The 72,089-nt window shown below is 43.1% G+C and overlaps 1 protein-coding gene and 1 long non-coding RNA gene across 2 annotated transcripts; both read left to right on the top strand.

The window, feature by feature from the left end:
- Positions 1–14,930: 14,930 nt before the first annotated feature.
- btg1 (B-cell translocation gene 1, anti-proliferative) lies at positions 14,931–23,403 on the top strand. The gene is made up of 2 exons (XM_076111484.1): positions 14,931–15,394; positions 19,007–23,403. The coding sequence occupies exons 1-2, from the start codon at positions 15,250–15,252 to the stop codon at positions 19,408–19,410; spliced, it is 549 nt and encodes a 182-aa protein (XP_075967599.1). The 5' UTR covers positions 14,931–15,249; the 3' UTR covers positions 19,411–23,403.
- Positions 23,404–25,756: 2,353 nt separating this feature from the next.
- LOC142970961 (uncharacterized) lies at positions 25,757–44,500 on the top strand. Its single transcript, XR_012959318.1, has 2 exons — positions 25,757–33,052; positions 33,151–44,500. It is a non-coding gene; the product is annotated as an uncharacterized LOC142970961 (long non-coding RNA).
- The last annotated feature ends 27,589 nt before the right edge of the window (positions 44,501–72,089 follow it).

The raw sequence follows: 72,089 nt of genomic DNA on the forward strand, positions 1-72,089 counted from the left end.
TTGGAGGGTTATATTTGTGTGTTTCTGGCCTTAATCTCAGCTGTCCTGATTTGGATGCCAGCCTGACTAGGTTATTACCCTGAGAGTGTCACACACTCACACAGAGCAAACGAACCTTCAACCCCTGTTCTAATGACTCGGGACAGACAGACACAAATACAGTAGACAGATACATGGACAACAGAAAGCATGCATAGACACATATGCCAAGACGATTTAAATCCCAACTCGTCACATACTTCGGTGTGTTCAGTGGCCCCGTACGCTTCAAACTATGGCGCTGTACGTACCCGTCTAGTGTCAGTTTGTCCGTGTCAATTTACTCTCGTTACATGCATACATTGTGTTTTTCAAAATAAACTTCACAGCATACTTTTGGCAACAAAACTACTTTATTGAGGGCAAAAAGAGTGAATGAGTATGTTTGTAACTTAGTTACGTAGGGAGCGTTAGTTACGTTACGTAACATGACTGAATAATTCAACATTGACTTTTGGTTCCATACGGGACACAAACTGATCTCCTGGGTGAAAGTCCACTGTTTTTTCCAACCCATCGATTCACCACAAACTCCTCCCTCTGCTGACTTTATTACCCTTTATCCTGTGTTGCCTGACTTCACATCTGTTTTTTTTTTTACATAAAAACACCCAATCACATATTCATACACAGACACAAACAGGCCCTGTGTCAATTCAATGCTAGAGAAGTTTCCAGACAGGGTCAGAGATCATCAGTCAATGCAAATGATGCACGTTGACACAGAAATATGAGCAAACACAGGCCAGACAGCTGCTGGAACAAGAGCAGAGTGACATGACTGACCTGTACATGATACTCTGTGCCAACCTGCGCTGTGTTTGCTTTTATTTATAACTCTGCTCTCACTTGTATTGTGTGTGTTATCTGCTAATTATCAACCATAACCGATATGTCCCCTTTCTGCTCTACTTCTGTCTTCGTCGCTACTATTGTCGTCTCCCTTTGATTTGTCCTTTTCTATTCTCCTCCACTAGAAGCCACTTTTCTCGTTGTGGTTCTTTTCCCTGGCACTGCTGTGCAAATCTCCTTTCACATCTCATGCTCTTTACATGATCTAGAAGCCACCTTGATATTTAATCATTTGTTTTGTCCAGTGACTGCTTTGACCACCATCTCGTTTCAAATACGTCCCAGTAACAAGGAGTGAATAAAAAAGAAAAAATCAGGCTGTGTCTTTTGTGTTGTGGATCTTATCTGATGATCGACCACCAATAACAATTGCAGAGGGTGGCCTGTTCAGATACCATCAGCAAATCCTCACAATGTGCAAATATGTCTCGCCTCCCAGGGCGTGCAGCATGCCAACGCTTGACCAACAGCCTTGCTGCTGCAAGTAAAGAAGCCAATTAACTTCCTCTGTCACCTTCCAGCTAAGTGGAACCATCGCTGAAGGGTGTACAAACTGCAGCCATGAATCTAATTTCAGATGAACACACACACCTCAGGCCCTCTAGAACAGCAAAAAAAATCCAATCTGAAGAAACATGATGACTTGCACTAGCTGCTCAGCGTTGGGCTTGTCCCATCAACGTGGTGAAAGGCTGGGCAGCAGCTCGGGGAGGAGTGGACAGAGCCTCAACCCAAAGCAGTTAGGGTCATCTTAACATTTTTGGAAGAAAATAAAAACCTCCATTATTCTACTGAATCAAATAAAAAGACAATACTAATATCCTTAACTAGCCATAAAACAGGAGAACGGGAGAAGGACAATTCCCTAATAAAGTAACCAAGACTAACAAAATCAAAATATCAAGAACTGAACAGAGCTGTGTGAATGTGCAATCAAAAAAAAAAACCCCGTTTCATAAGTTAAACTCAGCAACAACAGACAGCTCAGCAGCCAAGAAGGACTGCTGGTTCTGGGAGTAGATATACAGCTCCACTGACTGTTGAATGAGATTCAGGTGTGGATGATCAGGCTCTCAGGTGTGGGTGATCAGGCTCCCGGGTGTGGGTGATCAGGCTCTCGGGTGTGGGTGATCAGGCTCTCGGGTGTGGGTGATCAGGCTCTCGGGTGTGGGTGATCAGGCAGTGAGAGAGTGCCGAAGCAGACCTGAAACACACAGAGAGAGACAGCTCTTTCAATAAGAAGCCAGAGGAAAAATGGATAGACGTAACACCTTGGCTTTGGTCAAATTGTCTATTTTTTTTGCATAGGAATGTCCTAACTAAGTGAGATGACTCTGAAGTATTATGTGGCAGCCATAATAACAACTATTAAAATTATCTAAATATTAAGGAAAGGTTATCTTGCACCTGGAAGATGTTGCATTACAAACACAGTTCTCAAATATTGAACTATACCTTTAAGGACATCTTTATAGTCGTTAATGCAGGAAGAGTTCAGAGGTAATAAATGGTTGGGACATTCATTTTACTACATGTTTTTTTACAGTCGCTTTTACTGCAGCTAAATACCATCTCTGTCTCCTCTAACTCTCAAGGCCACTCCAGATGACAACCTGACACAATATCACTTTCTCCTCTGCAGTTGTCTCACTAATTCTTCAATGACACCGGCTCCTTCTCACCATTACACAATCTTCATCTCACACTTTGTCCTCAAAGATCAAATTGCCAGGAGCGAGGGGAAAAAAAAAACCACACGAGGCTCAAGCCAGTTGGGAAATGACATCACTCCAATATTCGCGTCAATAGTCAAGTGGGAGGGAGAGAGGAGAGATGCTGTGACATTCACACTTCCTCCGCTCAATTTCCTCTCTAATCTTGACGGACATTTCATCCGAGATCTTTGTCTCTCGATCTAGATTGTCTCTCGATTTGTCATTTTCTGCCAGCTCGCCCTTGTTTACATTCCCTCATTCCGCTCACTCTTCCTCCCCTTTAACTCTATTTTCTACCCCGCAGATGTCGTCCTCTCTGCCTCCACCACCGACTCGCGCCACCTGAAAACACTGACAGCAGAGGCAGAAGCTGCACAGGGCCAATTTCCTGAGTGCTGCTCACCACTGGCACTCGTTTAATTACTGCAGAGACAGAGGTGGGAGGCAGGGCCTGTCAGAGCTTAAGCCTGGATCAGTGTGGTCCCTCACAGCTCTGGCTGTCCTAGGGGATGGCGATGTGTGGGGTGTTGGTGGTACCTGTCATATTCTATAGCTGCTATAAGGGCCCAAGCTGACAACTACAGATTACTTTTCTTTGTTGCAGTCCTGAGAGGCTTGGCAACCATATGGTCAGGATGCAGGATGAACGCTTTGAGTTTCTTTGCTTTTCTTTTAGCGCACACACACACGCACACACACGCACACAAACCATTTTTGTGGGCATGTACTTGGACTAAAAATGGTGTCAAAGAGGAAGTGAATTGTGTCTCAGTGGGAGCAGCGGCATCGTGTGCAAGAATGTAACAAACAAGCTGTTGTAGTTTCCATTGGATCATACATTTAGTTTAACACCAATATTGGCTCATTCTTGACGGAGTGTATAGGATACTGATGTAAAACGTTAGCTTAGCTTTAGCCCAATGCAGTTTTAAAGAGAAGAGTTTTGATTGCAATAGCATTTCAATCAATGTTAGCATTTAGCTTAAAGCACCACCATATATAACCTCAAGGCTTTTACACACAGGGAGCTTGAAGAATAAATGACACGAAAATATGAAATACACGCCTGCAAATATTTTTGCCTCAAAACTGTTCGTGGCCTGAGCTATTAAAAGCAATTTTAGTGATTATCTTTTTTTCAAAATGCTCTGAGGGAGTTTGCCGCTAGTAAACAGTTACTCAGTGTGGCTTTTATTGTAAAAGGCAAGAACGGAAGGAGCGGATCTTGTCTGCAATGATTGTTTCAAGGTTGAAAAGAATAATAAAGTTTTCCATCTTGTTTCGGACTACGGAGCCTCGATGTTGTTCTGCACATTGTGTACTTTTTTTAATATGTCTGTTCCGTGCTTGGACTCCCCACAGTGCAAAGTTTCCACGCATTTCCATGATGAGGAAAACCACTCATTTAGAATAAAGCCTGAAAGTGGGCAGATGAGAGTAAGCAAATAAAAAAACGAGAATTAAAAAAACAAGTTTTACACAGAGAGAAGCTTATTAAAAAGCGGCTGTCGGGCTTCACGGGCTTTTTCAATCAACTTGTTAGTCTCAGGGGCCACATGGCACAGGTGGTAATGGCACCACATCGTTGTTGAGTCTGTACGTGAAGACAATCATTCTTTTTGTGTGGTATAATTCGTCCTCCTCCCTCAGGAATGCTTTCTGCGACTGCTCCTGGGTGTTTCAGCATTGACTTCTTAGTCGTGTCTGATGTTTGGCTTGAACCCACTCTGATGATGGGAGCAGGATCTGTGGACATGGCCTGTTTTCCTTAAACATGTCAGTTTTGGATCCAGACTGTCAAGTCTTCACAGCATCGTGTCTGTGATGTTTCAAGCGTGCAAGACCTGAGAAATTAGACAGGTTGAAGGAACTTAAGAGTCAGTCACGCCTCCTCTGACCCCCCCAAAACACACACACACACCCCTCAGACATCCTGTTAGGCAAAGTCCCAGGTTCAGCTCAACATGTCCTGACATAACTCACCGACATAGCATCCAGTCAACTAGCAAGAACCCAGCATATTCTTGGGTTGGTGTTCAGTAACACTTCTTCATGCACACACAAGCTAAAGTCTATGAAAGTATCTGGACATCTTCAACTTTTCTATCTCCCAGAATCCTCTTATCTCTCCGTTCAGCTGCAAAGATCACAGTGTGAGCACGACCAGAGAAGATGAAAGTGAAATTTGAGCTGAATGGGGTTTTTTCTCGCTCACCACCCGCTTCAACCCCAGCCGTTGCACAGACTAACCATCGGTCTGCCAGGTCCATGTACATGCCCTGGCATGCCTCCTGACATTGAGTCAACCAGATATAGCCTATAGCCAGAAGTAAATAACATATTTGTTTGGAACTAACCACGGATTTGTTACACTGGTACATGGTTGTTAAGTATTATTGACAGCAGAAGGACAGTTTGGTTCATTAATGTGATTACATTTTTTGGAGGTCTACAGCACAGAAAAATATCCAATATCAGGCTTTAGGTACACAGACAGTATTAGTTTTGAGGATAATTTTATCCTTGATTTTGGTTCTCTCGTGGAATTTCTTGACTGTAATAAGCATATAGTAAAAACAACACTCGTGTGCTTTAAGTGTGAGTGTAGGGAGTAATCAAATGGTCAAAACAGGAGGAGTGACAGATACATTCCTGACGAGAGGCTTTGACGAACCGGACACAGACACAGATTTCTATGGATGAATACTGCATCCTCCACAACACTGCAGCGCAGCATGCTTACGTTGCAAGAGCAGCTGTAGCTCCTGTTAAATCAGGTACATCTCCGTCTTATCAAGCCTGCATGCTCATGATGTCTGTGCTTTCACTTCCTTGATCCAAAAGTTAATGTTTGCTGGTCTCTGCTAGCTGGCAAACACATTGTTTTTTATTTTTTCCACACGACATTATTCAAAGTGCACTCTGATATGCTGTGACAGGCCAACAGCCCACCGAAGGGTGAAAAAGCTTTAGTTATATGCTGTCACTAATTTTCACTGGCATGGTGTTTAAGTGCATGATAAGGCTTCTTGGCATTATACTGGGGAGACATTGGAACTAAAATGTCAGTGCACGAGTATCGTTCAGTGCCTTTCACTTTGTTTGACTAACTCGGTGTATAATCGTACACATGGCAATCATGTTCATTTTGTTGATTTATTCTATGGGCCCATCCCTAATGGGATTATAAAACATCAGTGTTTACAGTTACAATACAGGTTACGGTGCTGTCATAAATCAGTCCAAGTAATCGTGCCAAAATAAATAGAAATGACAATAAATCGCAACAACAATCATCCACTTCTTACTGAAACAAGGGCGTCTTAACTCCCATTCATTCCCTAAGCAACATTTTAATTTGAAAGTCTCTTTTTTTCACTATTTGCAATCCATATCAAGCAAATATTTAGCTATTGACCATTGCATTTTTTTCTTATTTGCAGAACTGAAGGAGAGTGCTGTACCATTTTGGGTTCAACTCGTCTGCACTTATGGCTGTGCCTCGTGTAACTATGGCTTATGTCATGAATAGCAGCTGGCGGTGAAATAACAGCTTGCGTGGGCCAAGACTGAATTTGATGCCAAGCCGTTTGAGGCCGTTTAAAAAGCGTGAGTCATGGTGAGGGGTAGCGCACCGTCACCGACTCTCGCTCACACACGTCTACTCTTGCTTTCTCTCTCTGTGTGTCTCTCTCTCATTTTTAGCTGTGAGAGAGGGTGGATCCAGGGTAGCAATGTTTCCTTCAAGTTGAGACACAGTATGCTGACAGGAGGAGTCAATAATAAAACCGGTCTGTCTGCTTGTGTTCCTTCTTATCTACCTGAATGACAAGGTTATCATGCACTTTCTATTGGTCTTTGAAGTTACACTGAGTCATGCTATTATATGGCAGACAGATAGGCTTCTTGAGTACACAAGGCAGGGAAAAATGAACATGGCAACGAGTTAGCTTGGCATAAAGACTGGAAATGGGGGGGGGGGGGGGGGGGGGGGGCAGCTAGCCTGTCTCTGAAAGGTAGCAACATTTGTCTAGCACCTCATATCTCATTTGTTTAATCTGTCCAATAAATGACACAGTCTGCGTCTTGTATGCTTTATTTATTTTTCACTGCATTGTGTAATCAGGAAGCCTATTCGTGTATCATATGACTATTATGCCCACTGTATAACTTTTATAACCGTATTCCCAAAATGTTAAACCTTTATTTTAAATCATTTGTTTTTCCATTTAGCTGCTAGACATTAGTGGGAAACCATGTTTTGTGTGGCATATTTGTGCATAAAGGGCACCTGGAAACGCATTTCAAGGCGGCGGCAGTAACACCTTAGTCTTTGTAGCTCAGTCCGTGGGGACTTGGCTGGGGAACTGGAGGGTTGCCGGCTTAAGTCCATATATGGCCCCAACTACTCGGGGTGCCGTGCTGTGATGAAGCCCTTTCACTTTGACATCTCGCCATACATAATGTATGTGTGTACAGGGACTGTTTGTGTGAACATACATAACGACAGAGTGAAACTAGTTAATTTACCCTTGCAGGATTAATAAAGTATACCTTCCTCATATATGCTAATGTACCATGTCGCCATAATATACTTACCCTCACTCACTGTGGAATTGTAGTCAGATACTTCCTTTGTAAGTGTCCATCTCTGGAAGGCTAAAAAAGAATAGCCTCCCTTCAACCACTCAGAATGAATGAAATTAATTTAGGGCATAATATAATATGTCATTGACCCAAGCTGAGCAGCAGCACACAGGATGCTACAGTCTAAATCCTCACACAGCCGTTACATTCATTATGTGTGAAAACTCTGTCCCAGATAAAGTGAGAAGAACATGTATGTAATATTCATCGAAATGTTACATATTTATACCTCACACAAATGTAATGCAGTCAGACATGCAGCCTGATCATGCTGCCTGTGTGGCAGTGTGTGTGAGTGTGTATAGGCTAATGACTCAGCTGTAGGGCATTCAAACTTTGCCATTCCACCAGGAAAAGTCAGTAAGTCGCAGCAACGAGCCACATGCAATATGCCACATGCAATATGCCACATCCGCACAAGCCAGCTGGCAAGTGTGCTCTCTGTGCACCAGTGATCATCCACACACATTCACAACATCTCCAGAAATGATATAACCTTTAAATGGGGTTACATCTGTTCAAAGGCCCACATATTTGGGCAGAAGATTGAAGAAGTCACAGACCATGATGCTAACAAATATAATCACATCCTGCCAGGAAAACTGTTGTTCAAACAATCTTAAAGGAATGCTCTACTCAAAATCTGTCTTTGAGCATCAACAAGACCAAAACTCTACGGCTAGCAGCTCTGTGAGGCTGAACTTAGGCATAGTGGTGCTTTGAGCTAAATGCTAATGTCAGCATGATAACATGCTCCCAATGACGCAATTAGCAGTTTACCATGTTCTCCATCTTAGTTTAGCATGTTAGCATGCTAACATTAAGCCTGACAACGGCAGATCAAATTGCAAATGCGATCTGGCAGAGCAAATAAAACAAGAGCTCACAGATTCCCAGGCAAGCTAACATTTGCTAACTAGCACAAAACAAAAAATACAGCCAAATCTGCTGGAATTTTGGTCGTAAAACAAATAACAATTTTGACCAGATGATATATGAAAAGTCAGGGGATCACCAAAGTTAGTAACCTTCATGGATCAAATTAGGGGCCAAGCCACAGACCAACATTGCCATACCTATAGCCATACTGCTAACTTGGCTAAATAGAAGGTTTCTAAGGATGTTATTTTTTGCATTGTAACTTCTGACAACAACTGCTTTGCAGACTTATCAAAGACACCTTACTAATCTACAGGCAATGACTTTCTAATCCTCAATCCCCTTCCAGTGGAGTATTTAGGAGCACCATGTTCAGTGTCTGGATCTAGTTTTGGCGGTGCAGGAGAAATAAGTCCTTTATTATTATGCAACGGCTCAAGCTGAACATCCTTTAAAGGCAATGCAGGTCATCAGCTAATAAGTTATATGCAGCTAAGGTGTATCTTACATATGTCTTCCAGTTTGGAGTCCAGAAGATTGGAACATGGCAAGGTTTGAACTGCTCGTAGGATACTTATTACAGTACGTGTGACACTCACATACTTTGTGGCTTTCATTTGACGGTTGAAAATGAGTTTGAGGTTTTGAGTTGACATATTTATCACGTGAGCTGTTCACTTCAGTGTTACCTGTGATGCACAAACACATGAAGGGAACGTTCAGGAATCAGCTTTCCAAACTGGACTTCACTGGTCTTGGCAGGCCTTCACTACCTCAAATGTCACCGCTATAAATACACACAGACACAGAAGCATACACACGCTATACAGAGTTTATATTGTTAGACTCATAGACCTGTAGACACAAAGTGTAGGAGTCCTCACTGAGGAACTGAGTCACTTGGCATGGAGAGCTTCATGTATGAGTGGAAAAAGGAACTGAATAATTTGTACATCAGCTACGGACAAGTTTAATCCCTCCGACTTAAAGCTGCTGCACATTTTGTCTTGCAAAAGCACAGAACATGAATAACTCAAGATGTTCTGGAGAGCTATGAGTGTGAAAAAGAATAACAGAATATAGCTACAGAAAAAAAAACTGCAGGGAAGCTTTGCTTGGAGGATCCATCTGGTCAGAAACTTCAAAATGAATTAAGTAAATACAGAGCGTTAAGCTGAATCAGAAGTAGGAAAAAATATATTACGGGGGGAAAAAAAGGGTTCCTGAGGCATTCAGTGTGCATGTTGCTCCATTTTTGTGAACGAGTCAAGGCCAAGCCACAGCACACAGACCAACAGTCCAGCGGTAAGGGGGCTGGGACAGCTTCCTGTGTGAATTAACATCAGCAGAGAGAGAGAGAGAGAGAGAGAGAGCGCATCATGGAAAGTTTGTGGTTTTCTCAGATGAGTCTCGTCCTGGTGACCGAGGATCAAAGTGGGAAGGGCTTATAGAGAGTTTCTCCAACTTGTTTTTCTGAAAGGTGATTGCCCTGTCATGGCTACACCCATAAACTCACAGCACGGTGACATCACTGCTGTTTCAGAGCTACATTTCCTTATAGCAGGCCGTTTTACATTCTTGGAGTGACAGTTCTCAAGTTGTTCTGTGCGAGCAAAAACAAAGTGTTCCAATGAGAACATAATAGAGGCCTACAATGTTTTGTATGACGTTTATTTATACGTCAACGGCAATATCTTGTGCTGAACTTGAGTAAATGCTCTTCCACCCCTGGTGCTGGATAACTGATGAGGTATAATCAGGTTTAAGTTCCTAGGACACAAATATGCAAAGTGGGTCAGGTAGTGAATTAGTAAGTGATTCTGCCCAATGACACAGATAATTATGTGTGAATGTTATTCAGATCTCTTGTATGTGTTTTTAAGTGTACTGGGAACGTCAGGGGCGTTGTTTTGTCTAATGTCTGGATGAATACAGCCTCTGTTGGTTTAGCTTTTGAGTGACCCGCAGATGTTGGAGTCTTTGCTGTTGCGCGTGTACTCTCATGTACGTCCAAGCATGTACATTTACAATGTGTGTGTTCACCACCATGTTTGGAAAACTCTAGCCACACCAGGGAGCAGCCAAGGTCTCGCTCTTCATTCCCGGCCTGACATTCTTTCCTCCACTTTAGCTCACGTGCGGTTTCAAGATAAAAGCCTCCATTCATTAATCTGACTGAGGGCCCAACGTAACGGCAGGATACCCCACCCTTGTCTGGCAACAGCCAGGGCCACATTTTATCCGGTGCTGGTGGCCCTCACATTAAAAACAACCAGTGGCACAGGACATGTTCTGCAGTCTGTGTGTGTCTGTTTCAGGTGCACTATATTCCGCAGTCTTTCTTGTACTCTACATATATCAAAAACAGCAGGAAAGTTCGGGGTTTTCCAGGTTTATTTAGCCTTCACAAGCTCGCTATGTTGCGTATACTTTCTTTCTCTTTCTCTTTTATCCTGACTTTTATCTCCCCTGCCGAGCTGCCAAAACTCGACCACATACCCCTACGCTCTGTCAGTAATGAGGCATATGCCTGTTTTGTGTGTCATACAGACGTGTGCTATCATGCTTGCTTGCAAATCTTCTGCTTGCTGCTGCACTGCCAGGAGGGAAATCCTGCAAGAGTAATGGGGACAGAAGGTAACTTCCTTCAGCTGCTACTGCTGTGAATTCAGTCAATTGATCACATTCTATTTAGAGTGATTGTTCACCCTAAATATGTAGTATTTCTTGCCAGTTACAATGCATGCACAATAGTGACCAGTTGGCGTGATGGAAAAGGATCAAAACATGCAAAGAAGCCTCTCAAACTGCAGCAAATCATCACTTTGCTGCCCCATACTATCCCAAACAGTTCATTTTAGAGCCTTGGCGTTAAGCTCTTCCATTGGTCATAAACACGCGATCGTTGCTCACTTATTGACCAGCCGGATGAATGCACTTCTGGCTCTTTCATTTGTCTTAATTGCTATTTAAACGGACCAATTGGCCGTTGGGTACCTCACAAAAACGGTCACCGTCTGCCATATTTTACAAAAATGTTGATGTTTGGAGCATGCAGAACATAAGCCCCTTTCGCAAATGCACTGCAACCCTTAAATTCTGTAGACGTTTCCGAAGAAGCTGTAAGTGAGGATGCAAATGTCCAAATCCATTGATCCGGAGATTAAACAGACTTTACCCTGCCAGCTCCTTTGTGTTATGTCCGATTGAGCCCATGTGTCAATAGAACCCCTCAGTGTTGATGGGGTTTCTAACATGCGGCTGGCATGAAACCAGAACAATACAAACATCTGAGGGTGAAGAAGAAGGGTAATTTACACAAATACGCCAAGGAAAATGTCTAACTGGAAAGACATTGAGATTCGGTAACTACTGTCGGTAAGGGCTGACGGCAGAATCGCCAGACAAATTCAACGAACGGCAAGAGACTCGGTTGTTTATGAACAAATTACTAAAAGGCCACAGGACAGTGGTGTTTTGAAACATTTTAATGTTGTGTAACTGTTTGTATTTATTCGATTTTAGGCTTGTATCTTTGCATAAAACATTGCAAAAGATAATTATGAAAACATAACTTATTAAAAATAACTCAGACTTCTGCATTCATGGCGAACTTAATGGCTTTTGTCACTAAAATCAACCTACTTTTAATGAGTGCATTTCTCAAACGCGATACCATAAAATCCAGCAACTTCACTGTCGGCAGAACAGAACAAAAGAAATGAGACTAAAAATCAATCTTAATGTGTAAAAAATAATATAATTTTCAAACATAACCTGCATCTGTTAAAGCCACAATCTACTCATTGCTCCAATGGTCACATATGGTCTCAGCTACAGCTCACTTGAACGTTACACTGCACTGGGTCAGTGATACTGTGTCTCAAGATATTTCACTCCACTGCTGTGAATATTACAAAAGGAATGTGGGAGTAATGTGAAAAGTCGCGGCTCACATGTAAACATCTCCTCATAAACTGGTATCATTTGCGAAAAAATGAAATTCTCTCCTCTATTAAACCATGACGTGTGCGAATCTAACAAATGGGTTACGTGTTAGTTTACATCAGTAAAACAGAAACGTCCATGCCTTCTGTAACACATCCAAAGTTTCCACTCTTTCAGAAAATAGCACGGCGGTGCGTAACTGTGGGCGAAACTGTGACTATGAATGTGATGGAGAAGAGAGTGGGGGTTTACACATGTGTGAACTTGTATGCCATTTGAGGATTTTCCTGCACACATGGGAGCACCTTCATTCGACACGACCAGGAAGTGAGTCACTTTCGTGTGGCCGTGGTTATGAGGAGGCCAATGAAGAGTAACACATTTTTTATTTTGCCTACACCTACAGACTAATATTTGTATTCTAAAGAAACATTTATTATTTTTTTTAGTTTCAGATAAAACAAAACCGTAGCAATGAATAAACCTTTTAAATGTTACAATTCCCCTCCTATATTAAGAGAGTGTGTGGTGTATTTCATTTTATATTATGTGACTGCAACTTTTTGGAACATACCTGCACTTTTAAATAAACATAACAGTCCAATTATCACTTTTTTATACATTACAAGAAGTAAAATAATACAAAGATATAGAGGAAAATATGTCCATCACGCCTATTGCCTTAAATCCCTGAAGCTTTAATTTTAAGAAATACGTTCAAAGTTTACATGTTTTACTGAGTCGGCTGCACATTTTCCATTGAAAGCTAGACAGTGAATAAGAAGTAAAAAAGTCACACTTTTGAGTATCATGTCACTTTTCTGAAAAAATGAAGACTCAAAACTCTCAAGACAGTTGAGAGGTCAGATAAGTGACATCACGAAAACACTGGAGAATACTCAAGTTAGTCCATCTCTATTACGCTGATGGTTTTTAATGAAGTCTAGATTTTGTGTGCGTTTCCGTACACCTTCAGTGTGATTTACATCATGGTTGGAGCACTCAGTGGGTCGTCGTTACTCTGTCTGTAACAAACAAAGCACAGCAGCCTGTACTTTTCCACTGATTATAATGAGCAAATAGGGACTGTCAGCTGACAAGAAAGCAGATTCCACTGCTTCCTGGCACAATGTTGTTGGCCGCCCACTCTGCGTTTGACGGGATCACACACTCTTTCAGTTGATAGAGACTCTTCCTGTTGCATATGTGGATAAACAGCCACACATTTGCACACACACACACACACACACACACTGAGAAAGAAAGCGAGAAAGAACCAGGCACTGAGGTGACACACTGAACTGAGATAATGTAAACTGTCTCGCTCTCTCTTCCTGTCTCTGTCTCTCACACACACACACACCTGTTCTCTAGCTGGAACACCACGGCCCGACCTGATAATAAGCAGCAATAAAAAAAAAAAGATCATTACCAGAAACAGTCTGTCAACCTGTTGTGACCAAATGTTTACAAATACCAGTTGTTACAAATGAAGATCTTGCAGTGTAAAACGTGTACTACTTTTAAATAGATGACTACATCTTTAGGCCAAACAACTCCTAATGAGGTACATTTTGCAATGTCTGACCCGCAGCTTTATTAAGCAAACTTACACTACCCTCAATACATTCTGGCCACTTGTGAAAAAAATTGGAGAAATGCTGCTGAACCACTTCCTCAGTTAATGAGACCGCATAGGATTAAAAAAAATAATGCATTGTCACAAAGCGTAATGCTGGGCTGTCTTTCTCAGCTCGTGAACAGTTGAAGTTTTAGAGACACGTGGTTTTCACAGGACAGCAACAAAAAGTCCGGCTGCTGTAGATGTGATCCCTGGACAAGAGAACTCAAAACTACTGAAGCTACTGAAGCATGACATGAGATAAACAGTGTAATGTGTTTATATTTGAAGGGGGGGGGGGGGGGGGGGTGCCTTTATTAGACACTGTAGAGAGTTGAAATGAAGAGGAGGGAGAGACATGGGGGATGGCATGAAACAAAGGCAGCTGGTTAGCATGTTAAACTCCGACAGGCCACCAGGACGAACTGTAGGAATGTGTTTCTTTGTGGAGAATGGAGACCAGGAAGGCTACTGCCAACAAGAACCCTTCCTATGTATGGAAAATGAGCAAGATCGTGATCTATACAACTCAAAACCTCTCCTCTAACAGAGTAACTAATACTAAATGGGTAAAGATGTAAGCACACGGCGCTGGATTCAGTCATAGGTGGTGGAGAACATTAAAAATGGTTTTATCTGGATTTACGGGAAGTCAAAATTGGGGCCAACTTTGTGTAATCTAAAAGTCCATTCCAGATCTGAGGTGGATTGAAACTAAATGCTGTTCGTTTGCCCTCTGGAAACAGTCAGCAGATAATTACCAGATCAACCAAGCACAATCAGAGATGTTCCTAAACCATGGACGGATTGGATTATGGATACAGCAAAGTCAATGTTACTGTTTAGGCCTATTTCACTACATATTCTGTCAGCCTTTGCTTACGGACGGAATTGTAATAGAATACGAATGTAAAGTAGTTTTAGTTGCTGCCGCAGATTCCAACTTCTTCTACTTTGTCGTTTCCTTTGTTGTCGTTTGCTTTTGTTTCCTTTTCTGGTTTTTTTCTCTCTCTCTCCCCCTTTACCTCGCGTAATTCCGACAGCCCGTGAACGCGGCGCGGCTTCATGCTGCGTCTACCTCTGTTTATTTTCAGAGCGGTGACGCGGACGCTGCACTCCGCCTATATGGGGCTCGTCAGACGGCGGCGGGGACCGGGATTGGTGAGCTGTTGTTGCTGTAGCAGCTTGTGTCGGCGCTGTGGTGGAGGGAGGAGGAAGAGCGGGGTATAAAAACCCGCGCCAGCGCTGAGAGCTTCACTCTGGTGGAGGAAAGTGAGCACGGAGGGTTGGTAGACGTGGCACCAAGTGACCCCCCGCAACTGCCCCCTGTATTTACAAACAACAGGCGTCTATTTGCCCCCACAACCCTGTACCGTCTCGGCACACGGACTCTCTCTGAAGGAGAACTCCCCTCGACTAATAAATGCCAAGAGGAAAAACGAAAGAGCCAACTGATCAGGATCGCCGCTCGGACGAAGTGGAGAAAAACGGTCGGACGAACACGTAGTGACTAAAACAAAGCACGGATCGCCGCCGTTACCGTTCTCAATGCATACCCTTTGTGCCCGGGGAACGATGAAGCCAGAGATCACCGCCGCCGTCGGATTTCTGTCGAGATTTCTGCGGGTAAAAGGTCACGTAAACGACAGACAGGTCCAAACATTCAACCAAAGCTTACAGGATATTTTGTCAGGTAAGAAAAACACACAATCCTCTTATTTGCGCCCACAAGACGCCAGTTAAAAACACCTCACCGTATACACTACACTCTCACACGTTTGGTTTAGGTGTCTTTGGAGCGTCAATTGCTTAAATTCGGCTTTTATTTGGGTTTAGATTGATTCAGGAGAAGCCTTTCTTTGTTCTCGCAAGTATCGCTGTCAGCGCTACCAACGCGCACCGCTGTTTGCGCACATCGAAAAAAGGGAATGGAAAAAAACAGGAGTAAACACAGCGGGCGATCTTAATCGAACGATTTTGTCGACGATTAAATTGCTACAATCGGATATTTTATTTACCACAAAGATACAAAATGAGGCGGTTGGATGTGTTACTTTGTTTGGAAGAAGAAAAGGAGGAGGAGGAGGGGGGAGCGCGAGGAGCGAGGAGCCTCAAACAAGGAAGTGCGCCTCGGTCGATAACGCTCTCAGAGAACTGAGCAAAACAGCCCCCAGTGAGGCTGCTCAATTACGTAATGCATTGGACGAGATGGGTTGATAATGAAAACAAGTCCAATACCAAACCAATCTGCAGCACTGGCGCTTACAGACATATTTATTTTTATTTTTATAAACAGTCTTGTTATTTGAAAACATCACATTTTGCGACGTGTGTGTGTGTGTGTTTCAACAGTGAGGGAATGACCTTGTTTATTTTGTTTCCCGGCATTTAACGTTACATTTTGACCTTGTTTACGGTGATGTTATGTTTTACCACGTCTCCCGTTCATTTTAGCACATTAGCTATTTACAGTGAAATCACATTATTCTGCAGAAAATGCAGCCTTAAATTCAGCCTTACCTATTTTATTTATTTTTTGTATTTTTCGTTTTTTTTAGAGAACAGTGCTGCTCGCGGATTGTGTCTAATTTTCTGCTCTGAACACATTCCAGCCAGAGAGCTCTTAAGCTTCTATACATCTGCCTCCATATACTAAGCAGATGACCTACATTTCCTCCATAAGGAGCTCACTTGTATAAAAAAAAAAAAAAAGTACTTTGCAGATGCAGTAGGCTAGTATGACCATCGTTGTAGGTAAATAACAACATCTCCACAGTTAGAATATAACTGGTTGCCCAAAAAGAACGACACAATACCATTTAGTACAAACTGCAATTCATTGTAGGTGGCCTTAGGTGCCTGTGTAAAATGGGCATACGTGTTTTTTGGAGAGTTGTTTGAAGCAAATCTTGAGATAAGATTTCCCCAAAAAATATCATCACTAAGCACATTTTGACAACTGTTTGTAAACAAGACACAGTTTGAGTTGTATGGACTCCGCTGCCGTGAGGTCTGCATATGGGGGAGGGGATGTTTTTCCCGGTGGGCGCCTATAGAAGGACATTAAAGACACAGGCAGCGTAATCGGAGGGGAAATCCACTAAAATGAATTGAACCTTGCTGTATATTTAGTGCACATAAACATGAATTATATCAAAGTAATGTGAATTGTAAGGTTCATCTGTCGTGTGCAAGACTTGGATGCGATGATACTGTATTTTGAAACTGCCGTTAACTGATTTATAGTCCAATTCAAACCAAAATGTCCAACGCGGTCTCATTTTGTGCGCGAGGCAGAAACAAAAGCATGTGGTAGTATTCTGTGAGGGCTCGTTGCTACTAAACTAGGCCAGCCGGAGCTCTTTTGTGCCTGGAAACGCCACAACCGCTCACTATTGTGTCTGCCTGCTGAAAAGCTAGGGGTGCCTAGCTCCCCTAGGCAAACTAGGCCCAGTGACCAGATTTCAAATCACGATAGTTGTGTAATAGTTTTCGAAAGAGCTTCGATTCGTCTATTTTTATCAGCAGCAGTGGGATTTGATGAAAACAAGCTCGCAGAGCGAGCCAAAAGAGAATCTCCGTATGTTTTGTTTCTGGTGGTCGAGGTATAAACAACCCTCTGTTGTTAAACGGAGTCAAGCGCACACTGGTCTGCATTCTTTTGTGTTACCTGTCTGTCTCCCCCCCCCCTTCCTCCCATGTGCCCTCCTTTTTAAGAATAGGCCCTGTTGAGCTGATCTTTCCCCAGCTGCTCCAGTGTTTGAGGGTCGCGGCCTTTTGTGGCTCAGTCCGAGGCTGAAAGATCATTCAGGCCCTTGTGCTCTTTCACGAGTGCCAGTCCGTCCATTAGCTCGGCAGTATACAGCCTTCTGTGATAAGACACGGGGGGGGGGGGGGGGGGGAGGGGGTTGTTTTTATCCGGTGGATGCATACAGGTGGCCTTCGGGCCCCTGGCCTGAATGCTGGCCTACTTCACTTACCCTGTTTCTCTTTGTCCACAATGAAGTTGGAATCAATGGCAATTCAGTGTGGATGCATCTTGTCAGAGTAGGGGGGGGGGGCAGATTTAAAACTATCCTAGGAAGAAAGTTAGAAAGTCCCCTTTTTTTTTTTTTTTTTAATGTATGCCAAAAGTGAATTTATGCAAGGAAAGAGTGAGCCATGTTTTACTTCCTCAAACACCCAAAATCTGTCAGACAGTCACCAGTATAATTTTCCCCTCATCGTCATAACCACTAAAATGCCTTGAGCGTACCGTAAGCAGCGTCACTAGTTTCACTGCACTTTGAAAAATAAACTTCCACACAGACTCTGACGAAAAGAAAAACAAGGTCCTCTCCCTTTAAGAGGCGGAGCCTGGTGTCCCAGATGGCCGACAACATTTGGTGTTTTTGTTCAGCCAGTCATGGGAGAGTCCGTCACACTGACGACAGCCAGGGGAGGGATTGTGCAATTCAATGGCCCTCTTTTTGTCACGTAGGCCCAGGGTGCCACTGGCCGCCTGTTTATGGCTGCTTATCAGGACTCTAACAGGTGGTGCTTTTCTGTCCTTCATCTACTGAACACAACTGTGCCCTGCACTTTAGTGTAGATACGTTTTGTTTTATGGGCGATAGGCGAGACACTTGCAAGACATCAAAATGTAATGGATTACAGCAATTATAATTTTCTCTAAATAGGTAGAACGTTACAGTTCATGCTTTTTGCAAGACATTTTATTTTGACTAGTCGGATCCCAACTTGCCTCCTGGCAAAATAGCAATACATGAGATTAAGATCTACTCCTCTTAATCATTAAGCCCAATTCTTATTGGAGACGACCCAAATGTACACACTCAGTAATGTTTTCAATGAATTACATTATTTATTGGTTTATTTGGTAGGGAAAGTGCACATTAATGAATATTACTATAAATGCACCAGAGCTGGCCAAAACCATCATCTGTAGTCCTGGACTACAATTGGTTAAAGCATTTGTATGATAAATAAAGACTTGACATATTTTTCATCGTCCTTTCAAGACCCTGTGTGTTTGTTCTTTTTACGATGTTCCCATCTTAAACAGTTTTTACAGCCATGGTATTTTTATTGGATCACGTCTGACTTATCTGACACAGTTTCAACCTTTGGACGGCCTCGGTTCACATCCATGTAGTCGGTGTACAACAACACATTCTTCTCCTTTTTATTGGTGCACATGATGCGATTTTACCCGCTTTACATGTTATTACAAGCAGCCCGATGGTAGTCCCTCCAAAGCTTAACTTTCTCTCCGTCTACTTTTCTCTCCCCTTTGTCTCTGCAGAGCAATACAAGCACCACTGGTTCCCAGACAGGCCCTGCAAGGGTTCAGGTTACAGATGCATCCGCATCAACCACAAGATGGACCCACTGGTGGGGCAGGCGGGCCAGCGCATCGGCCTGACCATCCAGCAACTCTACCAGCTGCTGCCCAGTGAGCTCACGCTCTGGGTGGACCCCTTCGAGGTGTCCTACCGCATCGGCGAGGACGGCTCCATCTGCGTCCTGTACGAGTCACAGCCCTGCCCCGTAGTAATGCCGGCGATGGTCACCATCAGCTCCCCCTCAGGAAACGGTATGTCGGGGAGCCCCATGGTGGACAGTCGCATCAGCTGCAAGGAGGAAATGATGGTGCTGGGCAGAGCCAGTCCCTCCAAAGCCTACAATATGATGACTGTGTCCAGTTAAAGAGGCCCGCCGTCACCCACCCCGGCCTACTTTTGTTCTGGGTCCCGTTGTGGCTGGTCAGATCGTATGATCAGATCAGGGTGAGCCTTTTTGAAGCTAAGAATATGAAATGAAATAGTGAAAGAAGAAAAAAGAAGAAAAAGGATGTGGCCTATCATCCAGGTGATGGAAACCTTGATATTTTTTACCCTCTCCCCCCATTAGCATCTGTTCTGTTGAGTCATTGGATCAGCTCGGCACTTATTTTAGGAGAAGCTTTGTGGAAATGGGACTGTTGGGGCAGCTAAACAACCAACCAACCAACCAACCAACCAACCAGGAACCCCCTCGACTGTAAACAACATGGTGATCAGCTCCACCTCCCAAGGGGCTATCATTGACTTTGCACTTTCTTACTTGTGGTTACGATGGGTACATGTTTAACACACCACAGCAAAACACCAGAACCTAAATTGTAAGGTTTTTTTTTTGTTTTTTTTTAAATCAGGAACCTACCCCTTGAATTTCAAAATCCTGAGGTTTTTCAATTTGCCGTTTTCACTTGTTTTGTTTCTTGGGTGGGGGAGGAAGTTGAGGTTTAGACTGAAGCCTTTCACAATCCAAGCTCAAGGTAAAGAAACACCCAATGAGAGCATCTCTATTTTCTATAAGACCCCCTTTTTGGAGCACAGGGAATTAGTTTTCTTTATCTTGTAGCTGGAAAAAGGCTTTCAGTCTCAACTTTGCCTCCCCCCCCTCCCCTACCATCAACACAGAGCCTCAGAAAACCGTCATCTCAGCGTTCTCTCTGTAAGTGCAAGTGGAATGTGTTGTGACACCTGCTACCTGTGGATACCAGTGTGTCCCGTTGCACTGTCGCCCTCCCATCACCCATGTATGTGTAGCTTTCTGGGGGGAGGGCAGGGGATCCGTCTCCTATCCCCCTCCCCCGAGTTAATGAATGTTGTTGAAAATCACAATCAAGTTCCTGTGTTGTTAATATTGCCCCCTTTCCTCCAACCACTTTGTCATCTCCCGCATCGCCAAAATTCAAAGTGTAGCAAAAGGGGGCGGCCTATTTTACCCAAATTTTGGTCTCGTGGCCCTGAATTGACGTTGAATGCACTTTGACGTGAGATTGTGTGGGATGTGTACTTTGTAGAGAAAATCGCCTGCATTCCATCCATTCGAATGTCATCTTTTCGCGCCGTTTTTATTGTCCTCCCTATTCTTAGCCGTTTGTTCATACTGTAGCTCCCACGTTGGGATAGACTAATGTCTATTAAATCGGGAGTGTGCAACTCTGGATTTCAAAACTTTTTTTTTTTTTAATGACACTGTATTTGTGAAAATTTCAGAGCGCTTGATTTGGAGAGTATTTTAGGTGGTATGTTAGAAACATTCTGTCATCCGTTCATATGGCACTGTTCGCTCTGGCAGGACGCAGAGCTAAGCTGTCCCCACCCCCCCCACCCCCAGATGGTATTTTGTGTTGCGGATAGAAGAAAAAAAAAAAAGTTAGTCTGGACTAAGTGATGACTGTGTAAGACTTTGGCCAAAGGGAGGTCTGGAGCGCCAACTGTTAAGAAATTAATATGAACTTAAATTACAAACACCAGGCCTCGTCAGCCTTCTATAATCATTTATTCCCATGGTCTTGTAAAAAAATGAGATCCTTATATGTGCATTGGAGGTTCATTGCCTTACGAAGACCTCATTGTCATGAATTATGAGCCATTCGTGATTTTTTTTTTTTTTTTAAACTAATATCAGGCGTATGTGAGCCAGCCTGGTTCGTGCGCTGCCCGGACCCTCACTGGAGGTGTCCATTTTCCAGCCTGGCAGTGTCAAATTCCCCCCCCCCCCCCCCTTCCTCTCCCTACACTCCTCCTGGTGTGTGGGGGTCAGAGTGCCTCACGTGCCACATATCACCCCTCAGCTCAGACCTCCTGTTCAGGCAAAAGCAAGGCAGCTTGCTGCTAGCGGACCCCCTGTGGATGCAGGTGGACTTAATGTGACACATATCATCATCCATCACTGTGGGGAGCTGGGTAAGGAAGGCGGGGATGGGAAGCTGGTGTGAGAGAGGGGTGGTGGGGGGCCAGGGTCGGACTCTTTTTGTCCAGGGCAGCTAAAATCCCTCCAGCCCCCCCCCACCCTTCTTGACTTATTCAACATCCCCCCCACCAAGCCCTCGACCCTCCCTAAAGCAGTGATGGATCGAAAACAAAAACCAGCACATGCGCTTGGCGCGCTCACGCTGCACTTGGGGGGGCGAGAGATAAGGAAACATGGATCAAAGATGAAGAATCAGGGTACTAGGCCGTTTTCTGTTTTCATCTCACTGGATTGCGCTGCACTCGATTACTGCGTTTGAGTAGCAACTTTGTTTACATGCATATGAAAGGGTGTGATGGCTGTCTGATGTACCCCCCCACCTCACTCCTGGTTGTGGGGCTGAGTGGTTTAACAGTGAGCTGGAACAGAGGCTGGGGGGGGCGGCTTCAGGTGCCGCCTGGGCCTTCGCCACTGGCCAAATCTGTCACGGCAGGCTGGTCCACTGCTCATCACCAGACCTATGGGTGTTTAAGCTCCCCTAAGCCTGAGAGGATCATGGGTAATAGAGCTATAGCCTTTGACGCACTGCAACCTAGCACCCCCTCCCCCCCCCTCCCTCCCCTGCTCTCTGTTGATACTCCCTTCAGCAATCTGTGAAAAGCAGCGATTCCATGTTGGCTAGATGGAGAGGAGCTCCCTGGGATGGGATCCCAGGGCTTTGGTTCCAGTTTTAAAATCACACTGCTCCATTAAAGCTTTTATGTCATGTGACAAGATGTTTTGAGATTGATCTATATTTCGGACGTGAGATGATCGTCCCAACTCACTTTTCTCTAGATGTATTTTATGGTCACACTGGTAGATTTTCTCATCTTTCCACTCCGCCATCCCCATTTTCTCCTCTTCATCCTCTTCTATAAGAGGATTTTTAGTCTGGTGATCTAACCCACTTTTAACAGTCCTTGTTTTTATTTTTTTTAGAGCTACAAAAATTCAAAAAATCACCAAAATCCCCTTTCGACACCTTCTCAACTGTACTACCACCACCGGAAATGGTTTAAGTCCTCAGTAATATTGATTATTTAAATGGCATCCATTGAGCTTGTGCGCACATAGGTTACATTGTTGTGAGAGTGCTTTTGAGTAGTCGGAGGTAAAATAGCACCTAAAATGCACTAAATATGTCGAGTTGAAGTTGTGTGACATTTGTTTTGGGGACGCAAGGAGTCTCTCCTGGAATGTATTGCCAAACTCAGGCCTCGGACATTCAATAAATACCCTTGTGGAGAAGTTGTGCATGTTAAGACATGAAACGGGAAGGGAACAGCAGTTTCGTTGTCATTGTCAAAATTGTCATCGATTAGTCGAATTATTGCCACTTTCACATTTGACGTGTTTTACACATTGTAGAATGTATTGTAACTGTACGGCATATGGTAGAGTACATAACATTACACATGGGAAGTGCCAATAATTGCTATCCGTAGGTGTTTTTTAGATTTATTCCTTTTTGTGTTTCATCTTTTAACATGGATAACTCTTTTCGTAAGTGAAGCCATTTGTGATGGGAGTGTTGGCAAGGACCAAAGTTGTTTGGGTAAAAAAAAAAAAAATATTAGTTTCCATGATCTGTAAGTGTAGACGTATCCTTTTGTTTTTGTTTTTTCTTCTTTACTTTCTTTTCAGTTTGTTCCTTTTTTTTTCTATTTACGTACAAAACCAGAAAATAGACAAAAAAATCTGAGCTTACCCAAGAAGAAAAGCTGTCTATCTTGTGATTTCATGTCAGTACATCTTTATCGTGTTCAGTTTCTTTTCCTTGGGTATGTTGTGATGAACTGCTGTAAATTTGTACAGTTCATGTAAATTGATTGTGCGGAAGTTGTACAGATTTCTATATTTTGGAAGAAAAGTTTTTTTTCTCTGTAATAAAAGATTTCCTATCTTGGCATCATATCCCCCCCGTGAGCTGTGTCATTATTTACTCGGTACAATGAAATGATGACTTTACAATTTAAAATCAAAAGGCACACATTAATCTTTAAATTCAATGGTTGAGACGTGTATTTTGCATGTCATTGTTTACCTGAAGGAGGATCTAAGAATATACGTGATACAGCAAGAGCTACACAAGCCTAAACCCTCGTGGTGTGGCCCCACTGGGGCCCAGATTGGAATTGGGACTGGAGAGGAGATCAAGTCACTAGTTCTCAGTCCTCACGGACATTTGCCCCTCTTGGGACGGCAAACTGCACTTTGAGTATAAAGAGATTTTAGGTCGCGTTCCATAAGCACATTATCCTTCTACGCAGCTGACACGGCTCTGCTGCTAAAACTAAATAAAATCTGCCTCGCTGATGGGCTGGATGACTGTCGGTAATGTTGATGCAGCTCCATATTTTCGGAGTAACCGGAACATTTCATAAGCCCTTTGCTGCGTCCCCTTAAAATGACTGTGGCCTGCCCTGATCAGCAAAGCCAATTGCTTCATGGCCAAATGCACATGATGTTTTTTGGACAGTTGGAATAAAACTCAGCGTTCCGTTTCCAAATGGAACTGCCAGTGCTTCCACCTCTTAAGTGATATGGATGCGACAGATGGTACCATTAGCACTTTGTTTTCCCCCTGAGATGTTGAGAGAATCCTTGCTAACTCTGCCGCTGCGCCCCAAACCAGCTGACTCTGCAAAACCCAGAGTTTGGATTGAGACTGCAATCTTTTGCAGCACTCTCAATCCCCCAGCTTGCTTAGCAGCAGACGGAGAAAAGAAAAACATTTGGCTCATTTTGACACGCAGACAAAGGATGGAACGAGAAGAGCTGGTTTAGCAGGAGCCGAGGGGGTGGTGGGGTGGTGGGGGGGGGGCGGAGGGACTGGGGTTGTGTTGAAGTCTGGCTTTGACTCTCCAAACACTGGCAAGCACGGGGCCTCAGCAGCTGGGGAGTGTGGGTATTGTAGTTTTAAGTTATTGAAATCTGTCAGCATGAAACAACGAGAGAGATCAGTCCTATTTAGCATTTTCTTGGTGCATATTCTCTGTGCTGCTTACTGCTAAACTTCCCCGTTCGGTCTCCGTGGAAGCAGGTCAAAGATTGTATGGACCAGCGTGGTTTCTCTGCAGAAAAATATCATCTCATGGGGGGGGGGGGGGGGGAGTGAATACAGAACCATCCAACAATGACACAAAGCACACGTGATCCAGATTTAACAGGATATTTGCAATCCTCCCCGGACACGGTTTTGCAATGACTTATTTGAGCAAGATGTTTTGACCAGTTATTCATCTCAGAAATGAAAAGTCGATTGGATGAACTTAATCATGTTGACATTATAAATATTTGCTGTTGCAACATGTGAGATGATTTTTGACATTAATATTCCCATAAATCTTTTCTTTAAAGGGTCAATTTATACTGCACTTGACTTACATTTCCTTAAGGCGGGCAAAATCATGAACTTCACAACATGTATGTAAATCAAGAGATTTAAGACATCAGCATAAATCTCTTTTTACTCTACTAATGAAATAGCTGCTAATATTATTCAAATTCTATTGCAGCGTATGTCATCAAATTGCATTGGAGTTTCAGCTTGGCACTGATGAAACAGCAGTGTAATATCTTCTGCCCTCCCCTCCCACTCACGTAGCAACAGAAATCACCCTGTAGAGATGGTTTGATTAGGTAGAAAGTTCTGGAAGGTGTGGCTGATTACCACAGAGGGATGAGGTGAATATAGTGGAAGGATTATAGTCGCTATGATACAGTAATGGCATGGAATGTCAGGCCACTTTAGTCTGTGAAAAATTCGTACTATACAAAAGTTCTGCCCTCTGAGTCTGTGACAACATTTATGTATGCTGAGTCTGAACAGTGTGTACAAACAATATGCTACTGTCTGAGAACAAAGGCATGGTGAGTGACAGTGTGAGCTTGGTGTGTCTGCTAACAGGGGGGGAGGCAGACATCTGGGACCCGCTTTATTGCCAACAAGATGACAGGCTAGCCCTCCCGCAGAGTGTGTATGTGTGTGTTTATGCGCCTCTGCTTAAAAGACAAAGGCTATGCTGCAGCTGCATTAGTCACAAAGCCTTTTTGTGAATGTGCCTCACCTCTCAAAGTCAGGTGAAGAGAGTTGCATTCACCTTCACAAAGAAAACCCGTTTGATTTAGCAATTTTATTACAATGTAGGAACAAAAATCAACAGCCGAAATCTTTCCCTGCAAGTATCTTGTACAAACTCTTGTGTGTCCATGCTGTACGGTACTCCAGTGTGTTTTTCCACTGGATTTCCTCTTTATTAGTGTGTGTGTGTGTGTGTGTGTGTGTGTGTCATTCAAAGACTCTTTGAAACAGATCTCTGCCCTAACTGTGTGGGTCTCCAGAGTATTAGAGGCAGTACCCGCTATCTCTCTCCCTCCCCTCAGGGCACGATTCATCCTCAGCCCCGACATCTGCTTTACCCCCCAACTGCACATGCCCTTCCCGCCAGCATCCATACGGGGACAATGGACTAAATAGAAGACAGTGGGGACAAAGACGTCCAGCTTGGGCCAGCCACGTCACTAAAGCTGGGTGGATGGCTGAAGGAGGGGTATGTTTTGTTTAGTGCAAACTGATATACCATAGATACCATTTTGAAACAGATGCTGAGGGGTACGCCATAGTTTGAAGCATCGGGCCACTAACCAAGCTTCAGTATTTCAAGAGTTGGAAATGAGAATGTGTTGATTTATTTGACTCCTAGAAACACCCAATGTTACCCATTTCAAACTCTATAATAATCTTTTGTTTCAAAATGTTTACACTGCGTGAAAATACAGTGTTCATGTATTCTCCCTTACTTATGGCCAGTTGCTTTATAACACTTTAGCTTTGCACAACATACTTTATTATTTGTAAATGATAGTTTCTGTATATATTTTGTAAACTAGCATGTATAAAGAAGCTATGATGTATGAAATCTGTGTGAAGTTAGTTAGTTGCCTGATATTGAGACTGAAGGTATAGTAGTAGTTGTTCCCTTAGTTGACACCGTCACACCAACATTTAAAACTTCAACTTTCGAGACTTTTGATATGCAAATTGCAATATAGTATTTAAAGTGTGTTTTACAGCAGCAGCAGCAGCAGCTTCTGTGTGGTGCTGCCACTACTGTATGCCTTTATAAGCTAACCAGTCAGGCCTCACATTGTCTTGTATGTGGAGGTAAAATATATTTCACGGCAACTAAAAGAAAGTGGTAAAGTAAGAGCCTGTGATTTGATTTGTATCTCTTCAGAGTCTATCTTCAGCAACTTCCTCATGCCCTCTCCCCTTACTTTACACTCAAATAGATCCTCTCATCAGTCACCCTCTTTATCTCCCTCTCAGGTTATGTCTTCTGTTTTTCCCCAGATTCTTCTCATATCACTTCCTCGCCCCCTCCGCCCCCCCCCCCCCCCTCCTCCATACCCTCTACATCACCTCGTGCTCCGTCTATCTTTATCCCTCCCTTTCCAAGCTGCTGGTGTCACCTAGCAGCTCACACTCCCACAGCAGAGGAATTCATTCCAGAGTCTGGCAAAAGGCCTTATTGGGGTAAGGTGAGGGGTCTCAGTGGGAATCATGTGGTGGAGTGTGTCTCTGTATATTGCACCCTTGTGTCTGCATGGCGTATGTGTTACTGTGTCTATGAGAAAAAAAGAAAAGAAAGTAGTCTTAAAGTCCCAAAATATAAGGTCTGTTCATTCTCGGCGGTGTTAAGTGACTGATTCTTGGAGCCCTTCCCAGGCTTGGATGGGCTTTTGGTGGAATCACTAGTTTAAAAGATGAGCATCTGCTTCAGAAAAGAGACGGTTCTTTAATACAAACTGAAAGATTAAAATCTAAAACGTATGAAGAGAAGTTAGATGGCTCCCAATGAACACTTCAGTATGAAACAAGCTACAAATGCTGAGTACAAACTGAATAAAGCGTTCAGCAATTTAAATCAGATTGCTCTCGGATTCTGGGTCAAGTTTGGAGTGAATTCAGTGCGCACAGCAAGCCGTTTTGTGCCAAATTGCAATTTTTCTACAGCTCTGATTCTCACTTCCCATCGGCTTCTTTCTTCTTAGCGATGAAGGTTGAAGGGAACCGTAGTATTTAAAGACGTCATCCATACGCAACATGATTTCTCAATAATGAAGCTGAAATAATGGAAACTCACATCCAATTTTTTTAGGGGGGGGGGAGCAGAACAAGCTGTGAACACAACATTGTCATCTTTTAAAGTTGCTGCGGCCAACACGTTTGCAAAAAGTTGCCTTTTTACACATCCAACACAGCTAGCATTAGCATTCATAGTCATGTTTTTGACCTCAAGGCAAATAAGTCCAGTATTCACTCTCCTTTGGTCTCCACTAACTGTTCAGGGAAAAGTCTGGCTCATTAGCAGGTCAATAATGAAGGAATGAGGCTAAAGAGATGTCACTACAACCGACCCCTCTCACATTACACTTAGTCATTTAATCCATGGTTGATAAAAAAAAAATATTGAACTATTTGAACAATGATAATACCATTGAAAGAAAGAGCAATTTACATTGACACATGGAACCAGCAGCATCTCCCACTTAGCATCTCTTTTAGAGAAACAAATTGAAACTGTGTTTATGTTTTTCATGTCCGTCCCCACATTATCTTTCTAACCAGGAGCAGTGATATCAACAAGCTCTGCGTCCTGATGATAAGCTAACAGGCTAACCACCGCCGATGTCTTCATGCGTTTGTGTTCTCCCACACGTGGTTATCTGAAAGTCGGCGGTCAGACATGGAGGCAACATATTCCTGTGGCCGGCCTCTCCCAACCAGTAGACAACACGCTCAACCACGCAGAGGGGGAGAAAGAGAGAGAAAACCAGCCACCTAAATATAGCCGAGCATTGGGGCTCAGCAAGAGGCCCTCTGCATGAGGTCTGGCCACACACACACACTGAGGCGCAAGTTTACATGCATGCCACACACATGCATGAACAGATTAAGTTAGTTTAAACCCTGCGTACAAAAAGGAAAGAGGAATCAAACTGCTCCTGCATCCATTTTTAAAGACACTAGGTCTGATGTTGACCACCAGAATTCATGTCAATCGCTTGAAAATCATTTCTCAGCTCAGCAGCAGGAAAAAAAATATTTTCCGTTAAAAAGCACGTGTTCATTTAAAGCCCCTGCTGCTTGTAAACACGACGCAGCCTGCTAACCTCCAACCACATGATCAGCCTGCTGTGCCCTGCTCATTTCACTGTACGGTCGGCGGAGATGTTGGCTTCGTTTCTGGTGGTTTGGTCTAGCTTTCGGAGAAGCTGACAGGAAAAAGACATGCGAACACAGCGCCTCAGCTGTTTCCTGTTTATGTTGATCACAAAAGGCAACGCCGAGAGATGGAGAGATACAGTGAGGTGATAAATGAGAATCCAAAAGGATGAGATAAAGTATTAGAGGGAATTAGAGATTAGACGCAGGAATAAATTGGGTAATCGAGAAACCAATGGGAAACGTGGCGCACAAAAGGGATAAAAATATGTCGTGAATCAAAGAACGAGAGAGTGAAAGAGAAAATATTATTCAAAAGAAAACGAGAGTTTGATTGAGAGCTGAGGGGAAATGCACTGGGGGTGCAAGAAAGAAAACAGCTGACAGGAAGATCTGTGGCTCTTCTTCTCCACCACCGTGAACACAGCTGTGTGACAACACACACACACTTTGTTCAAAACACCCACAGTCAAGCGTAACAGTCAGCAGCATCCACGCGTTCGCACAAACACACAGGCGTAAAATGTACAGATAGCACTGTTCCCCGGTGAAAAAGGGAACCAGACTTTAACCACGCACACAAATTTGGGTAACCACGCACATCGGCCTTGCAGCTCTACCACAACATGAAGAGACCTACAGTCAAAACACTCATAACTCGCACAGGAACATACTGCTACTGATTATATACAGAAAACATCCCGTTATTATTAAAGTCTGATTATACTGAATAATGATGAGCTATCTCTTTACGCACATAAGGCTTAAAATAGAAACAGTTTCCAGAAGTGATGACTGTAACAGGACTTGTTTGTTTACTCCAAACATCACAGAGTTTTCACATGCTGCATGCACACTGAGTTGGTTTGTGTCTCCGGGTGATACTCTTGACTCCTGCGGCAGTGAGATATGGATGATAAAGCAGCGGCAAAACATTTAACTTGCAAAAACAGTCTTGACCCACATAACACCGGCTGCTTAATGAGTAACTGTAGCAGACTAATTTCCCTACGGGACTAATATGTTACTCATTACACAGATAACACATCACCGTGAAAGATACACATGGAATAATTACCCTTGTGCATGGTAACCCTTATTCTACGAGCACAGGTGGAGCCCTGCTCTATAGACTCAACCACTGTTTACAGTGTGCAGAGCACTGACGTTTGCGTGCACTTTTTTTTAGCCAATCACGATGTTGGTTTTTCCCCTTTTGCCTCGGATGATTTATCAAGTTTGATCCTGTCTCCACCAAGCGGCTACTGATGCTTCCAGAACTCCTGCCTCTGTTTCCCCAGCCTACAAACACTCAACTTCTTTCTCTTATAGACAGAAAGTCAGAAAAGATCCTCAATCACTATCAGCTATTACGTTAGCAAGCCGGAGTGAATTCAACCCTGTTAGTCAGCCTTTTGCCTGCATGTGTGGGGAATCTAACTCTGGCTTATCGTACAGTTATATATATAGGACAGCATGAAGAATGATGCAGATAGAAGGAGGTGTATTTCATGTTGCTGTATACAGTCCATTATCGTCTCCTCCTGCTACTTTGGACCGTCAGTACTGACCGTAAACCATTTGAGGGGCTGCCGGTTCAGCGCTATAGTGCTTTCCAGACACTGTCTGCAAATCAGAGCCGGATGGAAGTGTGGGAATAAAAGATGATAAAGAGAGACAGTAGAGAAGTCCCAGGAAGGGGACTTTTTGTCGGTAATACTTTTTAACTGTAAGAAATATTGGAGACAGCCACTTGTTTTAGTGATGTGCACTGATGAGGTGAATCCATTATCCCTTATTGATTTCACTTTTTTTAAATGATATCACAGAGGGGGATACGGCAGACAAAGAGAAAACAAAAAGGACTCATAAGATGAGAGACAGTTCGATATATGGAGTTGCAGCTCACTTAATGTTTCTTCCAACTTTCAACACAACCGGAAAAGAGACTTATAACAGCCGCATAAGTAAGGGAAAGTGGTTGATAGACAGAGACACAAAGGTAATAAACGATGCGTCAGTCACACACACATACATACTCCACCACCCCCATAGCAGCTGTTTGGGGGGTGGTGGAGGAAGATATGTGCTGCAACCCCCTCCCGCCTGCACTCGGCCCGGTTCTTGCAGGGTTTAGTGAAGGCTCGGCTGGAATGTGTTGGACCCATGCCACGCATTCCAGCGCCGCCGTGCGCTCTCTGCTGACCTACTTGTGTCAGGAGGGGGGGGGGGAAAGAACATAAAGTACACCCAAAACACACCAGCGCACGGCGGAGGAGGAAGCTATCTCGCTGTTCCTTGCACGGACTGTAAATAAGGACTTGAGAAGAGCACATGGTGAAGATACACGTAGGCGTGAGCATGCACAGGCATGGCCGCATCACATGCACTCACAAAACAGACAGCTTTGTACCTTGAATTGCAGATGTAGGTACCTGTTGATGGAGCACATACACAGAGAGATGAATGTATGGCATTACGCTCTCGTAATGTAAGCAAACCAGTGTGCTCCACTCACAGTGAACATGTGAGTGTGTGTCTCTTAATACTCCCATAAGGGAAACATCTGCTCCCCTTTGAATTCAAGTCCTCTCTCCTACTCCCCCCCCCCCCCCCCCCCCCCTCCCTCCACGTCTCTCCTGCCCTCTCCTCACCATCTCCCTCTGAAGTTGTTCTCTGCTCCTTTTCTCTCATCTTTTTTTCCTTTCTTCCCCGTCCTCTCTCTCAGCGTGCCCCCAGCTTTCGGCTCCTCCATGACTCCAAAGCCACAGCCGAGTGCATCAGCGCCCGTAAACAACTTGGGCGGCGTTCCTGTGTGAACAGCCACTCCACTCCCTGTAATGAAGTGCTGATCTCAACAAACAGCACTAGTTTCTCCCCCGGTCTTCTTGTTTCTCTCTGTCCCTCCTCGCATATTTCTATTTTCACATGGCTATTGGTAATGAAATGCACTATGGGCTAAAAAAGCAGTGGTTCACATCTTACATTCCGCCATAGCTCACTTTGCCAAAACAATCCATGGTGCACCCAAATGACCCCGTAAAAGGACACAACAGATTTGGGTTTTCTTGGAAATGTTAAATACAGGCGACTGTGACCAGTTGGGCTGGCATAGACAACACGCTACTAGATAAATAACAAATGAAGTCATAATCTATCTAAATGATTGTTTTATCTTTAATTTGGATTTCAATGCCAAAATCAAATCCCTCTATCCCCCTATTTTTTAACATGAAATACATTCTTTTACAAAAAAGACAATTATTAAATCATCCAATAAGAATAACTGAGCGCCTGGGCTTCATCCGCAGTTTGAGGTAGAATATAAAAACTCCTCTATACAGTTGCCACTTTATTCCTGTTTGTCTCCATTCCCCTCTCTCTTCCTCCTTCCTTTGTACAGATTAAAATGTTACACTGTGTAGCTCCACCATGTAAACCGCGGTGGCATGCTGGGACGTGAAAGCAGCCTTTGACTGTGACTGCATATGCTTGGCCTACTTTATGATTCCATTAAATTATTGGGTGGGTGGGAGGAGAGGCTGCACTGTCTTTTAAGTATCAGCAAACGTCAGATGGTGTATTGTCCATGTGTGTCTTAGTCTGTGCAAATGGAGGAGCTGTTGTTTACGTGCGCTTGATAACAGGACTTGTGTGTGTGTGTGCAATAGCATAACATGTATTTATAAGTTTATAGCATGTGCTAACTTACTTATTTTAGCACTGTGATAAACAAACTCAAGTAAAGCACAAAAAAAGAATCGAGGCACGTTACTTGACGCAATAAAACCTGCAGCAACATGTCAGCATAGACTGAGAGACAGTGACTGTGGACTCTGTAGCTTCGTTGTTTGGTTTCGCTTTTTGTGGGAATAGCCATTCAGTGTATTCACATTCTGTGAGCGCTCCTTTATTTGCACATTTCCACTGGTGCTGCCAACATTCATTGCAAATATGCAAATTGAATGCATACACTGGATATATGTTGCAAGTCAAAATGAAAAGAGAAGAATCAGGGGCTTGTTAGCCACCAGCTATTGGCTAACCGATGGATTATTTTATTCAATAAAAAACACTCAAAGCATTTTTGGTTTAAACATGCTAAATATTTACTCCATTTCTTTTTTTTTCCAACAACAAATGAATTGCTTTTACAGTTAGTGTGTCGAGCCTGACGCAAGAGTTCTGAGATTTTCAATCCTGCATTGTTTACATCCATGTTTGCTGGCTTTACAGTCTTCTTCACAGATTGCCTTCGGTGATGGATTGCCACCAATTGTTGCGCATGAATCCGACAACACATTGTTGTTGCTGGCCCAAAACCTCCTCCAGGTACCTTTAAAGTTATGTTTACAATTGGTTACTCACTAAAATTCATTGTGTTTATCCTTGAGGTCTAACAAAAGCTTTGAGTGCATTTCCTTCCTCAGCGCTACCAGACGTCTAGAACTCCACAGGGAACCTTAAAATTCAGCGCTTTTATGATGAACATGACTAAAGAACTGTGTAAAGAAGGAATGAGATCAGACACAGTGCAACTTGTGCCTCCGTTTGGGTCCGTCCGTCAGAGATGCAACGTGACCGAGAGCACGATTCTCTAATATTCGAAGCCTTGCGTATTTCACAATGAGCCTGTGTGAGTAAGAGAGAGTTTGTGGGCACATGCTGAGCATCACGTTTGATGTGTTTGTGTGCACATCTCTTTCTCCTGGGAACCTCGGTCTGCAGCCATCCAAGCCTCTTTATTTTGCCGTCATGGAACAAACCTGCTCAACTCATTTCAGCCGAGGTATCCGCACAGAGGGTGTTGTTGTTTTTTTTACAAGATTTTTCACGGGATTCAATGTGGGAGCCAAACAAAGGAGGGCCCACATGGTCCCTGCCAACAACAAAACCTGTTCAAAGATAAATACTAAACCTTCCTCTCCCGCATCCCTGCACCTCACCAACATCCAAAACAGTGTTTATCTTCCCTCTGTGCACCACAGCTTTGTTTATGCGTTCCCCTATACGCTGCACTGATAGGTGTCTGACTGTGTGCCGCAGGGAAGGGAGGAGACATCAGTCTACATTAAATTATACTGTATACATTGTTGTTGTTTTTTTATCAGCTTAGTGTATAACCGGTTTAGTATTTTCAATACTTTTAGTATTTTATTTTCTATTCAACTATTCCTCTAAGCACAAATGAAGGAGATTAAGGCCCCAAACAGCATGTGTGTCAATGCGCTTCTGATTTATAACTCCAGTGCCAGCAGATGCTCACATTATGAGCGAGTGTATACATTGCAGACGAGCAGGCAACTGTGCATATATATGCGCGTCGCGCACGTGAACAATGCCACCAGTTGCCGCGGGTGGAAGCTGCCTGGTCGTCTGCCAGCCTGCGGGGAGGGACTGACCACGGCACAATGGAGGGTGTGAGCTGACTGAAGGGGAAAGGGGGGGGGGGGGGGGGGGGGAGCACAGGAGGAGGAGGAGGAGGAGGTGGAGGAGGTAGCGAAGCTAAGGGCGTTGTAAGCAGAGATAAAGCCAGACAGATGGGGCAGACAATGAGGCATAGACACCCACCCTGCATGTCAACAACACCCCCAGGCCTCCTTCAAACTTTAGCAATTCCTTTATCTCTCCCCATGAGCCAAAGTTCCTCAACATTCTCGCTTTTGTCTGTTTTGATCCATTTCCCAGCCTCAGCTTGATATTTTGCAATTAGTTCTACTTTTATGCCACGTCAACTTTTTCTCCACATTCTCCAAACAAATTACACTTTCTTCCTCCCTTTGTTTGTTCCCCGACCCTCCTTTTCCCTCTCCCCTTCCTCATTGTTCAACTGATCAGATAAGGAGAAACCTCGATACAGCTGCAGCGTGTGTGCGTGCGTGGGAGAGGATAGTGAGCGAGAGAATATAGATGGACAAGCATAGCTGTCACCTGTTGTGCTGAAACCCCCTTGTTTGGAAAGCTGATCCCATCTCTCATTCCTCAGGTTTCCACAAACAACCTCAGCTGTCAGAGAGTCATGGAGCTCTCGGTCTCCGTCCACCCGTCTCTCATCCGTCTCTCAGGGCCCTCGATCACAAAGAAAGGTTGTCTTTCATCAGTTTGTTCTCTACTTGGGCCTCAGCGGCTTTTGAGCACTTCTCTGGAGAATGTTTTTCTTCAAACACCTGCACAATATGGATAGGAGTTGCCAACAAACGCATTTCACAGCCATTTCATATTAAAACCCAGCTGAATAATTGTAATTGTGGATTGCAGTTACATAATTAAAACTTGCCAGATGACTTTTCTCCCTCTGAGATATAGCTTTAAAATGTTTGCTTCTCTTCCGTTTGTGGTAAAATACTCGATCAAAAGGAAAGCATGACGGTACTGCAGGTCCAAGCCGTCCTCACTGATAAAAAAGCGCCGGGATAGGTCGTCTGTGCGAGCTTATTATGTCCAATATCTTTTAATGGAGCAAAGGAAGAAGTCAGGTGACGTTGCATAAAGAGTGACATAAGTCAAGTAGGAGATAAAGGGAAAAGGATTTTCACCCAGGAGACGCGTGAAATCAAAAGTCAACATATTTAGTTATTTTAAGTTATGGAGTTTTTATACATTAGTACGTAACCACGTCACATACTATGATCTTTTCCTAGTCATAAGCAAGCAGTTCCAATTTCACAATGTTAAATAGAACGGCCACGTGTTGAAAAGTGCCTCGTGTGACTGTTTAATGATGTTAAATAGAACGGCCATTTATATCTTTTTGGGAGTGCCCGAGTCTGTTGTTTAGAGAAGGTGTTGGCAGGAAAGGAGAATCAATCGTGCTGTGCTTCACAGGAAAATGTTTGATTCAATTAAAAATAAGTGGTGATTCAAATAATGAACATACTGTAATAATGATCCAACAGGACAATGATTTCCAAAACACACCCACAACAATTTAGAGAAGCACATAAAAACGTGGCGTCATGAAGCATAAACAGCACTTCTACAACAGGTGGCTGCGCTGCATATGTATATTCTGCCACATCTGTGAAAAGCTCACACACAGGAAGGAAGCCCACTTACTCCCATTCCACATGAGTAGAACACTGACCCTGGACCAGAGAAAGGCAGAGGCCTTTATCTATGAATGTGACCTTTTACCTGCCAGTTAAAACAGTGTAAAAAGCTAAAAAAAATCAGCATCTTTTACATACAAATGAAAAAAATAACTCCAGCCATTAATGGTGAAGGCTGTAATGTGTGGCTGAAAGCTTCGTAAAAAGCCAGAATGCGGACCCTGATTTAAGAGTATTTCACGAAAGTAGTTTGCCGTTCTTGCAAGAGCATAATATGCAGTACGTACGTACATTTCACGTCATTTCAAGTTGCTCTGTTTGTTCCTATTTTTTCTCACCATGACAACAGATTTCACATCCCACCCCACGTCATAGTGAACCGTTCTGCATTAGGCCTGACTCATGTCCAGTCATATCCTGCTGACACATATGGGCAGGACTGGTCTTACGGTGTGTGTGTGTGTGTGTGTATATATATATATATATATTTGTAGAATTGTATAAGTTATTTTACGCCCGCTCTTCGGTAGAAAATGTATCTAAATATATTTGTACAGATGTGTGTGCAGAGATGTCTAAATTCTGATAAACCCAACAAATACCAGTTCACTACATATCTGAGTGTCTTGGTGTATTTGGGGTGTGTGTGGTGGTGAGGTTTCCCAGCACGCCCTGAAAATGGCCTCCCCAGAGCAACGAGTGTTGGTGTTTGTGGCAGTGTGTAGCTGTGTGTGTGTGTACGTGTCTGAGTGTGTTTGCGTGTATGCACAATTGCCACTGTAGGACTCTTTTCATCTATTTTCAAAATGTACTGCCACAGAAATAGAGCCAATGGTGTAACAAAGATGACCATATATAACAGCATTTCTACAGATATCTAGATCTATATTAGGATATATAGGATCAGATATCAAAATATGCCACAACACTAGTCCTGTAAATGATAAGGAATAAGACATTTTCTGTCATTTTTGAAGAATACAGGAAGACTGTATTACAGTGTTGCGTGTAAGAGTTACTGAAAATACAACCAACACAGCTAATCTCATTTCTCCGTCTTCTCGTTTGCTTCAGATCCTTTTTTTTTTTCGCTCCGGGATATTGAGAATATTGAAAACCTTTATTGCGTCTGTGCGAAGAAAAAAAAGCCGTTATTTCAGTGATAAAGATCGATGTTATTTCAGTGCTAGAGTCAATACTTTGCTAGCTCAGCGAGATGAGACGTGAGATGAAGCCTCGCAGAAAACTTGTGGAACCGGTTCGGGGCATTTATTGAGAGGTTGGTTTTCTTTTACAGCTTATAGTGCAGTAGGAGCACTACTAATCAATTCTGACAGCAAAGCAGGGCACTCCCTGGAATGAAAAAGGCAAATAACCAGAGGAGAGAAATGCCTGTATGTATATGGGTGTGTATAGCGACAGAGAGAGAGAGAGAGAGAGAAACCCAATGGTGAGAAAAATGCATTTTTCTACAGATAGATTTTCTATAGATTGGATCTATGTGAGACACACACTCACACAACTTCCTCCTCATTCTTCCTCAGTAATCAGTGCACTTCCCACTCCATAATCAACACATGATAGCTTTAAAGTGGCAGATATTTTGCGACTGATCCAATAATTCACCAGCTTCTCCACCCTCTCCCTGCTATCTGTGTGTATTTATGAAGCCATTACTTGTAATCACACAGATCACCTATAATCGCTGGCTATTCCGCCTACATCGTCGCAATTTCTTCCGCCACTGCATTTTACTTTCTCTCAGACAAATCCCAAGGTGATTATCTGTCATTACAGCCCAATTTCCAAAAATATGCATTAGGGTAGATACTGCAGCAGAGAGGCGGGACGATGAAGAAGCCAGAGAGGCCCAATCGGTCAATTAAGGTCACGGAAACTTGCTCTGTTGTTTATCGAACAGATGAGAGGAGAGGGATGGGTAGATGTCTCTCTCTCTCTCTTGTTGTCTCGCGCATCCAAAAAAATAAAGTCTGGTAACGACGGTGCAATCAGAAGGCGGGGCTTTAGGTGTCAGATAAAATATCAAGAAGTGAGGGGATCAATAAGGAGGTAGACACAGAATAACCACACAATGTATCTAGAGCTACCCCGACTAAACGTGTAGAGTCAGACCTCCCGACAGACGCAATGGTGTTAATGCAGATGTGACCGAACAGGTGGGCCTCGCCTGCTAAGAGAGGATTAAGAAGCAAGATTTGTGTGTGTGCCTGAATGTGTGTGTGTCTGAGTCGTAATGCGACCTTGTACTGAGCCTATAGCCATGGCAGGAAAACCGATCTGCTGACAAGAATTGAAGGAAGTACACAAAGCACTCCCCACAGACACACACAGAGATGGTGTGTGAGGATTATACACACACAGTACATCTCCCTACATATACACTGGTGGAACACAAGCCACTCACAATGCTCTGTATGCCTGGGACAAATTGAATCATCTCGCCTGTCAGTCAGAAACTGAACACACACACACACACACACACACACACACATTGATGTGAAAACTGCAGTTCTGACCGTCCAAAGTACGGCACTGCAGTGCCCATCACTCAAGGGCGGCGCACAGCAGGAGAGCTTTCATTAAAAAGTGCTGCACAAATCCCGACAAAGGAATAGCCTCCAGATCCGTCCACTTCTGTGTTCCTGTGCGGGAGCAGCTCCCCAGTCGCACTGAAGGGTCATTATCAGTGCATGAATGGAGATGACGCCACCTGCAGCCAGTGCAGGCTGAAATACCCTCCCGGTCACCTCTGGGAGGGATGGTTGCATCACCCTGGTGAGCGGGAACATTACTGGCTCTATTTGCCGTGACTAATGGACCAGATATTGGATGTTCTGTTCTGTGGGAAACTGGCCAATTTGTGATGGAGGTGGACATTTGAAATGGTTATTTTCCTGCAAGGAAGCAGGCAAAATTGTGTATTATTGCATACGTTGCTGAGTTTATCAATCATGAAGATTCGGTGTTAAATTAAATATTTGGCCTTTTTTATATATTTTCACTAGTTTTGACTAAAGCCTCAGTTTTCCTCCCGTATGGCCGTGTAAACCAAGGACACCTGGTAGTTCTGTTTATACTGCCTGACACGTTCCACACACGCGCACTAGATCATTACGCTACCATTGTAGTGGTAATTGGAAGTACGAGGATGGCCACACAGAGCCTATACAACCTCCGATGACGAAATTTACGTGACGCGAACCCTAGAGGACTCTCGTATAGGCTACTTTCCCTCTAGCGCCATCATCAGGTCAAAATTGAATTTGTCCAATACCTGCAAAACCAGTTACCACCTGTGTCTGCTGTACTTTGTGTTTAGCGCTAATAGGCAAATGCTAAACTAAGAGGGTGAAGATTGTAAACATTACACCTGCTAGGTGTTAGCGTTTAGCTCAAAGCACCACTGTTCCTACAGCCTCACAAAGCCTGCAGACTCTTAGCCTATAATTTGTCGATTTTGTGACAAATATTTACATAGTATGTTCAAGTATAGTTGGTTGTGTTCATAAATATACTGTGCTGTTTTATTGGACAACATGAATGGATGAATGTGAGAAAGGCAGAACACAGGTACAGTGTATGAACCAGTAGAAAACTCATTCTGAAAACTGTACGTACACCAGTTAAATATACCGAGCGTGAAGAATGAAAGGGAGACAAAGAGAAGCAGATGCAATGTTACACTCTAACCTTCCCCACATCTCACTCATGTGAGCTATTTTATTTGCGCCTGGCTCCACAGACTTGAATGTTATTGATGAGACACAGGGAGAAGTTAACAAAGAGCAGCTTAACAACAACATCAAAAGAGAAAGAGAAGTGTGAAGGACGATACCAACACCTGCGTTTCTGAGCCTTTGGAAAGTACCCCCTCCTACACACACACACACACACACACACTCGTGTGAAGAAAACTGTTATGTTCTTTCACTTTGATCACCATAGATACCCCCAGTAGAAGTTCTCCAAAGGGCCCTCGCAAACCACAAAGTAGCCAAATCCTTGCCATTCTGCTTAACCGCCGGCAACAATACGTACACTTGTTTGGCCGCTTCCTTTTGTAGGTCTCCTTTGTGTATTAGGATGAAGAGAGAGAGAGGAGGGGTGAGGCGGGCTACGAGGAGGTCTGGAGTGTTTTCCACGCTGGTTTTGGACACTTTCTCGGGGGCAGCGTGGGCAAAGACGGCTGGGCACATCTGCGGCTCAGCCAGAAAGAGGCCTAAAGCGACAGCCCGTGTGTGTGTGTGTGTCTAGCTACATCTCTCTGGTGTCTGTACCTGTTTGTTTGGGTTGATAATCAGATCCTAGTCTTTTATTTTGCTCCTTTATTTTTCTTTTCTCGAACTCCAATCCAATGACCTATAATCCCCCTATCCTTCAATACCCCACTGGCCCATTGTCCCAGACACCACAAACTGAATAACACACACACACACACACACACACACACACACACACACACACACACACAGCCTTGCAGCCTGCTCCATTGTCCTGCCACTGCTGGCCTATGTCCTAATGCTGCATTGGGCTCATGCCCATGTAAACAAGCTCCCTGTCTGTCTGTCTGTCTGTCTTTCTGCCTCTCTTTTGCAAATGTTCACGTGATCACTCTTTTCACTGTATTACGCCGCTCTCCATCTCTCCTCCTCCTCCGTCTTTGTGTCCGACTCTTCTCTTACTCCTCTCTCCGTTCATGCCGTTGTGCTCTCTAAGCTGGGCCGAGCAATTAGTTAATGCACCCTCCGCCCCCGGGGTGATTCTGGCACAGCCGACCGACCGAGCGCTGGTCTGCGTCTGCGAGTGTGTGTGGCTTTGGCACCGCCACTGAGTGGGGTTGCTGGGCTAACGTCGGACCATCCAGAGTGTTTTTGGCACCGGCAGCGTTTTGGACAGCCCTTACCTCTTCTCTCTACGCATCCACTCAATCATAGTAGCCAGCCCTCTGACTGGGGCTCTCGTAAAGAGCCTTTTAATTACCACGGGGAAAGACCCAAATGTCTAAGAGATCAATTCATTCCAGTGATACACATTTTTGGCCTGTACTTATTGATTGTCCAGTGGTTTTCTTTTACTGCGTTTGGCCCATTGTTAAACATCGTTGCCCAGTCTAAATGGCTATTTATCTACAGCCTCTAATGGTTATGTAGTTGTTTGAGCAAATATTTAAAATCCATTTAAAAAGCAAATGATCAGACCACATTCGTGACTGCAGCTATAAAGACCAGAGTGTTGTGTACACAATTGAGGCTTTTCTCTAATTCAGAGATTAAAATCGACTTAAGGGCCATTTCAACAGGAGAATAAACAGACTATATTGGGAAAATAACATGCAGAGACAGGCTGCAGATGTCCTGACTAATCACACTGTATGTAAACTCAGCGCTTTGCACAACGTATCTGTCTGCTTTCTTTAAATCCATTTCCTGATGTTTCTGTTTCTTACTTTGTCGGTCTTAGATGTATATTTTAAATTTCTACGTACTTATACTACTGCTACTCTGTACATGTGGCATCTAATGCATGTCTCCTCGCAGCACAGAGAGGGGTCTCTCCTCTTTCGCTTTCTCCCTTTGTTCCAGTACTTCCTTATCTGAATCGAGGGGCTGAGAACAAATGGTGTCAGATGCTGTACAGCGAGGTAAAAGCCTTCTTGGTCAAACATGTGATTTTGAGTTATACGAATAAACAACACACCAATAGATCATCTATCACAGCAGTTATGTTGTTTATTGAGTTAGATATCACAATTACACTCTTATGCTCGAATTACATGCGAGTCGACTCTTCATGCCGTAGTTTAATCTCAGCCCCGCTTTGGTGCCTTTCAAGCCATGCTTGGCCCTGTGAGGGTGTAAAAGGGCAGGCAGGCGCGTCGCTGGACACTTCTGTCCTTTTCTAAAAGCCTTGAAGGACGCCCAGCGTGTATTTCCACTCGGTATGAACAACAAAGGGAAAGGCTGCGTCACAAAGGGACACCAGCATGGACGAGAAAGAGCTCGGCGTACCGCGGGGGGCAAGGGGAAATGCGTGCGAGTCAGTCTCTGTTTGTGTGTCTGCACAAGATTGATTGTCAGCTGAATCCCATTAACAGGCATTAGACCAATAAGAGCATCTTAGACTTATTGGATGTAACCAATTCAATATATCTCCAGCTTTGTGTAATAAGTGCAATGACAAAGTTCTGCCCTTGGCCCTTCTGTTTTCTACGTGGGCGCTGGCTTTAGCCTCTGGTTTTGTTGTTGTTGCATTGACGGCATTAGGTCATGGCTGTGCACAATACATGTAGACAGTTGATGGCCAATGGCTAGGTCAAGTAGAGGGATACAGCACTGTGTGTGTGTGTGTTAGTCTGTGTGCGCATAGCGATTAGCGTGTGCGTATTTGTCTGAAATGTAATGCAATCAGGCATAGCCAGAAGGACAAAAGACGAGACAGCAGCTCGACCTATTCACCTCCCCACCCCCATCCTCACTCACACAGAAAAGTGTTTACTTGCCAGTGCCTGTACCTAATTCCTCCATTTCATAAACAAAAGAGCAATCTGGATGTTCATGCCCTGAAAACAGCAAAGCGTATACCAAACCCCACGCTGTGTGATTACATTTGTGCAGACAGACAATGGGATAACTGTGATAGGACGGAGGTATATATTTATCTATTTCTGTTGTTATTTTCCTGCCCCATAGAGAGATGACCCACTTCCACTGCTCAGTCCACGTCTGTGTGGGCACACTCGGATGGTTGTGGTAGTGTGTTCGTAGTTGTGAGTCGTAGATTGTCGAGACATAAATCCAGACACTGTCAGTTTCCTCCTTGTTAGTGTGATTCACTTCTCACCTTTTGCACACATCAAGCTCACGTGTATATGTGCATGTGGTAGTGAGTCGCTCCTTTACTACAAAAAGCAGAAAGCCGTCAACATTAAACACAAAAGACTCAAAATATTAAGTTATTATTATCTTCAAAGCTAAACTTATTATATTATCCTCAATGTCTTGAATATGCTTTCTTTCTTTTGCACTGATAAATAACCACAAGCACTATATTCTACTATCCAGTTACTGACTCTATCACAAGAACATTTGTCCAATAAACCATCATTTGAGTACATTTGAATACCTGAAAATTAAATGTACTATTGTCCTGTTCTGTTGCTGCTGCAGTGACCCATTAATCAAATCTTATATTGGTTAATTGCATCTCATTCTATCTGGATTGTGAAGGTTCACACACACACTCACCTGTAACAAAAAGCAGTATTCATTAGCTCACCATGTAGCTGGACTGGTATGTATATGTATTTGTGTATGAGCGCTTCTGTCTGTATATGTATACAGACTGCAGGCAGTGTGCAGTCTGTCCTAACCATTATGAATGAGCACACAGCTCGGTGCACCGCTGAGGAGAACACATATCCACTTCCAAGAAGTTTCAGCTTGTTCCTATGGAAAATAAAATCATGACTGCTGCCAGCACAGCAGTCTCCTGACAAAGTGTTGTTATATTGATACATGGCATGATGATCATCATGTTTTTCTCTCTAGTGCTCAGTGCCAAAAGTTTGGCAAAAGCCCGTCTTCTTACTATTTTTTCCCTGTGGAATAAAATGATGTAGGAAAATGTATTTTACTTGGTACACAGATTTCTTTTCAGCTTTATTATATGCAGCAGCTGAAATAATTCAAATCCACTTACAAGTAGCAATGCAAAAATGTATAAATACTGTAAATATAAAAAAATGTGCATATTATGAAAAGTGAAAGGATCCTTTATCACTATTGTATTGTGTATTGTATTGTATTGTAACCAAGAAATACGCAGAAATACTAGTAAAATATAATTACTTCAAAATTATATTTCAGCACAGTAGTTGAGTAAGGTCTCTGTGTGTCATCTCCTGGTGCAGAAAAACATAAATGGTGGTTTCTAGATCACATATTTGATTGTCTCCATGAGCCAGCATTGTATTAAAGATCTAGATATTATAAGTGCACGTGTATGAATGTAAAGCCGGAGTGAGAGTACTCTGTGTCCCTGGCAGCATCACGCATACATGCCTGTGATTGCGTGTGTTTCTGCGTGTTGTGTTTTCCTCCGTCCGTGCCGATGTGGCATCTGCTGTGGTCCAGGAGGTGACAGAGAGGTAGCAGCAACCTGAGCCAGGATGGCTGATGGCAGTGTCTGTGTCCATATGTCTGCTCCGAGGACACTCACTCTCCTGGCAGGACACACTCCCACACACTGGACGCTTCGTTACCTCACACACACACACACACACACACACACAAGCAAACTGCAGTCAAACACTCATAAACAAGCACTCAAGCTGCACCACGTGTACGGTGCCAGTGCCACATCATCCGTGCAGGAGAGTGAAGGGAACGAAAGGGTAGCGGAGGTAGCGGTGTGTGCGCTGCCAAATCACCACATAATGGACTGTTCCGGGACCATCCAACCTGCCGACCATATGGACTCAGCACATCAGTGGAGCGACGGACCCAACACACACACATGCTGAAACATACAAGTCCTTACAGACACGTGAAAAAATAATGGCATTTTATGTTATTGTAAGTACAAACTCATGGAACACATTGGACCCTCGTTTTGTTAAATGTTGATTTCAGCACCTTTAAGTTGTAACCGTATTGTCCACAGCCTGTAAATATGACTCTCTGCTTCCAAAAAAAATCTTACAACAAGTCAACTTCCTGAACTTTGCATTGCTTGGCCTAACAATACATAGTCTGGTGTTGCTGTTCTTTACGCCAGCTGAACAATTCGAGTGTTGTTTTCTACACGTTACAGTGGAAACAGGTGTTCCTGCCATTGTCCTTTCATCGATGACAGCCTTTGTTCTGCGGGTGGTATCATCTGTGAAGGGAGAGTTGCATCTCCTGCTGATGTATTTCATCAGCTACAGCTGTATCGGACGCTCTCCGTCGGTGTGGAAATGAGGGTCGTCAAGTCGCCAAGTAGCTCCTTCATCCATATTAGAGAGGCAGGGAGGAGGGGGGCTACTCATTTATTCTGGCTCAGGTGTGAGAGCCTGTGTGTGTGTGTGTATGTGTGTGTGTATGTGTGTGTGTGTGTGTGTGTGTGTGCATCAGAGAGCGTGAAGCATGAAGTTGTTTCCCCCAAGTCCCACTATGAGGATGGATGGCGCCATTATGGAAGGTTTTAACCCCTGACTGAGAGATTGAACAATCACAGTGCAAAAATTGCCACAGAGATACAGGAACAAGAATTGTCACTGATGCAGAGATTGCATTATGGTGAGATGGAATGATATATTTAACTACAGCTTCCACTATAACATTAAAACACTTACAAATATATATTTTCAGCCGCACTAGGGACAGCAACATCGTCCACCCCCTTGGTCCCGAACAACTGTCCAAAAGTTGTATATATGCGCTGATTTTCCGAAGACGAGTATTCTGACAAAAATAGCAATCATGCATAAATAACGTTTTCTGCTGGCAGGGAGCTGTTTGGCAGTAATGTTGGCGCATGTCAAATGCGATACACTGCTTGTGCACCATTTGAATGCTGATGCCGCCGACGTTCAACTCTATTTTCAGCCCTATTTCCATATTGCTTGAATTCCTCCGACTGTTGCAAAGTGCTGAGGTTCACAAATAGAAACAAGAGACGGAATTTAAATGTCCTCTACACACAATCATGAAGCAGATTCAAGTGCCTACTCCTCACTGGTTGGATCTGTTTTGTTCTTTTCACACGCTGACAATGCTCCGGCAAGCAAGCGAAACAAAAATCCTTCAAGCGCAGCAAAAAAAATAAATTCTGCAGAAGGAAGTAGAAAGGCAAATGATGGAATATCATAAATACTCAGTGATTCTGTGTCGCCTTTCAATATTGAATGCTGCTGAGGGTGGGAACTTTGATTATGGGCTTTCCTGTTGATACAGGTGACATGTTCTGGATATTCATATGTTTTGGGCGATGGGGATTTTTTTTGGAGATATAAATCTTTCATAAGCACCTCGCCTCCACCTGCGCATATATCTCAGCCCACCACAAGGCGCACACATGAACCGTAACATTTTATCTTACTGGCGTGGTATGATTGATGAGGAGTGCATCCTTTAATCTGTCCTCCTCTAATTACTCAGTGGTTACAGTTATCTCTCTCATGAATCTATAAGCACGTTGCACCTAATGCAGGGGGGGGGGGGGGGGGGGGGGGGGGGCATACGGCGAATACACATGGAATGAATAAAGGGAGAATAACAAGCTTTGGTAACGTGTACTAATTTACTGGAACTGTAGTAAAACATGTCCTGTTAAACTGTATGTATCAAATCTGAACAAGATCTCCTCGTACAAACAAGCAAAATATAGAAAAATACAACTGCTAAATGGATCTTGTAGTGAGATTATTTTTCTCAACTGCCGTTTTCAACATCAACAATGAACTATGACCCTCAGCTTTTAAGCCAGCAATGACGTGCTCAGGAAGCAAACAAATCACATCACAAAAACAGCCATTGCCCAAAGGGAGGAAGCAGGAGCCTTGTGACTCACAATAACCGAGGCGGATGAGCGCCTTGGGCTAAAAGCCACTTGTCGAGGTATAATAGCAGTGAAACAAAAAGAGGGGAGACACACCCTCTCAGGTGGGCTCTTTCATGTGCTAATATCGCGGCATTAAAGCCTCCGGAGGGGATTCAGGTATCAGACGCATTTACAGTTGAAAAACATGTGACACCCATCAGGGATTGTATTGTTTTTAATAGTGTAAACACGACATTGACATATGACCACCTTACAAATGGTCTCTGCCATCTCCTGAGGGAGACAGTTGATTTATTTAGATGTGAAATGCTCTGCTATGGTTATCAGCTATAGTTGCTGGCTTTGTTTGGTGGTAGGCAAGGGACATTTAGTGGTTTTATCAGAGAAAAAAAAAAAAGAGTGCATCTATAAATGTGGTTGATAAGAGCTGTGAAGCTGGACCAAAACAGTTCCAACAAGCACCGCCTTCCACATTGTCAATCCAATGTAAAGATGTTAAGCAGAGCAGCTTAAAGCTTGTTTTTTTTTATAAACTAGACATTATGAACAGTGTCAGTTTGCATTCCTACTGTCTCTATTGTAGCTATTGTGCTTAGCTGTTATTTACAGTTTGAAGCAACTGCTCCTGCGTTCAGCATTATGTAACGCTCCAGTGGAGGCTGCCATTTGATAGACTTATGTAAACAGCTCTCCTGCCGTTCTCCGCGTGACTCATTCCTGCTCAAACCTGCGCTTTGTGGGCGGCCGCGTGTTATTTAGTGTGTTCTTATGTCACGATTGCACCAAACGACCTCGCATGACGCTCACGAAGAAAACGTACAATCACTGCAACCGTCGCCTGCGCCAATGTGACCACAACATGACAAACACACACACACACACACACACACGCAGACAGACACCCTTGACCTTCGACATGTGTTGTAATTGGTTTTTCAGGGGAGATAAACTGAAGAGCAAGACAATGTCATCTTGAATTCCCTCTTGATACTCATCACCCAACAACAAAAGACAAACGGAACACGTTTCCGCATTTTCTCCGTATCCCTCACCCCTTTGTTCCTCCTCTCTCCTCGTCCTTTCTCCCTCAGCCTGTGCTGATGTAAGTCTGTCCTCTCCGACCATGTTCTCATTGATGAGGAGGAGACATGACCATTGAAAGATGTATGGTGGGTGTACAGCTCGTTCAGCTGCTCCCAACTGGCCGGTAGCTCAATTAATGCAGGTTTGTTTTGCATGATCAGAAAATGGTTTAAAGGCTGTAACTCGGGCTAACATGGGGGTTTGTTGAACACCTGTATGATTCTCCAACTGCTCATGTTTATTGGCACGTTGGGCTTCATGTTTTAAAGCTGAAATGTCACCAGGTCCCAGCGATCAACTGGTGGGTATGAAGTTATTAGGAATGCAAAACTTTGCAAACATAAAGACCCAGGTGTATGAAGACGTCATTTCGTGGGGCCTCCATATTTTATGGATAAGGCACATATTTAATCCTTTATCCTTATTGTTATAAGTCACACCTGCACAACATTTAAATGCAACAGCATCCATCTTATAGCCCGATTCCCCATCACGTCAGCAGCCATTTTGTAGATGCTGCAGTTTTTATGGCCAGACAAGCCGCAGATGTCACTGTTGTGCAATTGAGTTAATTGCTTTAATTATCATATACAGTAAACACACTGCCTCTGATTAGTTCATCCATATTACTGAGACCTAATGGATTTTCTCGCCATCTTTAATCTCCCTCTCTCTCTCTGCATGAACACACACGTGCCATCACCTAAAGTGTGCATCTGACAGCCCAGTGATTACAGCACATTGCATCAGACTGCTGTTTATACCGTGCTATGCAATTTATAGACTCTGCCACCCAACTGAATTGCTCTTAATATTCGCCAACACTCACAGCCTGTCAGATGATATCTGCAGTTAAGAGGACACTTTCCCTTCAGACTAATTAAAGAATATAATGTATGTTTTGTAGGAAAGTTCTCTCTCCGAGTCAAGGAATGAAATGTAGATTATGAATGCCATCTTTAATATGGAGTCCGTTTATGTGGTGCTTACAGGAGCAGAGAGATCCATTATGAGGACAAAGCAATATAAAGTGTGAAAGAATGGTTGATTGGATAAAATAGTGCCAATGAGGGTCAGTAAACAATGTTAGATTGCCAAAACAATCACACTCAACGTTTTACAGATAATAGTTATCCTGATTTTGTATCGCCAGGTTAAATAAATAGTTGCTTTCTTGCTCAGAGTTAGATGAACAGATTGATATCACTCTCATAACGATACACTCGATAAAGCTGGAGCAAGAGTCCAGTTAGCTTAGCTTAGCATAAAGACTGTTAGCCTGGGTCTGTCCAAAAGGGGAGGCAAATCTGCGTACCAGCGCCTCTAATCACCAGCTCACTGATTCACACATTATATTTCCTGAAGTCAGTCAGGAGTTAGTCCAATGCTAGCCCAGCAACTTAGTCCAGCTCGAAATTTAAAAGGGCTAATTTGGTAATAGGCGTGTCCATAGGACCAGTTGCAGTTACACTCAAATGTTGAGAAATACACTTTTACACTTTTTTAAAAGGTACTAAATGCAAAATTAAGAGCATATCAAGTACGGAGGGATCGCCTTCACAGAAACGGTTCTAAAAGACAATCTCATTGTTAGTATAAACACTATGTACTTGACAGTTGTCAAGAAAAATCAACATTTTCTTATGAGTCTAAAATGTGTAAGGGAATGTGTACATAGTGAAATTATCTTAAACACTAAAATATCTCTTTAAGTGAGGAGGAGTTTTATGTTGTGTACGTTTTGTCCCCTATCCTGAAGTGGTGAGCAGACAGACAGATGGAGAAAACAGAGTGGTAGTGGCTGATCATTGCATTATTCATGCTCATGCAATGGCCTCAAGCTTAGTCTGTATGGTAAGTTAGACCATGCAGCGCAGTAAAAGGTTAACCTAGCCATAATAAAGAAGAAAACAACAAGCACTCATCTCTGAGAAAGTCTCTCAATTCTCTCTCAGGACCGACCTGTCCCTGCACCTGAACAAGTGTATTCAACACACAGAAAAGCATGTGCACACTTCTCTTTCACTGTCAAAGGCACAATTCAGCCGCACTTTCTTTATGACATCACCACATCCCACTCATGTCCGTGTCTATTTATCCCCCTATTTTTTCCCCTCCTTCACTCCACTGAGCTTTGACGCACTTTTCCTTTTCATCCCTCCTCCACTTCTAGCCCTAAAAGGTTGATCTGTGACTGAGCTTGTTGCGTCTTTTATCGGCGTCTGGCAGCAGCCCGGGGACAAAGGGCAGCTGAAATGCCACAATGTCTCTATATTCTGCGTGTGCGCAGATGCAAACGCATGAAAAGAAGACCGACATTCAATCATCCGCGCTGAAAAGCTGAAATACAGTAGCGGACGGATGGAGGCAGACAAGGAGGATGAGCACGGAGGAGAGGGGGAGGAGGATGGGGGCTCGTTTTGTAATTGATTATGCTAAATCCAAAGCCAAAAGAGAGGCTAGACAGCAGATAACCAGGGGAGAAACAGAAACCTCTGTGGAGTGTTTCACTGAGTCTTTATCTGCCATTGATTTGTTTTTCTTTTTACACACAAAAACAAGCCTTTCGTAACATTTTAAGCATCTGTCAGCACGCAACTTAACTCATTCCTTTGTGTACTTCAAATGCAATCCTGTATCAGCTTAAAGGGCAAAGGTCAGTTAGCCACCAATCCAATGTATGTGTGTGTGTGTTTGAGTTGGTGTGACAGTGTGTGTTAATCCTGTATTCATATCTACTATCTGTCTCTACTGTCTGTCTGATCCCTGACTCCCCGCACATCTAATCTCACCATTCTTCTGCCCACCAAACACTCTACTGTGTGTAGGTGTGTGTGTGTGTGTTTTCTGGAGTAATATGTACGAATATTGTTCGGAGAAATCCGTTCCATACGCTAAATGATCCCTGCAGTATTAGTACACTTGTATTGCAGTCCTGTGAGGCTAAATGTATGCACAGAGGTGTTAGGTTAGGATATTTCACCGGATAACGCAAAAGTTTGACCTGCTAGTGGCGACAAAGAAAAAGTCAATCATCAAAGTTGTTGGGATTCCTCCATTGAAAACCATAAATCTGTACAAAATTGTATCACAATCCATCCAATAGCGTTTGAGATATTTCAGTCCGGACCAAAGTGTCGACAGTGTGGACTGACCAGCCGAGTGCCAAACAACTCTACTGGTCACAAGACCGCAATTGCTTTGAGTTTGAATCAGAGAGCAGAATAGGTCTTCTTGTTTCCAGAGAAGCAACATTTTCCATTTTCTCAACTCAAAACAACACACAGGTAAATGTAAAATCTTTTACCACTTCATCTTTTTTTTTTTCAGTCAAATTCGTTTACAAGTCCCATTTTATTTACAAAGAAAGACGTCGCCTATTCTTCTCCCTAATTGGAACAGGGGGCGTATTTTGAATAAATGCGGGACACAAAATCAATGGAGCTTTGATCAGGCCGCGGCTCCAGCTCGGAGAATACACGACTGGCCCGCTTGCTGCTATGGAAACTAAAGGCCGTCCGAAGGTCGCCTCACTTCAAGGAAGCGCTAATACATGCATGCAGTGGGCTGGAGTAAGCCCACCTGGAGATGAAAGGAGGTGAACCTGGGAGGGGGGCGATAGAGATGATGGGGCAGATGGATGCAGTATGCTCACTCGCACAATATCCCAAGAGGCTCACATCCTCACACTGTTTTTGTGGATTCACTGAGCGTGCCCTAAAAGACAATCCCATCTTTAGCCTGACTGCACCCACACACACCTCTGCTCATCCTCTGTCTGGCGCAAAAAGAAGATTTGAATATTCTCAATTCAGCATGCTGGGATTTTGTTTCTTAATCCCGCTACCCGTGGCGGAGAAGCTAGAGAGATGCCGGATCAACCCGGCAGCACAATAAAATGTTAGCCTGAGCCGAGGGATTTCACAAAACACGTCTCAGAGTTTCATTAAAAAAATCTATCAAAATCATGTATGAGAGATGGAAAAACATACCGAATGCATTTAACTAAAATAAGAAAGAATCAATATTTATTGATATACATGTATGGCATTAAACAAGGAAACATTCAAGTTGGAAATTAGAGTGAAGAAATAATGTTTTGCCTCCGACACACTTAATATAGTGTCCTTGTGTGTTTATATGTGTGTTTAAGGCCCCTTTGACCCGTTCTTTCTCCAGCACCATGAATATTGAAGAGGCAGAGAAGCACTCTGCCCATTCAATACATTCCAGAAATTTACAGTGGCATGTGCACTTTATGAAGATGTATTGGTTGCCGTCTGCGCTTGTGCGTATACGAGTGTGTGTGTGTGTGTGTGCGCCGTTGTGAGGCTCTTACTGTAGGTGCTGTACCTTTACGGTTATTTATGCATGTAGAGCACTGAATCAATCCATCTACATTATGTCCTATATAAATGGGATGTAAAATGAAAATGGGTCTGACCCTGAGGTCGACTGTCCCAGTGCTGTCTTTACATGCCCTTGACTAAAATGGTTCACTAAATCACTTGCACAGATGCAGTAATGCACCCAGACAGAGAGAGAGAATGGGGGAAGGTTTATGTGTTTCCATCCAACTGTCCAGCAAGTTCAGAGTGACAAAATAATAAAGAAAATACTAACGCAAGTGCAATGTTATATATATATATATATATTGACAGATGTATTGTCATGTTAATCAAAGCATTGGCACTATAGCGGTCACTTTTTCAATAATAATAATCAAGTTCAAACTAATTTGATCTAGCACACAAATTCATTTGACCGTAGCTTACTTATAAAACTGTTTGCAGTGGCTTTGCTGCCTCATTTCAGTAACAGTGGCAGTTAGTAAGCAGCCTCGCCTTTACAGAGAGGAGTTTCCCCACCTCTCTTGTTGATGCTTTGGTGTCATTATTATTGGATAGTTTTCTCCATTAATGAACAACGTCAGCCATGTTTACTGAGGTCAACACGACATGCTGGGTCAGCCTGGAGTACAAGGCACGGCCTGTTGCATCATCACACTGCACATTTTGCACTTTTTACCTATAAGCTGCTACTTTTACTAACCTTTGATGGATTCTTTTGGACTCTATGAAGTGAACACTTTGGCAAGAGGTAAATAAAAATGCACTAGATAACAAATAGGGTGTGAATGTTGTGGCGCAGTGCCATTCTAGCCTATGTCACATTTTATTTCCTTTTCTATTCATCATGATATGGTCTCTATCTTCACAGCGTTGAACTGTGGCCGATGAAGTGTGTGTACTCCAGTTTTCCCTGGCCCATGCTGCACTGAACCTAGAGGCAATATGTTTCCAGCATAAAATAGGCGTGTGTAAAATTTTGTAATTATTGCAATAGAACTCTGCAATTTTTTTTCATTCCATGTATTTTGCAACATTTTCAGATGGAAACCTACATAATGACAAAGAGATCTCCAAAAAGTTGTACTTCCGCCGGTTGTCCTCTTCGCCTTGTCTGCAAATCCTCTCACACAACACCCACAAAACCCACACGTTTCGGTCACCGTCTTTAATTACTAATTAATTTGTCTTTCTGTCTCTCCGTCTCGGGACACCTCTCCTCAACCTCCCGACTCTGCTCCGGCAGACGAGGACGGGTGAGGACGACGGGATCCTGTGGTCCGCACAGGGATTTCATTATGGCTTCCATCCAGAGGAATGAAACGGCAGCAAACAAGGACTTACGCAAGGACAAACAACATAGCAGGCTGTGCTGGAGCCTTTCACGGTGTATTTTGTGGGGGGTGACAATATCTCACGTGTGTGTGTGTGTGTGTGTGTGTGTGTGTGTGTGTGTGTGTCCCATTATATTAGTCGTGTGGGACCCGAGACCCAGCTCCATCACTAATGCATGCCTGCCTGCAACCTCCCCCCACTTCAGACACACTTACACGCACTCACACTGAAATGAGGTCAGATAGTGTCATGAACGTCTCTGCTGTGTGTCCTCTAGCACTTCATGCTGTACTCCGCGTGTGTGTCTTACCCATTCTGACTGAGTTTGGTCGTGGACATCAGTGTGTGTGTGTGTGTGTGTGTGCGCGTGTGATGGTGAGGTTACTGTGAGGGCATGGGTGGTCATCGCAGCGTGTTGTCTGATTGGCTGATTGGAGGACTTGTTTTTGTTGCATCTTTGTGCCCAGTGAAGAGGAACAGACCCCCTGCAGACTGTAGCCTCCACACCAGACAGTCATCACGCGCACACGCACACACACACACGTTATTCCCCGTGCTTTGGCAGGCTTTGTTAATATGCAGACACACTCCCGCTCTCTCACTTCAGTGGGCTCACTTCCCGGACAGAAGTATGGTGTTCTTAACAAGTTGACAGATGTAGGGCATGACGGGGGCGACCGACTAAACAAGCTGAAATATTATGCTTTTGGATCATGGTTATCAATTTAATAATCACCAGTGGCCTGTATTTTTTCCCTGTATTTTGTCCGACAATGTAATTTGTCTTTTAAACTTTTTGACTCTTGAAAAGCTACTTCTTGTTTCAATAATTCATATATGCTCATAACATTTCAACAATGCCTAGGACCCTGCCAGCAATATTTACACATGCAAGAAATATCCAGGAAAACCTTGAGAAATTGTAAATCGAGTAGCGAGCATTCATGAGCACCAGGGTCCTTCCAGTCATCCAGGGAAATGAAGAAAAACAAGATAGATGCATGAATAATCTTGTTCGTAGATCAAAGTATTATCATTATTCAGTATGTGGGCAGAAAAGTGTGAGTGGACATTGGGTGTGCATCTATGCCCTTGCATGCGTGCATGTAAATATGCGTTAGATTGTGCGTTTGCATACCAGAGGAGACTGCTTCCCATGTTGGAGTGCCACACTATGATGCTAACTGTATGATCAAGCATGCATAACATATTTCGGCGAAGCATGCAAATAGCTTCATGTCCTCAGTGTTGGGTAATGATGTGGATTTTACTCGTGGAAAGTGTGCGCACGTCTGCGTCACATCTGAAGGTGATCGTTACCCTCCCTCTGTGGCCAGAATGATGTGATGATTACTGCTTTGTGAATATGATGTGTATGAGCATGCAGTCCCATAGGCGACAGTCTCATTGCTAGTTCACCACCATTTCCCAGCATGCAACAAGTTTGTGCTACTTAAAAAAAAAAGGAACAAAAGAAAGAGCCTGAACAGCCAGGAAAGCGTAAGTGTATTTTTATTCAGTTAAAATCAGAAATTTTAAATAATCTTAACTTTTTACTAAATTATATATGGTTAAATTTCTGTTCACGTGTATTAGATCAGTGCGAACTGTAGATGATAGCATATGCATTATTTAAGGTCAAGGTCTGATTCAAATGATTGAAATTGGCCTCGATTGCTGGCTGTGAATTATTTATTGAAGCTTCCATATTCATTGCATCTTCATGAAAGCTGCTCCCCGGCCATACATGGAAGCCATTCCTCCACTGATGAATACGTGGAAAAATGATATTCCATTATTGTCCCCTTCCTCATTCTCAAAACTACAAATATCTACGGCTCTATTTCTTCTTCACAGAAAGCAAATAAAGGATAATAACACACTCAATACATTTCATAAAATGTTGGCCATGCAGGTCGGATGGCCATGCCTCCTGTTTTTCTCTCACGTCCACCTCGCAGCTTCGACAGCAGCATGGAATCTTCCATTTTCATCTCTGAAGACCCGGAGAGCGGTCTCCGTGGTAACGCCACTTAAACTCTGCTGTTTCCACCTGAATTCATCCCACTGTGACGCAGGAGTCACAGTTCAGTTGTCGTAAGAAACAGGGAGGGATAGCAACCAAGGATTTGTATGGTCTCGGGAACAGAGGTTTAGGTTTATGACTATGTGTACTTTTTTTCACTTTGAGTTTCAGCATTAGGTATCCTTGAGTTAATTCTGCCCATGTGGTCAGCGCAGAGACGTGCTGAACACTAATTTTCCAAATGATTCGGGGATGGCACAAATCTTAAAATATGATAATAAATGTCAGAGGGTGTATTCACTCAGTGTTTAAGTATCACAAGTACTTGTACAGTACAAGTACTGAGCATTTTGAATCAGAAAATCAAAATCAAAAGAGGGCACATCACCAATCTGGCATAAAAACAGTATGTCTCTATCACTTCCCAATTCACTTCCCGATTCACTTGCTCAAACTTGCTCAAACTTGCTCAAACTTGCACACAGCGAGGCATCAACATGCACACTGAACAAGTAAACAATCTTTGAGGCCCTGCGCAAGAACAGATTGTTTTCCAGCTCAAACAGGAAATCCTTATTTGATCTTGCTGAGTCAGACATTGACGCAAGAGTCCATCAAGCCCAGACATGTTAACGTTTCTATAGTGACCCTCACCTGGGGGCAATGTTCCCCAATTTAAGTAATGATATAACAGCCGCAATTATCCAAGTGCTGAACCTTGTTTTTTTTGTTCTAGAGGCTAAGAACCTCACCTAATAATTTGCCACATGAGCCGAGGGCTACTTATCAATGATATTAACTTTTTTCTTACCTACCTTTATGCCAACATGAAGGTACGGTTGATTGCACAGTGCCCTTTACACAAAGTACAGATGAGACTGATTGTCATTAGTTTTGCTGTTTGACCTGTTGATGCACTTGTTCAAAAGTTAGGGAATCACCAAAGTTATTACAATACATCTGGATAGAGTCATTTTAATGAACCAATAATTATCAGTTTGACAAAAAAATATGTTGGCAATAGAGGAAAAGTCAGGTGATCACTAATGTCTCTTCGTCTGAGAACTATGAGTGTCTTTACAACATTTGGTGCTGATCCATCGGGTAGATGTTGAGATATCTAACAACATAAGTAACAGCTTTCACCTGCTGGTGGTGCTACGTGATACTTCGGGAGATTACCGAGGTCGGTAGGGTTCATCCTCTGGGCACAATGAATATCTGCACCAGATTGTATGCCAATCCAGCCAGTAGTTGTATGACCATTACCAGCACTGCTAGCTAAATTATTTGGGAAAATGTATTCAAGACTGATCTATTGAGAAAACGTAGAAGGCATTTTGACAACAAAAATGAAGCTGAAGGCGAGATCCAGCCTGAGGCCTTGGGTGGTGGTGAGCAGGAATGTTTGTGACCTCCAAAATAACCCCATACCACCAGCACAGTCCCCCCCCCCATTGCTAAAAATAATTATATTATAAACTTCATGGTTGATGTTGATGCACAAGCATTTGTATCGTAGTATTTACTGGCCACAAAATGTCGTATAAAATCTCAAACTCTAAAAAGCCTCCTCTTAAAAACAACCTTGTCGCTGTTGGTGGAGGTGGTAACTCAACATGCCTCATACCTTGTTGCCATAGCATTGGTCTTCCAAGGGCAAAGCCATGGCCTTTAAAATGTTTCGGTGGAGTCTGCTGCAGAGGTGCAAATGAACCTCAGAGCCCTGCCAGTGGGAGTGTGTTTGTACCATAGAGAGGATGAGGGAAGAACTGGGAGGGTGAGAAGGAAAACGGGAACGGGGAAGTGCAGCAGGGATTTACACTGAAGGTACCACAGCGGAAGAAGGATAAAGGATGGAGATAATGAGTGAGGAGGCAGGAGGCAGGGGTAAGAAGCAGTGAGTGACAAGCAAAATGAGGACAAGAAGGGGCGAGCAACTGTTTGGTAATATAACCAGGTGGGATATTGCTGGAACCCGGAGGTAGAAGTCACTGAACCGAATATAAAACAAGGTTACTGGGTTGAAGAAATAAAAAAATCAGGATGGAGGAAATAGAAACAGACAAGGGAGTTGGGGAAAAGAGTTTAAAGCAGAGGGAAGGTGAGGGAGGGAAGCACACCAAATCCTGAGGATTAGTTCCACACATTCTTAGCATCCATAGTCACAGCGGAACCCGAGGCTTGTGCGAGGATGGCATTTGCATTCTCTGATTAGGTCTGACTCCTCCTGTCGTGTTTCGCGGGTGTGTTTTGCTTCTCGCATGCCATCCTATCCTCGTCTCATTCCCTAAAGTAAGGGGGGGATTAGCCTACAAAGGCCTGTGAGACAATACTTAAATGACAGAATGAGTTCTGATCTGATGGAAATAAGTTACTTGAGAAATCCACTTTTCCTAGATGCGTACTCAGACTCGTAATTTCTAGAGGGGTGGATAGTACTACTGTAGCTTTGGTTTCTACTTCAAAGTAAAATGTCAGTTTTGTACTTGCAAGGTCATGGTTTCAATAGTCAGCCAGTAATCTTTTGAATACCTTTAAAATGTATTTCTATTTATCAAACACGTCTTGTGCTGAAAAGCCAACACGGCCTTGGACACACATTTTTACTTATGCATTGTGTTGTAAGTCACTAACCACTATTAAATAGCTTTTTAAATAGTAAACACAAATGTAGTCAAAAGAAATGCACGTGCTGCACAAATCAGGGGAACTCGAGGCTATTTTGACATTTAACCATTAAATGTGCGTGTTTGTAATTTTCTGATGTAAATATACTACGTTTCATAGCTTTTGGTGACACAGAGGAAAGAACTTTGGGACAAAAAGACACTACTGAATGCTAGCAAAGCAAGTTTCACTCCACTATTTGTTACCAGCTCCATTACTTCAACAGTTAGGGGGTCTGCTTGGTTGCGGCCTATCCAGGATGTTGATGGAGCGTTGAGGGGCAGGTTTCTCTGTGTTCAGTAGAGCATCTGATTTATGTTAGCTTTGAGGTTAAAGGTATTGGGAGGCAGACACACTAAGGTTAACTGTGCAAAGCCTTGGTAAAAACAGTACAGCACATTTGTGCCCACATTGGAAAAGGGAGATAATCAATAATCAGAAACCACCCCATATCCCTCTCCTGCATGCGGTAAAATATATCACCATCTGGGTGCTGCTGGATCCTTTAAATCTAGTCCATGGTTTTATATTCTCGACAATACATTTGGTGAATTGGCGCCATCCTGGCTTAATTTGTTTTTAAGCTTTTACCTCAAATCCCCTGAGCTAAATCTTTCTGGTACAAACAACTCAATGCCTCCGCACCCTGCCAAGTTACAGGCCCAGTTGAGCAAGACAGCAGCTGATTACAACAGCAGATTGTGTTTAGTTTGTTGAACAATAGGCCTGCACCACACGGGCAAACTATTTATTTTCCATCGGAACTTCTAGGCAGGAGACACAATGTCAGCTTTGTGGCGAGTCAAAATTATGGTGGACACTTGTCATTAAGATGGCTTCATGTGAAACCAGTCAAACACGCATTGTTACCCAGTGAAAAGCCTTTTTAAAATAAACATGGCACTGATTTGTTTGAAAGGGAAGAACAAAATTCAAAGAAATCTGTTGAGGAAGAGCACAGAGGTCAGCCTGAGCCCGGCCTTCATCATGGCTTCCTTATCTGTAGTTTGTTAATATTTTCAACACACCTTAACCTCAGAACCCCAGAAATAAAGCCGCTTGCCCGATAGCCGCTTGCCCGATAGCCGATGTGTTCCACGTTAGTTTCTTTGCGTTTTTCTTTTTTTGTGTGTGCATTGAAAACAAAATCAGTTTGATACTATGCCTTTTAACTTGCTCAGTGCCAATCACTACCACAGCACATGTACTGAGTGAGACATGAAAACACAACACCAGTGGTGGTCCAGTAAATCTATTATCCTGCCAAGCAGAGTCATGTGACAGCAAACTGGAGCGGGTCAATGCCTCTCAAAGGTGGTGGCGCTGCACAGATCACCATACCAACCGTCTGACAGCGGTTACATAACAGCCAATCAAACCCATCCCATCCCACTGAGGGCTTTAACGATGTCGCCAAAAAGGGGCGTCATACTGTGTTTACTGTGGAATTGTTGACAGGAAGTGGGCTGCATTTAACTTTCCTGCTTAAGTATCCTAGTTAGTTAATAGTTATCAGTCTTATGTCAGTTCTCCAGTTTTGTAGCCTCTTTTGGGGCATCACTTTTCTCATGAGAACATTTCCAAACTTCCCCCAGTAAGAAACATTTACTGACAGAATCCGAGCGAATTGTCGGGAGAGATCTGAAAACTCCTGCAATGACGGACCGGGAATGTGTTTCGACACAAATTTGGACTGAAAGCCACTTGTTCTGTCATCGGCTGCTGTGGGGATCATCAGAGCACATGGTAATGTAATGACCACTAATCAGTCAGTATGTTTTCATAAAAGCAAATCACTGGGACTATTATGTCCCTTTTATCTAAATAGATAAACTGTCTGTCTTTTAAGTGTGGGCTTGTGTATGTATGCGTTTCCGTCAACAGGCCTCCCCCCCTTTTCCCACCAAACAAGCCCGAATCTTTTTGTGGATTCCAGATGTCATGGCAACAGCATGACAGTAGCCCTCAAGCCCACGCAGCAATCGTCACCGATGAGGTAAATATGCTATACTGCGCTAAGAGATGTCAGCACACATCACACTGGCTTTCAACACTACAAAACGGCGTAAATCTCCTGGTGGTAACGAGTCGCTGACATGCATTTGCTTTCAATAAAGGATGAACCGTTTCATAACGAGAGACAGTGGCGACAGGAAATGGAGCAAGAGCTGCATTCTGTCTTTTTGGTGCGGCATGAACCCGAGGAGAGGCAGATGACACCGGTTGCCCAGAGAGAGAGAGAGAGCAGAGACCGAAATAGAGAGAAAGGGTGTGACGTAAAAGCCTCACAGATGCATCCATGGATTATTTAAAGCGTTAAAACTCTCCGCACTTGTGAAACAACAGCAATCAGTTTGCAACGCAGCTCGGATCCTCACTTATAGTGCCCACTCTCCTAAAATGAACCGATTTCTAAAAGCACTGGAATTGAAGATGTGAATACTTCATTGATAATGCATACAAAAAAATATATATATCTGCCCCAGCAAAAAACAGTTAACATGTAGCCTTTGGGTGGAGACAGAGAGATAAGATAGACAGCTGGTGAGATTTGTGAGGAGTCCTCAAAGCGTGGTTCTCCGCCTGGGAGGCCGTGTCTCTGGATGGATTCACGGAAAACTGCCGGGTCCCTGCAGACTGCCACACGCACGTTCACATATTGATGAAACTACAATCGCAAAAGGTCAAAAATGTGAAAATCAAATGTCACATGCTAAAAAAAAAAACACATTGCCTAGACTGTTGTTTGAATTGGCACGTACATTTTCACACCCAGGCACACCGACACATATGCACAAAGACACAGACAGCTGGTGGTAAACGGTGCCTGTGGAACATGGTAACCTACTGCAGAGCCGGTTGTATAATCTGTGATTGGGCACAGATCCAGTAGGACACTGGTTTATTTGTCCCTGTGGCTACGTACGTCAGATAAATTCATGGGGAAGTTTGCTTATTTATAAATATTTAACAAAAATAAGGCTTTTGGCCTTTTTTACTATGGAAGTGTTTACACCCGAAAGTTAATTATAACAGTCACAGAGGTTTAAGGTAAAAAAAAAAAAGGTTCTCTTGGGGTAGAAAGAGCTCAGAAGAAAATATTCCAGTTATAAAACAGACACAAACAACCACAGGTTCAACCACACAGTTCTTTGCAATGCAAACACTGATGTTGCAAATCAGATTTTCTCACTTTCAATATTCCAAATACACAATAATTATAGATTTTTTCATTTTACAATTGACCAACGAACTTTAAAAACCGAAGCTTAAAGAAAGGAAATAAGGATCATTGTATTAGAATGATAAAAGTATGAAACAAAGGTAATCTATGGAGTTCTCGTCCCACTGTAACTCCAGTCAGAGTTACAAAAGGATCGACTAAAAACTCATTAACCTACAAGCACATTTTGAAAATAATTGTGTTTTTTCTTGAGGTCAATTTACATTCGTTTTGTGTTCCCTAACCCTACCTAATATATTCTGGGACAAGCATCTAAGCACAGTGAATGCAGGCCTGTAGCTCCATCAATATTCAGCTGTGTGGGAAGTGGGCAACAATGTCTGAGATGAACGTGGTTATGAAATATTGGCTGAGCGAGTTATGCAAACGCATACAAAGACAGACGCATGACTGGGACAGAGCGTATCGAGGGCCGGATGAACAGAACTGACGCAGGTCTGTCCCCACAGCGATCGCTCAGTCACGCTGAAGAATTCTGAATAAATCTGGAACAAAGATACGGCTTCCATAATATTACCCTTTCCCTCTCGTTCATCCTCTGTGGACATTCGTGTGTGTCTGTTTTCCGCACTATTTTAGAGCCTTGTTTCTTACTTTGAATAGAACTAACAGCGTGTTGTTCGACACATCGAATTGGATTGCCCAATCACGGTTATGTATAGTAATATACATCTATGCATGCTCAAATAATAATGCTGGTATTCCCAAGAGTTACCTGAAGGTAGCACAATTCCTCAGTCTGTCTTCGTCAACTCAGCTGGCCTGTTTTTCATATTCTATCTTCTTCCTTGCTAGCTTCAATGTTTCTATTTTCGAGTCATTCTTTTTACCCAAGGTCTGCTTCTCCTAAGAAAAGAAGAAAACAAAAAAAAAAAGTGTTGTGTCGTCTGGAGCTGGTAGAACAAACAACTACGATGTGATTAAATAGGCCCTCTAATAATGGAAGCCACAGCTCCATACAATGTTATCTATTATCTAGAGTGCAGTTACAAATGCTGTTTATACAGCAGGCAAACACTAATGTCCCAGCATTTAGTCAGTGAAGCCTGCCAGTGTTCATCTATCACTTCAGCTCTTTGTTTGCTGTTCATCACAAGTTACGTGATTGCTGACGTTAGTGCGCACACACACACGCATGCAAACTGCAAATCAGCCTATTTCTCCCTCTTGTTGTTACTCTGACACACACACACACACACACAAATATGTATGAGGACAGGATGTTCTGGCTCGGCCTTTATTTAATTCATGTTTTAATGTGTCTCTGAGGCTGCATGTAATGTGAAAGCCACAACCACACAGAACAAACTTGTTTTTCTTTTCTTTTTGAGGTAGTGCAGATGTGCATGTGTGTGTGAATTGGGTTTGATGCACCTGTTGGGTTATCACTGAAAACTAATGTTAACAGCAAACTCAAAGGTATAGTGACAAAGGTGCATAAAGCACAAGACAATGCAAGTGCTTGTAATTTGTTCGTGGCGGAGTCCGCCATTACGGCACTGGATTAAAATTCCCTTCACATTTGAGATTCACAGTAAACGTAACTCGAGCGTTACTTTTGTGATGTTATGTGAAACAAATAATGTGTCTGCAAAACAAGACAATGGCCATATCTGGGATGTTTTCGTCAGCATATTGGTTTTAATTCTGCGAGGGAGTTGTGGAACTTCTCAGCAAAGTAGCAAACTCTTTTCACTGTGTCCTGCTGTTGTGTGGGAAACTCCTCAGCATGAAATCAGGTCGCAGTTGCAATTGTTATTGACCAACTTCATAATTGGAACAAGCTTGTTTGGTTGCACTGTAAACAGATCAGTTGCTCTTCTGTTGTATTTGTGAAAAAGTAGCTGCTCAGGGAGTGTTGGCTGTTGTATTAAAACGCACTTGCTGTTCCCACGGTATCCATGATTGTCAATCAAGACTGAAATCGGAAAGATTAAAACTTTAAATGACAAATATTCTAGGTGTATTTTCAATATGATAATGCACCCATTTCATAGTGAATGTTATGTCTTTGCAGTTAATAATCTGACTTGCCGGCTTTTTAGACGATTTGCTTCAAAGTTTTCCCTTATTTACTTTTCAAACAAGACAATAGTTAATTAAAAAGTTACTTGAGTTCCACCAAATGTGTGTGCTCGACACTCCCACGTGACACAGACACACACTTGAGTGGTTCGCACTGAAATTTCATGCAGATGAAAGTCGTGGAGCACACACATTGACATGCTATCTTCCCACACACAGCGTTTGGAATAGCAAGAGGCCTTGCTGATGCACTCTCCATATTCTGTGATCCATGTCAGTCCTACTCACACACACACACACACACTTCTCCAAACACCCAGAGATTGTTTACTCCCCTATCTCTGCACTTTGCATATGCAAATAGGCCCTAAAGGAGCTGTTCGCTTGGTGAATTAGTCACTCAGTAACCAGAGATAACAGCAAAATTTCCATTAACTGTTTGAAAATGTCTTCCTCTATATGTTCAGACAACTCAAATTCTAAGAGGATTTTCACAACTCGTCAATACAAAAAAAACACTACGAATACAAAAACGTGTTCACAGAAATACATAGGAATATCATCTTTGGTACCGTCACGCTCTCACGTTTGTTCAGCTTTCTGGTCAAGAAAATCTGGAGGTGAATGGGATGGAGGTGCAGGTTTTTTTTAGAGTTTGACATCAACAAGATGATTTAAGATAGAAGAAACGCACATATTTAAAGCAAGCCTGCAACATATGATTCTCTTGGCTGACCTATTTAGACGCTTGCAATTAATTTCCTTATCTATCTGGGTCTGTTGACTTTCCCGACACTGTGACGGATTGTACACAGAAAACTGTAACAGGTTATTGCTTTATAATCTCAGTAAGCGGAGGAAGAAAATAGCTGCTCTCCGGAGGCAGCTGAAAAGCTTATGTATACATCAATAACATACTTCATAAGGCTGTGTTTGCCATTGTTGCAGAGATCGTACCACCACTGATGTCAACATTTTTGCCAGGATTATACTGGGGCTCAACTGAAAGACCACTGTCCCATTGGATCACTTACAATTGGATTAGTCAAATCAGAGCTTTGACTTTGGGTTGTGTTCCTCATTAATCCCAAACTGAATGCTGTAATGAATAATTGATATGTAATTTCAAAAATAGGTCTGGAAGCAGTAAAATATCACTGAAATATAGAAACTTTCACCCCAAATAGCAAAGCATACACCTTCACAACTCAAGGAATAACTTTGAGTAAGCAAATTAAGGCAAATAACTCTGAAGGCAATGTACATGTTCCCAGAAGTGTTTGTTAACTCGGTTTCAAAAGTCCAATACAACACTTTAAATCTCCAGCCTCTTTGAAGAAGCATTCGTGTATGAGCCTTGATCACAGCCAATTTCGCTATTCGTACTTTCCCCACACCAGAGTTTTTTAACTCTGACAGTAATTGGCTCAGATTTGCTCTGAAACTATCTGGTAAACAAGGCCTCCCTCTCTGAGGATCAGAAGGTTGGCACTCGCCGCCTAAGCATCCAAAACTGTACATGCACACACACACACAAATAAGCAAACTCTCTCTCGTAAAGACATGCATTTTAGATTTATTTTCATTAGAATCAGCATTAGCTCCCATCAAAGTGACCACTCATCCTACTCGAGTTCATATGCGCAAGAGGACAAGGTTTCTCCTTCATGAAATTCTAATTTACATACATCCACACACTCATTATTTTCAATGTGCCATTTCACTGGCTAATTATAGAAAAATACATTGCCCGTTAAGGTCTATTGCCTGCAGAGGGCTGCAGGAGCATGCAGACTGAAGGGGGGGGGGATATCCAGCTTCTGAGCAGTCGGGGACTGTGTCTGGACCACTGAGTCTTTAACCAGGGATGTAAATCACTGTTTAAGTCGGGATCATTTACACTAAACCACTCATCATCCACTTCTACAGAGGGCTGTGCTCACAGATAATGGCTAGAAAGAATACAAACGGCTGCAAAACGCAAGGAGAAGCACTATTAAGAACATTTTATGTTTTGGAATGCTAGGTGCACTTCTGTGTGGATGAATGAGTGCGCAATTTTAAATCTAAGGCTTGCAGATGGTTTCAGGCCGCTCATATGCCAGAGCCTGCCTTCCATTGCTGCTGTGATCCAAAGCCCTGAATACTTAGCATTTGTCGCTAAAGTTATGGAATCTTATACGGATGGGTCACTTTCACTCCACGCCATCGGGCATTCTGATAACATGCACTGGATGTTCTCCCTCCTGTCCCTTTGTTCAAGGTTGTCAACACGCTCAGCTACGCTTTGCATCTCCCTCTCGAGCAGTTGAACTTATTCAGAAGCCGCCTCCGCAAACAAAATTCGCTGCCGAAGTTTTTTCAGCTATTTCCGTGAGCCTGCAGCGGCTGAGGTAACAGTCTCAGATTTAGAAGATGACCTTCAATTTATACTCCACACTGAGGACAAAGGACAGGATGTGGTGTACCGGTCTCTCTTGCAGCTGTTTGCTCCTCCACACCTGCTGGAAGGCCAGTCAAACTCTCGGTGCAGTTATTTTACTTTCTTGCTATGTTTTTTTTAACGGCTTGGTCTCTGAACAACTCAAAATGTTCTCATCAATGCTCATAGTGAGGTTCTCTCTACCTGCAAAGCTGCCGTTTTACCCTTTGTGTGCGATTGTGAGCACACACACGTGGGCTGATGGTGTGCGATCAATTAGCAATGCATGCTGCACATGTGAGAGCACCTTTCCTATCAGCAACCTCTCACCTGTGTGTTCATTCATTTACAACACGGAGCCATTCACTCTTTTTATTTCAAAGTTTCTGCATGAGCTCCTCTAAAAGCTTTCCTGTCTGCATTGGAAAAAGGGAATATAACTGATCTAAAATGAGGGATGCACGTGAACAGAGAACACATCAGTGGTTCAGCACAGCCTTCGCTGGATTGAGAAAAGAAGAAAAATAAGACCAACGGAGAGATCACACGGCTAATGAAGGTTCTGCTGGAGCCGTCGGTGCAGTGAACCATCTGCTAATGATATGGCTTTCATCTCGATTGGCCCATTCAGGAGCATTAATACACATGCTGAAACCACTAGAACCACGAACATGCACAGAAAACACTCACACACACACACACCTTCATGTGCAAATGTATAATTCACATTCAAAAGATCTCGTTCCTTTCCTCCGCGTTCACCTGCTTGCTCTTGATTATTCAAAAACACACACACACACACACACACACATTCTACTGAATTGAAACCATCTGCTGGAGCTTGAATTCACGAGCCTGCATAACACGTCCTCCAAGAAATGGGTATCACGGTCACCATGGCAACATGTTCCCATGGGCCAAACAAAACCGATCTGCATTTGAGACTTGCCATGTTGTTCCCACTCCTGCCAGATAAGAAGCAATCATTCTAAATGCTTTGTTTGTGCGGTGTGGAGATGAATCTCTACCATGTACTCCACTCCAACTAATCTGGGAGAAATGAGGGGAAGATGTCCGGTGATGTTTTTTTGCACAGGTTTTACGCCGGGAGTCTGTGTCCTTGTGTGATTTCATATAATCCTGTCTGATTTCCATAAGGCTGAGTTTGGGTGGAGCAGACATGGTAATCCAGGACTGGACTCCATGGATTATGCTTGGATTGTCTGGGCAGCACAGTGGGAGCAGATTGAAGCTGTTTTCTCACACATGTAGCCTCAGAAAGAGCTTGGGGTCGTTATTGATTTGAATCGTCATTGGTCAGTTTGGGTAAACTCCCCTCAGGTTTTGGTGTATTACACAATGAGAGTAGTTTGGGGTTCATGTCCTGTGGATGCCCCCGAGATTCCAGACCACGCATATACGGTCTCAAAAAAAAAAGACTTAATTGTCCAAAACTATGAAAATGGTTCTTGCACATGTACCCACACAACTAGAGTACAATCCCTTAAGGTTTAATTCACTGTTTAAAGTATTTATCTTTACTTTTGGGTTTGTGCCATATTTCCAAAATCTGTACAATACATTTTGGGCGTGACAGAATTTGTTGCAGGTCTGTCAAAATGTGTACAGCAAACACTGAGCCATATTGTAGGCTGTGACTCAGGGAACACAGTGCAGGAACATCGTCAAAACATTAGCACCAGCAGAAAGGAAGCAAGAAGGAACACTTGGCATACAGCAGACAAAAGTCCCTGGTAACACCAGCATTACTAGTTTTTACAGCAGTTTGTCAGTGCTTGTCTGCCCTTCAACAGCTGCGGTGACTTTACAGTTAAAGGGCCAGTTGGAGCCTCAGGCTACAATAGCTGCCATTTCAAGGAAAGACAGCTCATCAAGATGGATAACTGGTAACGGTTAGTGTGTCAACTTTGCCAACTTGATGCAAGAACTAAATGTAAATGTCCTACTGGTATTTTTTAAAAGAGGGAAACAATAGTTGATCTTTAAATTGAAGGTCAGCCTAAATTAAATTAAAGTTGCCCCTGTGCTGAGAGGCCCACATTACTTTTAATCTACTATAGCAGGAAAGGAATTGGATGATTTTCAGCTGTAGCCCCGCAGGGCTAAGGTTTCATTAGTCTGCAATCATACACTGACAAGTGGGGTAAATTTTGCTTTACTTCAATGTGAAAATGACTTGCCACAGGCATGCTGCTTAATAAAACTGCCATCCCTGTGTTCAAAACGGCATGCTTTATTATTATTATTATTAATCTGTTTTCATGTCGGGGCATGTCTGCCGCCTGCAGAGCTGATGACAAAAATATCGCAGAAACTTTGATCTATGAACTATGATCCAAATAATCGCGTATGCCCAAGATGAATCGGTTACCCTAAACATGCACCCCATTACAGTATAGCAATAATACAATCTTTGTATTATTTCTCAGAACAGAATATACTTGCATACGTTACAAAAAACAAACCAGAGGATCCACGTAAACCAATTGTAAAGTGACAATTTCCACATTTTGTTCTTTGTCCGAACGACAGCCCAAATCCCAAAGAGGTTGAATTTACAGTTAAATTCATTTTACAAAGCAGATAATTATAACATTTTGGCCGATGGAATCTGTAATATTTTGGCATGACAATGGATTCATTGATGAATTAAATAATCAAAATTGTTGTCAATCAACCAACCAGTTAATATACTAACCTCTTTGGGACATAATGCTATTAGGAGTAGTTTGTTGCTACTCATTTGTGCAGCAAATGTAGGCCTCTGTGGCAGATAGTTCAGTACTGTGTGCACTATGAGCTGTGTGAATCATGCCGTGGTGCTGCTGGTGCTCATCATATACACTGACTCAGATATGCCACCACTTACAGTAGATGTGTCAGCGTGTCGTCCTGTGTGTATTTTACGCTGTGACAAACGACGGAGCGTTCTGACCCTGTAGATGTTTGCATGCATGTGTGGGTTGCGATTACAAGAGTGTTTGCACATGTTCCTTTTTTTTTTAAATCAGCGGACTTCTTTGTTCACAGGCCGCCTCGCTCCTTCTCCGTGTCTTCGTCTCTTCACAGGTCTTGTTGTTTTTCAAGACAAACTGCAGTTGAGTTTTCGTGGGAAGTGTGACCTCCAGGGGAGAGAGGAGCTGTGTGCGTCGTGTCGAACCTTCTCACAAAGAGCTGCGCGCCGCTCTGATTGGTAATTGCAGGATGTATCTGAGCATGGAGCCCACCCACTCTTCGGCAAAACACATACCAAAAACACATGCTATATACTGCACCCCCACGGAGGATGCATACAGGCTGGTCTGCACGTGCACACACACAAACACACTCTTGTTTATCACCCACAACAGTCCCCAACAGTTTCCTCGTCTGCCGACCTCACATCTCGCGACCACATGCGTCACAGCCACTGTAAAACAAACACCTTTTTATCCCCAAGAGATGTGACTCAAGTCCTCCAGTAAGCTAACTCAAAGCCCTGGAAACGCAGGTTTTGCAGTGGCATGTCTCAGCCTGCCGAACACAGAGCCGACGAAACCAAATGGAGAAAAGTCACCACCTTCTTGTGGCCTCGCGTCGAACCCAAGAAATGTGTCCGTGTGGGTTTTATTCGTTGAAACGCGCCTACACACCAGGGGTTATGTCTGTTTTGTCACGTCTTTTGCAGCTCTGATACTCTCTTTTGTGTTTATAGTCAAGACTGCTTTCATACAAACTTTCATACAAATGAAACTGTAGTTGGATGTAAAATAAAGGGAGAGATTTGTTCCCCTTGTTCCATTGTATTTAAAAAAGGTCAAAGCTAATAGGGCAGAATACTGGAATTTTCCAAAGACGGGATTTGAGAAACATTAAAAGCTTTACATGCAAATATGTCTGAAAAGAGGTTAAAGCTAGTTTAAAAAGTGTTTCCCTCTAAATATGATTAGTCTCTATGTGCTCTCAGTCTGCCTTCCTAATTGTATCACTCCCTGTTGGAAACATGAGCCAAAGTTTCTCCCCTCAACTCCTCACATGTTTGTCAAACTTTCTCACAATCGTGTCTGTTCTCCCTCTGTTGTGTTTTTCTCCCCCATTCACTTCCTCATAGCGTGGGCCGCGCGATTGGTCAGAGGAGGTGGAAAGTTGGCCAATGGGAGGGCAGTTGCCAGGCAGCCTGTGCCTGACTTGGAGGCAGCTGGAAGCTCACACAGCTGTTCCATTGAAAAGCAGCAGGATATAATAACAAGGGCCCCTCTCCATGTGTGCAGACACACAAAGACACACAATATAGGCTGATTTGGAATTTATGGTAAAAAAATGAGTCGGCTGCACTACTTTTTTTTTTTTGCTGGCATCTGTTTTACAAACATCAGAATAATTTACATTTACACTTTTATGTCTTTATCTTTTCTTATAATGTGAATTCTTTGCGTGTTCTTTGTCTCTCCAGATTTGGTGAGCTTCATGGTAGAGCATTAGGCGAGAGGACATTGGGATGTTTTTCTTAACTTTTTTTTTCTCGCTTTTCTCACTTCTCGTTTTTTATGCAGGGCGAAGAGAACAAGATAAGTTTACCTTATTAAACAAGTTCACTCAGCTTGTTGTTTTCAACATCGAGTTAATCGTTGAGTCTTCGTCTTACATAGTATCCAATAGATGTGTTGGTTTTTAATGAGGAATTGAAAAATAAAAATAGAGATACAGATTTATTCATACAGGTTGTCGTTTGCCTCACATGTGTGTTTGTTTGTGAACTTTAAAACTGCATTAACTGGCAAATACTCCTTTGATCCATTATTGATATAAAACGATTGATTAGATCAGCTTAAAGTCCTTTCATGGCAACATGCCTGTAAAGCAGTGGTCGTATTATTTCACAAAACATCATCTGAACGTTTTATTTGTCACAATGTACTGAAAGAGGAAATCTCAAGTGAGAGACAAAACACATCTCCACAGTAACTCTGACCTTGTCTATCAGTCCACGTCCCTGTTTTGCAGCGTGACAGATTGCTTAATAGCACTGGAGAATAGTTAACTGGGCCCAATGAACCACATCACCCAGCAAAACATTGTTTGTCCATCTGCCCCGGTGTCCCGCTGAAACAATACAACCCCTATATACATCCTGCACATATTTCCACCCACGTTTCTCACACTTGTTGCCTCCGCAGAATACAATTTCTTCGTGTGGAGTTGCCTCCACGCTGGTGTGGAGAATAAAGACACAAGTGAGTTTAAACAGTGCAGACCAGTTGATCGACTGGGCTGACACATGAGTCCTTGTGACATATGGCGAGCCTCCTTCTGGCTGATGGCATCAATAATCGGCTAAGCGCACAGACATTGAGCAATATCATCATTGTGCTCTAAATGGAGATTTCCGCAAGAAATGAGTCACTCTGGAGGAACAATGGAGCAATTTAAAAAGGACAAAAGGAGCCGCTCTGCTACAGCGCTCCTGTTCTGCTCCTGCTTTAGAGAAATATGTGGCGGCCAAATGTAAAAGCAACCGATAATTGTTGCTTTCACAAGAAAAAGAGAGAAAAATTGTCTTCTACATGGGAAACATCAATTGTGAAGATGTTTACAAAGGCCATAAAGTTGGCAAAGAGAGGGGTCCGTTTCAGAAATGGGTCTTCTTGGACAAAAAAAAACCACTAAGAGATATATTTTCATATTCTATTTAAGTTAATGAAATTATATTCTGCCCCGCTTCCACAACCTATTGACTACTTGTTCTTTGTCCATGTCCAGCCAGTCTCTTCTGGCCTGACCTTGTTATGATCAGCCTGTCCTGCCTGTGGATCTGCTGACTGAAGGTTACCTGCAGGTTAGATAAGCTTCATCAACACCAAATAACTTATAATGCCAGTGTGAGCCTATCGATTTCAAGGGACCGTTCACTCATACTTCAAAGCCGAGTGTATAAAAAGAGCCTAAAAACTGGTCTCAATTACGATTTCTCCTCCTCTTCCAGCCCTCATCCCTCTTTTCTCTTAAGCTTCTTGCTATGTTGGATTTACTGACACACAAGAACTCCATACTTGAACAAAAACACAGGTTTAAATTGGGGGGAGCTATTCCAGGCGGGGTTAAGCCAACAGTGTTGTGGGGCCTCCTCTCACATGACTCCCACCCTCTCTGGAGAAAATATTTGGATGGTCTCATGAAGAAAAGTGTCTCTCTCTTTCTCATACAAACACAAATCATTCGACTTACATTCCTCTTTTATTTTCACTTTATCTCATCTTGACACAGATGTTCATTAACATTCACGTCAATCGCCCAAAAACATTAACCATCCCGGACAGTGCAAGTCTCCGTTCTGCTGCCAAACACCTCTGAGCTGGAACAGTCGATGTTTGTTAATGTTTGCTTTAACCTGAGTTGCCTGATAGCAGAGCTATTTATATGTAAAGTGACAACTATTAACGAAACTACAGGGACTGAGAAGCACACATGGACAGTAGGAATATGGTCGAGAGCAGAGGGAAGAAAGTCCATTTCCATTGTGTGCCGTTTGTCCAGGGAGTCACGCACTGCACACAATGTGGCTCTGACGCTCTTAGCCAACAAATTGATCACAGTCTGTGACCT

The sequence above is a fragment of the Anarhichas minor genome, unplaced genomic scaffold (assembly GCF_050575085.1).
Source record: "Anarhichas minor isolate MPS153535 unplaced genomic scaffold, ASM5057508v1 ptg000045l, whole genome shotgun sequence".
Classification (NCBI taxonomy): Eukaryota; Metazoa; Chordata; class Actinopteri; order Perciformes; family Anarhichadidae; genus Anarhichas; species Anarhichas minor.

Bases quoted from the DNA above. Each gene is read 5' to 3' on its own strand.
- btg1 (XM_076111484.1), top strand. From the start codon at position 15,250: ATGCATACCCTTTGTGCCCGGGGAACGATGAAGCCAGAGATCACCGCC. The intron at 15,395-19,006 runs GTAAGAAAAACA...TTGTCTCTGCAG, and splicing joins CTTACAGGATATTTTGTCAG to AGCAATACAAGCACCACTGG.